At 33.6% G+C, this 72089-nt stretch overlaps 5 protein-coding genes across 6 annotated transcripts in view; 2 read left to right on the top strand and 3 right to left on the bottom strand.

The window, feature by feature from the left end:
- Nucleotides 1–14649: 14649 nt before the first annotated feature.
- On the bottom strand, nt 14650–15879 carry LOC144562225 (uncharacterized). The gene is made up of 3 exons (XM_078311408.1): nt 15776–15879; nt 15505–15580; nt 14650–15396 (listed from the first exon to the last, which is right to left on the bottom strand). Exons 1-3 carry the CDS (start codon nt 15800–15802, stop codon nt 14786–14788), a joined length of 714 nt encoding a protein of 237 aa, XP_078167534.1. The 5' UTR covers nt 15803–15879; the 3' UTR covers nt 14650–14785.
- Nucleotides 15880–18916: 3037 nt separating this feature from the next.
- LOC144562224 (xyloglucan endotransglucosylase protein 2-like) lies at nt 18917–22172 on the bottom strand. The gene is made up of 5 exons (XM_078311407.1): nt 21947–22172; nt 21241–21341; nt 20574–20767; nt 19460–19697; nt 18917–19311 (listed from the first exon to the last, which is right to left on the bottom strand). Exons 1-5 carry the CDS (start codon nt 22155–22157, stop codon nt 19150–19152), a joined length of 906 nt encoding a protein of 301 aa, XP_078167533.1. The 5' UTR covers nt 22158–22172; the 3' UTR covers nt 18917–19149.
- A 15385-nt stretch (nt 22173–37557) lies between these two features.
- LOC144562428 (glucomannan 4-beta-mannosyltransferase 9-like) lies at nt 37558–41860 on the bottom strand. Its single transcript, XM_078311649.1, has 9 exons — nt 41374–41860; nt 41150–41248; nt 40578–40830; nt 39401–39511; nt 39145–39281; nt 38832–38945; nt 38525–38724; nt 38225–38419; nt 37558–38085 (listed from the first exon to the last, which is right to left on the bottom strand). The coding sequence occupies exons 1-9, from the start codon at nt 41701–41703 to the stop codon at nt 37923–37925; spliced, it is 1602 nt and encodes a 533-aa protein (XP_078167775.1). The 5' UTR covers nt 41704–41860; the 3' UTR covers nt 37558–37922.
- A 5604-nt stretch (nt 41861–47464) lies between these two features.
- On the top strand, nt 47465–53543 carry LOC144561919 (uncharacterized). Its single transcript, XM_078311025.1, has 4 exons — nt 47465–48592; nt 48700–49516; nt 49588–49744; nt 53072–53543. Exons 1-4 carry the CDS (start codon nt 47747–47749, stop codon nt 53541–53543), a joined length of 2292 nt encoding a protein of 763 aa, XP_078167151.1. The 5' UTR covers nt 47465–47746.
- A 15825-nt stretch (nt 53544–69368) lies between these two features.
- The window catches only part of LOC144561686 (uncharacterized), a 6992-nt gene continuing 4271 nt past the window's right edge, over nt 69369–72089 (top strand). The window contains exons 1-5 of one of the 2 annotated variants that reach the window (XM_078310734.1): nt 69369–69701; nt 70188–70282; nt 70664–70777; nt 71877–71981; nt 72066–72089. The exon at nt 72066–72089 is cut by the window's right edge and continues 48 nt beyond it. In XM_078310734.1, the coding sequence (XP_078166860.1) occupies nt 69599–69701; nt 70188–70282; nt 70664–70777; nt 71877–71981; nt 72066–72089 (441 nt within the window). In that variant the 5' untranslated portion in view covers nt 69369–69598. The remainder of the gene's footprint in view (nt 69702–70187; nt 70283–70663; nt 70778–71876; nt 71982–72065) is intronic. The other variant, XM_078310735.1, reaches the window with a different exon arrangement.

Below are 72089 nucleotides of genomic sequence, written 5' to 3'. Positions count from 1 at the left end.
GAACGGTTAAGATACTCTTAAAAAAAGTTTGAGATATCTTAGAGGATGTGAATTCTTATTTAGCCCCCCTATACTCCAATTCTGGTTCTGCCCCTGATTGTTGAACCCAAATTTTCCTAAACTAGAACCATGTACTTTCTCTCCTCTACTCTTACACCAAAATGAAACTAGAAATATAATTTTGACAGCTATAAATTATGATTTAGAGATTCAAACCATTGATTGAATTAGTTATATGTATAGTTTTAAAGACAGCTATAAATTGAATTGAATGTAAATTTGAATCTCTAAAGCATAATTTATTTCTTTTCAACTAAATTATCCATATAACTAAAAAAGATATACAAGCCTCTAAAGCCCATAAATCTTGCAGTTTCACAATCAAAACTAAAATTATTAAAATTAGCAATCCAATTTCAAATTTGATAAGCAAAAGGGTAAGTACTTAATAAATGAATTGACAGTTTCAATTCCCCACTAAACTGACAGTCAAATGAACTTGTGCATCATCTCTTGAGAAGGTTATCTTTTGTTAATATTCTATTCTTCCTAACTAGCCTACACAATGGGCCTTAAATGAATTTACTTAATTTGGTTGCAAAATATATTAAATTTGATGTATCTTTTGATTCATCTCAATAAGATGGCATGCATGTACGTAAAATGAGAATTCTTTTATATGTCGGACATTACATGAATTATCACAATAATCACATACAAACCGATACATGTTTAAATGATTATATCGATCGAGAGGATATTTGTTGTTTTTGATAATTGTATTACTTAAATGTATTTTAAATTGATTAAAAATACGAATATACGCACACTTTTAATATTTTTTTCTTTGTTTATTTATATTTGGTTTAGCTGTTGATCAACGTTGTCATTTAATGTTAAACGTATGCGGTAAGAAGGGATAATCAGCACCTTTTTTTTTTCCTAAGAATATAAGGTGTCCTTTCATTGCCATAACACAACCAATTTGATTGATATGATTCGAGCTTTCGTTTCCGTCACTGTCAGACGCTAGAACTTTTTCCAACTTGGTTGCAACTTGCAACTTACAAGTGTAGATCATCTTGGATTTTTAGTTCTAGCTCTAGTCATGCACCTGGAATATGTATCACCTCAGGTACCTTAAGTGCAAGTGATACATTTGGAGTTTGGACTGTTTCTTTTACTTGACACAAATTTCAAAGCAGACTCGCCATAGACTATAGTTCAATAGACATCAGATTAAATTTGATCCGACTAAGATTAATATGGACCGTCCGCTTTTTTAAATTGCACCTCAAGGATTGAACACTAATAAAAATATATTTGTAGTCATTTTTATTTTTGGAATTAAGATTGGATATTAAACATATACATATATATAGATCAGATATTAAATTGATATGAATACGAATACGAATCACATATTAAACGGATTCAAATAAGAATACATATGTCATTCCAATTCCTAATTAAATATTATAATAAAACTAACATATGGATATAATTCAATAAATTATTTTTCTCATTAGAAAATAAAAATAACATAAATACGGATATAATTATTCTTATCTTCAATCGGTAAGGTGAACAAAATATAATTTCTGATGTTATACATAACAGTAATTATGTCATTACAACACACTAGCACTCATATGCATATGTATATATCTATATATCTATATATGATAGATATGTGTGTTTAACAAAAATTAAATACCGACATAACTATTTTTTTAATCAAAAAAATATCCAAAAAAAAAAATCTTCTATCTAAAAATACATAATTCTAAAAAAACAAATAAAAAAAACATACGATTACGGATAATTATCTCGATCTGCTTCCAAAAATTAAATCGAGTTTATATTAGCATCCGCAGGCAGGGCAGATCTACATTCATCCGTACAGGTGCTAAGCCACTCTATGATTTTAAAATTTTAGTTATATATATTGAAATTTAATTATACTTTATTCTTTTTAGAACATTTTATATAGTCTAGTCCCTCTCATAAAATATCACGTATACTTAATAGTTAGAGCTTACTTTGTGGTTGTGAAGAGTTTGGATTCAATTTCCACCAACAACATATTATTCATTGAGGAGGGTTCAAATGCCTCCATGTTTTTGTGCCTCCATCATGCCTCCATCTCTCTCCATCATTTTCAAAGTTCAAACAGTCGATCCGAACCGCTCAACCTAACCTCCATACTAAAATATGTTTGGAGACCAAATTTTATATTTTTTAGGAAATTTTTTACTATTTTTTTTAGATAGGTACAAAAATACTGTTTTTAGATGGTTCAGATTTACTGATTTTGTACCTATCTAAAAAAATAGTAAAAAAATTGCTAAAAATATAAAATTTGGTCTCCAAACATATTTTAGTATGGAGGTTAGATTGAGCGGTTCGGATCGACTGTTTGAACTTTGAAAATGATGGAGAGAGATGGAGGCACAAAAACATGGAGGCATTTGAACCCTCCTCTTATTCATTTTAATTTTAGCATCCTCTGTTATGAATTTCTAGATTATAATCTGTATTCAAATATTTGAATCTACGAAAATTTAAATACGGATTCGGGTACGAACGTAATAATTTCGATTGGTTTGCACCCCTGGTCAATGGAGAGCTCCAGTGTGAAATTGGAATTTTGTTACGTCCCAAATCTTGGGAATTTGGTTCGTTTGGTCTAATATTGGTCTTTGATCAGGTCAAAAATTAGTCAAAAGCTATCTGGATAAATCTCTTGTAGTCTTACCAAAGACAAAAAAAATTGAAAATATTTAGTCAAATTTTATCAGGATAAATTTAATGTAGTCTTTCAGAAGACTAAATTACCAGTGACAAGAAACAAAGGTAACTAAACGCGTCTTCTGGTTAACACTAGGGTCTGTTTGACAACATAGGAATTTTGTGGTAATGGAAATTTTTAATATGGAAATAAAAATTTCAATTTGTTAAAACTAAAGTCATTTAACTCAGGAGAAATTGAAAAAATACAGGTGTTTGGCAAATGCATGAAAAATTTGTTAGGATGTTGGTTTTTATTTTTTATTTTTATAGAAGATGTAATACTACAATTAAACTATATTAAGTGTATTAATACTAATCAACGTCAGGTAGGGAATGAAAAATGAGATGAAATTGCTAGACTTATGTGGGATGATTATGTAGACGTCAGAATATGAACTTAATTTAAAATTAGCTTAATATATTAAAATTAAGTGTTGCTAGTTAAATTATGCTTGTTTAATAATTTCTGGTATTATTAATTTGTGTTTGTGTAATTGAGTGCTTTATTGTACAAGTTAATTTCAGTTTAATTAATTAAACAAGCATTGAGTGCATTGAGTGTATTAATTAATGCATGAGAAATTTGTTAGGATGTTGATTTTTTTTCAATAGAAGATATAATACTAAAATTAAACTATATTGAGTGTATTGATACTAATCATTGATTATAATCAATATATAAAGAGATATATATCAAATTCTCGAACTAATAATAGAATTGGGTCATGTAAAGTTTAGACTATTTATTATTTTCTCCTAATTCTATGATATTGCCAATTAAGACATGTAAGGTTTTAATGTGTCAGTATATTAAAATTGACTTCTTTTGATAGAGTATACTTTAGCTTGAACATTAATCGATTGATACAGGAAAAAAAATAAGATCTGATTACACATCATATTAGATCTACGTAGAGAATTAAAAAAATACAAATAATATATTTTTTTTACGCTATGTAGTTTTTTTCTCACTTTTTCACAAGCTTATCATTTGGGAAAAATAACAGAGGTCAGAGTAGATGTTTTATTCCTAGCTCCTATGTGTTAGAGAATAAGAAAATAACCCATAATATTATAAGAATAGGAATTGAAATTGGGGACACTTGCTGCCGAACAGGTTGGATTGTCTGTATTCAAAGTGCTCACCGTTCGTACTAATATCGAGATATAATCTCAATAAAATAATCAGATGGTGCATATAGTTCTCACTTTATTCCATTTTGTGTCTAATTCCAACCAAACGCTGAGAAAACATCCATACTTTTCTCCCAAGTCAAGCTAAACAAATATTAATTAAACTTAAGGAATCTGCACAAAGTTAATCTACCAACTAACCAACTTCTTCCACTTTGTTTTAGGAGAATTTCATGTATATCCCTCAAAAATGTCAAAATAACGTATTTCCTCCTCTTAAATTCGTAATATCATTTACCATTGTAAATTTCAAAAACTCACAAATTTATTAATTTTATTGTCTTTTCTAAAAAAAAAAACTCATTTTAAATTTAAAAAGTGACAGTTATATTTTTTATTAAGAAAATAAAAAATATATAGCATGTTTAAGAAAAGAAATGGTATTCTAATTGGTTGGTTTTCGAGGACAAATGAGTTATTTTTCTACTTTTGACGCATACAAAATGTGATTTAGGTATATGCTTGTGTGAGTATTAAAAGTATAGAAATGAACCATTTGCCCTTGGAAAACCGATCAATTAGAAGACTGACATTTTTATGAAACATGCTACATATGTTTCTATTTTTAATAAAGGGTAAAATAGATATCTTATAAATTTAAAATGAGTATTTAATAGAAAAGGCAATAAAATAGATAAATTTGTGAGTTTTTGAATTTAGAAGGATAAATATGATACTATGAATTTTAGAGGGGGGAATATGCAATGTCAAAAATTTTGAGGGATATACATGAATTTGTGCCCATTTTAGTAATTGAGTTACTAACCACAAATTCCTTTTTTCTCCCTTGTTAACAGAACCCCCTATTTGTGCAATTTATAAAAGGTGCTGTTTTTTATACTCCTTTACAAATTCACTTTTATTAAACAAAAAAAAACAATATGTGTGTTTGACAAGTAAAGTAATAGTAATTTAAGTATTTTAATGCTTTAACGAAATGTTTTGAGGTACTTTAAGGTGAAATAAAATAAAAATATCTTTAAAGGCGAAGTAATTAAAATTTCTCAACTTTTAACATTTTTTTTGTAATCGCTACTTTCCTTACTAACATTATACATGAAGTAATTCGGATCTTTTTATCCAATAATACTCCATTTATTTATGATAAGCCGAAATTGTATCTATTGAAACCTAGGGTTTGTTATGTAAATTAAGCCAAGTTTTGATTAAATTAGGTTTGATTAGGTTAGAAATGTCTAAAAGTTCAAGTTACTGCTCTAGTTATGTTTATTTTGCAGATAATCAAGTGCTTGGAGCTTAACGGAGCAAAACGGGTGATCTGTAGCAAGTCAACACGAAATTTGGAGCATCTTTCACATTTATTGCGGACCGAAATGAAGTTATTGCGGGCCGCAACATTATCAGACAGAGCAAGCTTCCAGACAGCATTTTCCGAACCTTTATTGCGGACCGCAAGGACCTTTATTGCGGCCCGCAACCAAACAAGTCAGAGCTTTAATTTCTGCACTTTTATTGCGGCCCGCAAGGACCTTTATTGCGGCCCGCAAGGACCTTTATTGCGGCCCGCAATTAGGTCGGTTCAGAGTCCGAATTTGCTATTTTTGGTTGGTTATTTCTAGATTTTAGATGAGGGTATAAATAGAAACTTGTAGAACAGATTAAGGACGTTTTTTAGGCAGAATTTTTAGGGTTTCAACAAGGAAGAGCAAGGAAAAGCTAGAAGAAAGAAGAAGGAATAAGAGATCATTGATCAACCAGTTTTATTGTTTTCTTTCCTTTGGAACTCTTTTATTCTGTTGATTTCATTTGTGCTTTAGCCATGACTGGCTAAAGGCTTTTCTAGGATTGATTAGGGTTGTACTTGAAACTTTTGTTATGATTTAATTGGTTTTATTCTATATATTCTTGTTCTTTGTTATGATCTATTCTTTATTTTAATTGATTGTGAGGACTTAATCGAAATCACATGAAACCCTAGGATTTGGTATTTGCAATTGAGAAATTGAATATTAGGTCCAGACCATAAGGAATAGGGTATTTGATAGGCTAAGTACCGAGAGGTGACGCGTGTCTTATACGGGCTTTACCTAATAGTTTAGAGAATTGTGCCAAGTACCGAGAGGTGAAAGATAGTTTTCTAGATTTATTGGGACAGTAAGAACTTAATGACTTTAGATTAGAGTAGCCAAGTACCGAGATGTGACGTTTATTCTAATCGAAAGATGGTATTAATATAGAGATATCCCTTTGTACCTACAACACCCAACTGTACCTTCATAAATAAAAGAACAAATTTAATAAACCAATTAGTCGTAACACTAGTGGATAGGAACCCTAAGAAACCATAATTTCTCATTCTTGTTAAAAACCGAATTTCGCCTTAAGACTTTAGTTTAATTTAATTTAATCGCAATCAAACCAACCAATTGAACAAACAAAAACCTCTTTACTTTCTTTTACTACATTAAATTGTTAGGTTAGAGTTAATATTCCGACTTATCCCTGTGGAGACGATCCCTAAGTACTCCTCGATAAGGTTGTACACTTGCAACCAAATTGAGTGCAATTTAGGATTTATTACTTGTGTAGTAAAAATCACATCAATTTACTTTACCATTTTCATACATCAATTCTTAAAAATATCTTAGTATCTACTCATTTTAATTGTACTTCACTTGTCAAACATAAGGAATATTCTTTTTTTTGTTGGTTCATTCAAAAATATGCCCCCTAACCTCTTTAGAACAAGAACAACGCTAGTACATGCCTTTATGCGCATGTAATTTGTCAATTCTACTTTGAGATTTCTAAGCAGCTAGCTTCTGATTAGCAATATTTAATTCAGAACTTCTATAAAGATTTAGATACATTTTCTTACGAGGGGATCACTTAAAAATTTTATGCTTTTATTCAGAAATGTAGATGCTCTTATAAATTTTTTTTTCTTTTAATTTTTAATTTTTTATTAATTGACAAGACTATCAAAATAATCATTGTCAAGTGATTTCTCGTTTTCCTTTCAATGAATTCTTCCTTTGCGGTTCAATTGTTTTGACATATATGGTGATCTTTTTTAAGATGCTCTTTTTTTTATTTCTATACAAAGTAATAACGATCAACAATACTCTTCATCAAATATAAATGTCAAATCATGACATGGTGTATAACTCCAATTTGCTCGTTAATTGGATTGTGACAACAAAAAACAAGCAGAAGCCAAGACATGTAAAAAACAAGCAAAGGCAAAACATGCAACTTTGGTCTGAAACAAGGTATTATCATACATTACAGCAAATAAACACCCATAGATTGAGAATGTTAGCTTGAATTTCCTTTTCTTTTTTTAAATTCTCAATTCACATACTATTTTTTTCCCCTAGGGATGCGACGGTAATATTCCTTCCTCATTGCTTTGGGTCTTTCATTTGTCTGGTAACTGGTATGAACAAAATAACAAGCTTTTCAAAAGATGCACACTTACTCTCTCTTTTTGTTAAAGCCAGTAGGAGATTTTATTGAATTAAAAGAGTTACAGACTAGTTGTTATATAAGATTAGATCACAAGTGTATGAGACATCATGTTGAAATCAAATTGGTTATCCTTGCTTGATGAAAATTATAAGAGCCTAGTAATTGTTTCCTCGGTGCACATAGTTGTTATAGTTCTTCTGGCATACTACATTGGCGAAGGCACTGAATCAAAACGGATCAGAAACTAAATCAACCGAACCAAACAGTCACCACTACAAAGTTCCAAGCAAGACACTGAATCAAATTAGACTGGAAACTGAATCAACCGGACCAGGAAAGTCACCACTCAGAGGTCCCAATAAAGATTCGCCGGTGTGAAAGCCAGAAAAGGAAAAGAAAAATGAGAAGAAAGATAGCACATAGTAAACACCAACAAACAGCCAACACAGACAACAACATATAAAGTATCTATATTTATAACTCAGTCTACCCACTCTTCCATTGGCAAAGAGGAAAAGAAGAGTTCGAAAGTAGAAAAGAAAAAACGAACCGCTTGTCGTGACAAATAGAAACCCCTAGAAAGGCGAAGCGAAGATCTGACACCAGATCTAGGAAGCGGAAGCATAAAAAAACAATGACTAGATTCGCTAGACGGAAGCACCTGTTTAAATGAAGACAAAACAATGAGCAATGACCAGATCTAATAAGCAGAAGCACCAAGAGCAGTGATTGGATTCACCTGTGCAAATGTGTGTGGGTGATTTTGGAGGGAGGGGGGCAATCGCCATGGTGATTTTAAATCGCCTCATGGCGTCTCCAAGAAGCAGCACCATCTCCAAAAAGATGCAAACTTTGTCAACCAAATTTTGCCGAAATTTTTATTGTTACCATAATTAAAAAAAAAAAAAAAAACCAAAACAATCTCATTTTAGAGGAACTCTATCAATACTCATGTCACAAAGTCAATCCGCGGCTCTATTTAATAGAGACCGCACAAACGATTCCACGGACCCAGTTTGGAATCCATAGATTCAATCTACAGTCCCAGTTATATTTTTTTTTTCTTTTTTCTACTTGAAATTTGTGTCATGCAATGATTTTAACCCCATTAAATTAGGGATATGCATCCGCTGCTTTTCTTGGTAGAAAAGAAGCTCTCTACTCTTCTCTTTCTCTCTATGTCTCTCTACAAAAAAAAGAGAAGAGAGAGAGAATCACGTGGGAGAGAGAGTAAGAGGAGAGAGATAGAGAGAAGAGCACGGGAAGAGCACGGCAAGAATAACACCGGATCTCATTCCTTAAATTAGACAGAGATTTTGCTCGGAGATATCTCAAAATGTGAGCTTTTATGTAAACAAAAAAAAAAATATATATATATATATATATTGTGGGCCGCAGATTCAATATGCGGACTTCGATCTGGATCCACTGATCAGCTATGTGGTCCTCATTAAATGGGTCCGCAGATTGAATCTGTTGTCTAAGTCATTTTTGAATTCTACTTAAAACGAGGGTGTTTTGGTATTTTTTTTTTTTTTTTAACATGGTAATAGTAAAAGTTTGGACAAATTTTGTCCGGAAAGTAACCGGGAAGAAAAAGGAATTTCAGGGAGGAGACAAGGAGAACGAAAAGGAGTTAGAATATCTTTATTGGGCGACGCGAAGCTGTAAAATAAAACGATTAGTAAGTTAATACTTCTTGAACTAATCTTTTGTGTAGAGAATAATTCATAGTGAATTTACTCTTCGACGCAAAAAAAAAAAATACATGAAATGCAAGGATAAAAAACTCTGCGTTAAAAATAAGGAAGCTGATAACAATATCTGCGCTATAGTACCTGCATTGTATCTGCAGGGGGGCCACTGAAAATTAAATGTGAAAAAATAATTTTTTGTGGGAACCGCAAAAACTCCACAATTCAATTTTTGTTCCTAAAGTATTAATATCTATGTACGGAAGTATTCATAGCTATGAGATGAACAATTATTTATTGTACGGGTACTGTAGCGCGAAGATAATAGTATCCGCGGGGGACCACCGAAAATTAAATGCAGAAAAATAACTTTCTGCAGGAACTGCAAAATCTCCACAATTTTAATTTTTTTTCCATATTCTTAATATCTACGTAATATTTTCTTTTAAATGAGATTCATGATGACGTATTTTCAGACTCGTCGTCGCGCAAGTATTTATACCTCGCCATACAACTATTTATACCTATACTTGCAAGTATTTTTTACATATGACACTGATAGTATTAATATCTAAGTATTAAAAATATTTAATGTATATACATTGAAGTATTTATACGTATGTGGTCAACTATTTTTGTTAGAGGAATGCTGACGCATGGATGATTGGAGAACTCCAAAAGGGATAATCATAACAAGTCACCCATCAAAGTATTAATATTTTTTTAAGTGTTAATATCTTATTTTGTAAGTATTTATAACTATGAAGGTATACATATCTAAGTATTTTTTTACATATGACACTGAAAGTATTAATATTTAAGTACTAAAAGTTTTTATATCTATGCATTGAAGTATTTATTCCTATGAAGTCAACTATTTTTGTTAGAGAAAGGTTGACGCGAGAACTAGTGCGGGGATTGTAAAAGGGAAACTATATATTTAGTGGGGACCATAGAGAAATGATATTGTTCGGATTTTCAAATAATAATTAGTTGAGACTATATAATTAGTGGGGATCATAATATATTATTTCTCTAACTGCGGGTACTAAAATAATTATTCTAAAATTAAATAATCATTCATTTCTAATATGAGAATCTGCACGAATATTAAAGGAGCCCATAAATTTTATTTCATACTAATTTGGCATAGATTCTAATGAGGCATTCCGAATCCAAAAAAATAATCATTCATTTCTACTATGAGAATCTGCACGAATAATAAAGGGACCTGTAAACCTTCAAAAAAAAAAAATAAATAAAGGGACCTGTAAATTCTGTCCGAGGATTGGCCTAGATTCAATCCGGATTCAAAGTCAAATTTTGAGTTATATAACAGCTTTACTTGGGTAGTTGGGTGTTATCTGTATTGGAAGAATAGTTTCATTTTATTTTATTTCCGTTTAAACAGCCTACCATTCGGAGAGAAGATGAGCTGTGGACATTAAATGAAGTACTTCACAAAATTTTACTTTTGAAGTACTTTTCTTATGCATTTCAGTGTTTCCCTTTTTATGAACTAAAAACGACTTGAATGGTCACAGACATGCTATTGACCATGTAAATATGAGTACATGATACTGTTTACGAGGAGTAATTTAATTATATCACAATTACATGAGAGTGAGTCTATGGTACTATGCATATTACGATTTGTTACTGTGCTACAGCTCTATATTTGAGTTTTCAAATCCTAACGGTCGATCCGAACCGTTCATCTTGTTCTCCATATTAATATGTGTTTGGAGACCAAATTTTACATTTTTTGAAATTCTTTTACTATTATTTTAGATTTATTGAAAATCACTGTTTTTGGGGTCCAGAATTTTCAAACAGGATGTGATATTTGTTGCTGGTACAAACAGGTACCATGTGGCATTCACAGCACATAGGTCGGATATCAAACTTTAGCATACAACACAGTTTTAACAGGGAGGGAACCGGAAAAGGGGGAAGTCTCAAGAGCTCCAGTTTGGTCGTCATTCAATTAAACAGCTCAATTAACTTACAAATCACAATGATCGGTCAAGCAACAATTATCCATTCAATCATTTAGTCCCGATATCAAACAATTATAGAAAAATCAATTTTCAAGTTAAAGGTCAAATAAGACAATCTTGATAGAATTCAATTTAATTAACAATTCATTTTTTCCACAAAATTTTACAGAACAATTATTAAACTAAAACTGACACATGTGCTAGTGCAAAAATTATAAATAGTTACAGATTTGAACTATTAGAGCACGGGTAACAATCGGTACTAGTTATGGGTGCATCAACAATAAACCAATCAAATAATCTGATTGATTCCAAACTTTTTTTATCACTTTTGTGAAATTTAATGGAAGAATATGTTATTTTGCTATCTTTTAAAATTTAAGAATATGTGATTTATCTTCCCTTCCTCCAATTAAGATCCAAGAATATGTGATTTTTCCAATCAACTCATTTTGATATCTTTCAATCAAAATTGTCTGCATGATAGAACCAGTAAAAATTAATTATTTTTAAGTAGATTAATAAGAATATTTTTACTATTTTTAATACACAATTTGCACCATATACTCGACAGATCTTAAAAAAAAAATACTAAAGATTGTTTTTGTGTTAAATTTTATTGATTTTCTCAAATATCTTAATACGTAGTGACTAAAATATTAAAAAAATATATATAATACTTAGAAATATAAGACATTTATATATCATAAAATGATTTGGTATGTTAAAATATTGTTCGCTTCATTAATTTATAAGAAACACTTACGAAAAAAATTTCAATTGATCATATTATTAACATTAAAAAAACATTAATTTTATATGTTGATGGTATGTTTACACATACTAATAATTAACTCCTGAGTAAATTGACTAAACTATGATACTCACATAAAAACTTCTTAATATTGTAAATAATTTTGGGTGAAACATATTAAACTTTATTGGTTTTCTCAAATAAATTAATATATAAATGAGTAAAATATCAAGAAATATAATACTTAAAAATATAAGACATTTTTATATCACATAATGATGTAGAATGATTTCAATAGTTGGTTTCATAAATTTATATGTAACACTCATGACAAAGTTTTCAATTGATCACATCATTAACATGAAGAAACATGAACTTTATATGACTATAATATATTTACAGTTAATAATAATTAATTCATGACAAAATTATGATGATCATCTAGTAGAGACTTCTTACAATTGTAAATAATCTTGAATTTTTAGTTCTAGTAATGCACTTTGTGTTAAAAAAAAGGTGGGGTCATTGGGCATATCAAGTGTGTATTTAGAATTTTGTTAATTCAAATCTTGGGAATTATAACATTAGTCTAAAGCTATCTGGATAAAACTTTTATAGTCTAACCAAAGAAATTTTTTTAAAAGATTTAATCAAACTATATCAGGATAAATTAATGTAGTCTTTCTGAATTCTTTCAAAAAATATATATATATGATATTTCTGGAAACAAAATTACCAGATACTGAGAAGTGATAATGGTAACTAAGCCCTGTCTTCTCCTTAACACTAATCTCTAGATATAATCTCAATAAAATAATCAGATGGTGTATATAGTTCTCACTTTATTCCTATTTTTACGTGTCCAATTCCATCCAAACGCTGAGAAAACATTCTTTAAACAAATATAAATTCTTCCCTTCTATTTTAGAGTAGAACTAGGGTGCTCTTAAGCTCACCAAAGTTTTGGTGAGCTTAACTCTAAAACTCATCAAATTAATTTCAAACGACGAATCCGAACCGTTGAAATCCGCCTACCTTACGTGTGATGCATCTACATGTAAAATTTTTAAACATTCGAATTAATTTAGTATAAAGTCAAGCGGTCAAAATTAGAAGGTTAATAAATTAATTTTAGTGCATTCATTTTTTGAACGTTTTTGACCGATTGACTTTATACTAAATTAATTCGAATGTTTAAAAATTTCACATGTAGATGCATCACATGTAAGGTAGGCGGGTTTCAACGGTTCGGATTCGTCGTTTGAAATCGATTTGATGAGTTTTAGAGTTAAGCTCACCAAAACTTTGGTGAGCTTAAGAGCACCCTAGTTCTACTCTCTATTTTAATATTGAGTTACTAACCGCAAATTCCTTTTTCGTTCCATGTTAACAGAACCCCCCCAATATTTGTGAAATTTATAAAAGGAGCTGTTTTGAATCTTCTTTACAAATTCTCTTCTAATAAAATAAAAAAAAATGTGTGTTTGGCAAATAAAGTAATAATTATTGAAGTATTCTAAAAAGTATTTTAATTCTTCAGTGAAAGTGTTCAAGGTACTTTAAAGTGAAATAAAAGTAGTATCTTAAAGGTGAAGTAAAATTATTATATTTCTCAACTTTGATATTTTTTTTCCTCGCAACTTCACTTGCTAACATAATATATGAAGAAATTATGATTTTTTTTATGTAATAATACAATTTATTTGCTTTCAAACATCACCTGCTAACACATTCTTAAAAGTGTGTTAAATATATTTTTTTTTTGTTGATTCATTCAAAAATATTATATATCATGTTTAGAAAAAATTACGAGATTTGATATATGTTTTATTTTATACCAAAACTTAAAATTTCACGGTCTGAAGTTAACATCCTTGATGTATCATCAAACAAAATTGTATGAAATTTGATTGTTAGACTATTTCAATAATATATACTTATAAATTTACCTTTTAATTTCATTTTTTTAATTTATTGTCAAGATAATCAAAATAATTATTATCAAGTGATCCTACTTTACTTTGAATTCTTTCTTTGCGGTTCAAATATCTTGACATAGTATGGTGATTTTTTTTAAGACGCTCTTTTTAATTTCTATACAGAGTAACAACGATCAACGCTCTTTTTAAGTGTGAAAACATGGGCGAATCCAATTTACTCGTTAACTGTATCGTGACAACTAAAAACAAGCAAAGTCAAAACATGTATCGTTGGTCTGAAACAAGGTATTATCATACAGAACATCAAATAATTCCTTTCTTATTGCTTTGAGTTTTTCATTGGTGTGATATGAACAAAATCACAAACTTCCCAATGACTATTAAATTAAGATAATTAAAAAGATGCACATTTGTTCAACATTTGAATGTCGGTAAAGTAAACAGGAAGAAAAAATAATTTCAGGAAGGAGACCAGGAGAAGTAAAAGAAAATAAATCTGCTGTAATTCTTTGGGAATTACAGGACCCTGTAATCTCAATTCGAACCGTTGGTCTTTCTTGAAATTTGTGCATGAAAACTTACTTTTTTTCGAGATCTATGCAGAAAATATTTGAACGGTTGATATTGAAATTTCAGGGCCCCGTAATCTCTTCCGGGATTACAGCAGATTTGGATTCGAAGTAAAAGGACACTTAAAATATCTTTATTGGGCCTTTCTGAAATTATGGGAATCTAAGCTGTAAAATAAAACTATTAAGTTAATACTTCTTGATTTTTTGTATAGAGAATTAAGTCATGATGAATTTACACTTCCAGGAAGCAAAATAAATATTGAGCTCGGGTTAAAAAAAATAATCGTTCATTTCTACCATGATTTACAACAAATTATACGGAACAGGTAAACCATTCGACATGTTTTCCATAAATAGCAAAAATTAATCAAAATTTGAAGTTTAAGAAGTGAATAAAATGTGATTTTCACATCACATGACAACTGGCCGTGTTATCCTCATTGAAGTACTCAGTAAATACCGTTGCCTGAGAATGAACCGGTGGAGGAGGAATATGCCGGTTCAATGGTGCTTCGTAATAGCCATTCTCTCTGTATCCATATGGAATAGGCATGGAATAAGGGTTATTCATGGAGTGTAAAGGCATTGGCACCATTTGGTAATACATAGGTGGAGCATTTGAATTAACTATGCTTGGATTAATCGTGTAATTCGGAATAGCCGTAACTATTGGGGAACAGATGCTGTCTCCATTGTTATTCTCCTTTGCTTCTTTGCTATCCTCCTTGTTCTTTGGTTTCTTATCATCTTTATCGCCATTCTTGGTCTCTTTTCTTTTTTCGGGATCTTTCAGTTTTGATTTCTCCTTGGGGGATTTTTCGTCTTTAGTTTTTTCTTTTTCGCTCGTGTCATGTGATTTCGTGGTTTCTTCTTTTTGCGGTTTCTTGGTTTCTTCAGCTGGGATTATTTCGGCTGTCTTTCTGACTTTTGCGAGTCTCTTTAGTATAATCCGAACATCAAAATTACCAATTACAGTGACCTTTGGAAGAGATTGGTGTATCTCTGTTCTCAAAACACCTGAAAAACATGTAAGAAATTAATTTTAGAAAACGGAGTATCAATATTTTGTTAGAGGCACAGCCAGAAACACTGCCAGAAACACACAAAAGGATATGAAAAGAGTACCTTTGATATCTAATGCTTTCTTCACCTTTCTCTTGCATCCATCACAGCAATTTACATTCACCCTGAGGTCAACACTCTGCACAGAATGTGAAATTTTGAGTTAGAGGGAGAGAGACAGAGAGAAGTGCATCACGCCTGGTACTCTTTTATCTCTATTGGTGGTACCAGAATGTACATATGGCACCATTATAGTTCAACACAGTGGTACACTGGTACTGGTACATAGCTAGTGCAGGTCTGTTAATGACTGGTACAGAGAGAGATGTTATACCTGGAGTTCCTCTTCAGCTTTGGCCATAGTTTGAACTAGGTAGAGACTAGAGAGAGAGAGAGATAGTCTCTAGTCAAAAGTGGACTACTGTTATAGACAAGGTATGTATGCATCAGCTGGTTTCTCTACTTGATCTTATATACCCAAAATATGGTGGGGCCATTTTGGGAATATCTCTGCTTTATTAAATTGGAAATTTGGAAGAAGAAGAAGAAGGAGAATTGGAACTTGCCTTGAAGTTGCAAAAATGCCCTCTTGTCGTTCATATTGCAATCAAGTCCCCACCAATTTTTCTTGAAAAGTAGTGGTAGTACCACCGATTTCATTGAAATTTTTGTAATAGAGTCAGCCATTCAATTCTATAGATACCTGTTAATTGTCTTTGGAAAGACATTTATAAAGGGGATGATGCAAAGACATCTGCCACAGAGATAAATCTATTACGAACAATAGAAAATAAATTTGGAAATTGATGTTGCAATGCATGTTCATTATACCACCAAATTAATATCCCCAAATTTATAACATCACTATTTACATAATATAATCCTTAATTGGCATAGTCATTACTCATTACCCACGTCAATAAAAGAAGCGTGAGACCATGATATTTTCAATGTCTATATTAGTTCGTGTTATTGATTCATTTGTTTATTTTCACGGTTCAAATAGTAAATACAAACTACTCAACATGAACTTCATGTAAAAATGCACTTTGAAACCGAATTTATATTTTTTATATTTTTTTTATTATTGTTTTAGATGGGTAGAAAATTACTTAATCTTAAAGTTCTAAATCATCTGAAGATAGTAATTCTTTATATATCTAAAATAATAATAAAGAAATTCAATAATATTTCTGTATGGAAGCATTGTCTAGCAGTTATAACTATTTTAGCTGTCTACTCTTAGTTCAATCAAATTTTTATTATGTTTATATAAGAGATTTGCTCCAATACACCATATATAAATAAATAAAATATATTAAAAATTTGGCATCCGATAAAACAAGCACAGTATTTGAAAATTAAGAATAACCAGTTATATTTCTTAGTAACAAATGTTAGTATGTTAGAGATAGAATGAGAGAAGTGAATATTTTCTATTTGGAAATCTTAATTCTGACATGTTATTACGATATTCAATCAAATCAATAATGACCGTGCATATTTTTGGATGTATGGAAGACTCATCTTTATGCAATATATAAGCCTCAAATAATCCTATCAATCGAATTATAATCGAACAAATAAACTGAACTTTAATTCAGTTAAACTCAATTTATGATTAATAATACAAGTACTTACTTGATAATTAATGTATGAATATGTGTATATAATACTAGCTAACATAATATATTCCATCATTTTGGTTAAACTCAAATCAATCAATACAAAAACTTCAATTTACAACCAGTAATATAAATACCAACTTGATAATTATTTGCTAATATGTGTAATATACATTACTAGCTAATGTAATATTTCTTAACATTTAGGTTCCCTTAATTTGTCTAGTTTATGATTTTGAAACTAAATGAACTAAATAAACGGAAAAGCTGACCCAATATATGTATACTGAATATAATTTGGTTAAAATCAAATTAATGGAAATATTGCAACACTCCTATGTAACCAGACCTAGTAATATTATATTAATTAATGAGTGATGCTTCTATGGACATAAGGACCTATTTGTAAAATGAACATATTTTTATTTTCAAAGTTCAAAAAGTCGATCCGAACCATTCATCTTGTTCTCCATATTAATATATGCTTGGAGACCAAATTTTACATTTTTCTGAATTTTTTTACTATTTATTAAGATGGGTACAAAAAATATCAAATTCAGACCATTGAATTTTGTACCCATCTTAATAAATAGTAAAAAAATTCAGAAAAATGTAAACTTTGGTCTCCAAGCACGTATTAATATGGAGAACAAGATGAACGGTTCGAATCGACTGTTTGAACTTTGAAAATAAAAATATGTTATATTTTACGGATAGATTTTTATGTCCATAGAAGCCTTTGCCTTAATTAAAACATCATTAACGACACATCCACAAATTTAAAACATGTGGCCAGACAGTATATTACCATTACATATTTTTGGTTCACATATTATTAAAATCTTTACTCTTCAGCTGATAATTTTGTAACAATTGTATGATATAAGAGGGGCTTATTTAAAGAACCGTACAATCTTAATACAATTATTTATACATAGCAATACACCTCAGACAACTCATGAAATGTACGACGGTATCTAATGCATCGTCTACTTCCCTTTACCATTGTGCCCATATAATCCCTGGTATGAATTGTATATCAGGAAGGGCATTTTCGTCAAATCAAACCTCAACTTGTTTTTGCTCTTTTAAAAGCTAATAATCAGTGGTGACGCTAGAAGTTGATGATAGTCCCTAAAATGCCCAAGTCAAAGCATCTATAGTATGATGTTGATTCTTGATTTAATGTATAAATAGAAGGGCATATTGGGGATATCCCAGGAAAATTGATAATTTAATGAAGATTTTTTGGCAGAAAGGTATTAACGGACAAAGAAGCAATTGTACCAAAAATATATAACATGTTAGGAGAAGTGCAACACAGTCTAGCATAGAGCATGGAGAATAAAGTCCTTAATCATGCATTTTAATGATCTGTTCGCTTTAAATATTGTTTTCTAATTAGTCGCAAATAAAATTATATGGTTTTTATATCAACAGAAAACCCTTTTAGCTTGTAAATTGTTCAATAAAACCCTTTTTTGTGAATTTTCAATTTGGGCCAACTTTAACACGGTGTATTATTCACTTCAAAATAGAGGCCACCGTTGAGTCTTTCCATTTTAGGCCATTAACACGGTGTAAAGCCCAGCTACTTGGGGCTCGGATGACCATTCGATCAGAATCCTGACCAATTCAGAACCCATTAATATTCGTACAGATTGCGATCAAATGGTTCGGATCCAAACTCAAATTTTGAGTTATATAAGGAATCCGAATTAGTCTGCATAGAAGGGTGACAGTACAAAAATACGATGCACCAACCCGTTTCGGTTAAGTGGCTCACACAATATCATTCTGGTTTCTCAGATTATATATTGTGTTGAATCATCAACTGTCCAATGCTGATCTGACAATCCACAATTGATCTCCGAGTAATATCCTCAATTGATGCACTGATATAAAGCTCAAAACATATTGTAGCACAAACAACTACAGAAATATGAAAGGCACAATATAAATCAAAATCTACATACTAATTGCTCCATGACTGACCTCAAACTTAAATAACTATAAATAAAATAATTAAATAAACATGGGACATGGGGAATATTAATATGAAATGAAATGTAAGATGCTCATATCATATGTCCCGGTCCTTGTGGCACTCAGGAGGCAGGGCTGGGTAGCGGGATCGGTCGGTGCAGTAGTTATATATGGTATACTTGCTGTGAACCCATAGGAGTCTCCTGTATTGCCACCCATCTAAATCTTGGAAATCCTTCTGGTCCCACCACCGCATTCCCTGTACAATACAATAAAAATTAAATTTTAGTAATCAATTAATTCCCCCAATTAGTTTATCTAAATGCTTGGAAGTAAACTCCGTTGTACAGAAACTGTTCCATTGTCTCATTTTAACGAACTACTGTTAGGACTTGGCAGTACTTTACCTGTGTAGCACAAAATTTAGCCTCAACTGACGCCTCACAACCGTCAATGTGGAAGCCCCGGTAGGAGGCCACGAAGGGGGCCTTGGACCAATCAGTTTTCTCCAGGCCACCACGTGTGGCCCAGTCATCAGCATTCCAGAGGCTGGAGTACAGCTTCATTGGTTGATTGAATGGGTATCGCACCCCTAGTTCCTTGCTGTTCTTGAACATCCGTATTGGTACATCATCCACAAAAAACCTGAATTTTACAAAAAAAAAAAAAGATAATATAATTGTACATTGCACATTGAAATTTGAAAAGAGATTAAGGTCCAATAATCCTATTCACGCTTCAAGGTTTTATTTCTGGCCAAAAATTCTATAGGAATGCTTTTGGCTTGCTGGATTAGATACAAGTAGATAAAAACCAAGTGTAATAGTAGTCCTGTATCTGCTATGGTCCCTTATTGTTTCCTTATAGGAATTATATGTGATTTCAGATAAGATGACAGTGAAGATGCATATTTAATGCCACCAGTACTTTAAATGGTCAGAATTCCAGTAAGCACATTTAATTCGGAGAACAGGCAACGGGCCAATAGAAGCAGTTAATTATTGACAGTTCACAGGAAGGCAAAAGATTCCAATACAGCCCCTGCTCATATTAACTACAGCAGCATTGTAAAAAGGATTGCTGGTTTTTTTACATGTACAGTTTACTAATAGTTTCTACCTCTAAAAACCAACTTGAGTCTTTGGCTAAAACAAATAATTAATTTGGTCACAACAACATCCTATTAAATTTCAAATGGATTCTTCCAAGCCTTCTAACTGTTAATAAATGACACTTAGATATGTTATACTAGTGCGCTGCAAGGAAACTGACCGTTGTTTGAACAAAATTTATTCGATGTTACGAATTTTTTACGAACTTAAACAATATCAATTATTTAGATAATTTATCAGGAATTACTATTGGAATCAAGGAATACTTCAATATTTTTACTAGTCAATCAGATGCTGAGTTTAATATAACCAACCTCATTCCTTGGTCTCTATTATAGTCTTATTTTTAATAGAACAAACTTAATATGTCTAAAGTAAGTTCACAAACTAAGAGTAAAGATGAACGTACACAATTTGGTACATATTCCAGAGAATAGAGTAGGAGTGGTAATCTTTTGTTGGATCAAACCAGAGGTAGTGTCTCTGTTCTCTGTCTCCCTTTCCTCCGGTGAAGACATTGGTTTGCACGATGTAAGGCTGTCCAGTTCGGTTACCCAAGAACTCAAAATCTATCTCATCATGCTCTGAGTTTTGAGACGACAACTATCAAAATGAAAAAAAAAATGTTAAAATAAAAACAGGGATTACTGTAGACACCAACCAGACAGTTTAGATCATAAATTTTGGTACCAATCAGACAAAACAGGCATAAGATAAGAGTAAGAGGTCAGTTAATCCAAAACAAAACAGGCATAAGATTGGAGTAAGAGATCAGTTAATCCAGAGATTAACTTACTCCGTCTGTAGGGCTAGGGCCCACTTTAATAGGCCTAGATTCATTTTCCAACATTTTGCTCCTCAAGGCAAATTAATTTGAGCCATGACTTGAGGCTTGATCTACCAAAGGACATGTAAAATATGAATAGTAAAGTGGAATAAGCAACTTAATTTTCCTCATATTTATGTAGCAACCAAACATGATTCTAGTAACTAAGGTACCTATAAGCTGTAGTATTTTAAGTAGCATTTAAAACAGTAAGTAGGACTTGAACAAAAGGAGGTTGATATGGACATACATAAAAGGCAGTGACAGTGCCAGCTGAGTCTCCAGGAACCAGCTTTATTTGCATACTAAAATGTCCAAATAGATATGACCCCTTTGACTGAAATCCAGTTCCTAGGCAAATTTAGGAAAAAGAAAAAAAAGATAAGAAAACAAAATGTATCAGCAAAATTGCACAAGTACCCCTACTTGGAATTGGGTTTTGTCCCAAGGGCTTTTGACAAATTATACCAAAGTTGGGCTTAAACTATTCGATCTGCATTGAGTTGGGCTTAAACTATTCGATCTGCATTGAGATTGGTCTCGTGAATCAAAACCATAAATTTTGGCACCAATCAGACAGTTTAGATCCGATTTTGGATAAGACTATGTCAAAGGACCCCACCCATAAAAATAAACTATTGAAATTTAAAGAAGCAAAACTGCAATGGGCAAATGGAATTTTTTATTTTTTATTTTTTTTATTGTAGTTTGCAGTTACAGTGAGCAAAAAAGGTCAATAACCCTAATAAGTAATAACCGAATACATATACCGTAAAATCAAATGGACACATTATTTTGACATCCACCCAAAAGATTTTTGGCCCCCAATCCCATGATCTAAAAATGACAACACTAATCACCTAACAAGGGAACAAGACAGTCCAGAGAAAACAAAACAAGTAGAAGTAGTTGCATTCTCTTTCTAAAGTATTTTTTTTTTGTATTTTGTAAAATACCTGTCGATTTGTCAAGAACAAGTTGGATCTCATTGCCTCCATTGAAGTATCTAATGTGGTCATAAGCCCAAGTCGGTACATAGTTTTTACTAAATGGTACATCTATGGGTTTTCTTGGTGGGGTGGCATTTGTGCTAACAATGGCTAAACTGATCATAGATAGCCATAATAGACAGATGAAGCAAGAGAACGGAGGAGGAGAAGAGGCCATGGGAGAAGGCGGATGTACACTCTTCAGTGAGGCAGTGAAGTGTGGTACTGGGGACTTTATGTAGGCAGACAAACATTACTTTATGATAATGTTTACATATAGGGGCTTTAAAGTTCAAATTTTATGATAATTGGCCCATGCAGAAAAGTTTGATTCATATGGACTTCAGTCTAACTCCTCCAATAGACCAATATCCATAAAATCTCCTCATATCACAATAGATAATAATGATAAATAAATAAATAAATATATAAATTTGATAACATTTATTACATATATCTTAAAAAGAATAATTTTCTACATCCATAATTCAATGAATGAGCTAAACTCAAAATATTTTGTTTCAAAAAAAATATATTATTTGTTTGATGGAACTCGTGATGGACAGTAGATTATTGTGAGTATCAATATTACAATATTTATAGATTTTAAAATGAAAATGTCATATTTCACATTTTTTGGCAGCGTCCTTGTGATCAAAACATCAAGACAGACAATATATACAAGTCACTAAATCAGCGTGTAGGTCGGACGAATGAAGAAAATAACATACCAGGTGTTTTTACAAATCAGAAACTTATGGGGACGTATATGAAAACAAACATAATAATAATATGAATATACTGATACCTATGGGCTATGGGCCATGTGTATTTAAATGTGTCTGTTTTTTTAATAAAGCTGTGACATGACCACTGGGTTCTGTGAGTTTTTGTTTTGTTCCTCGGAGAAAGATAGAAAGAGTATCATGAGGGGCACAGCTCTTGGCTTGTGTATCTGGCTTCCGTTGGTTGGTTCCTTTTGTCCGCCTCTTCTCCATTAAATCATAACACTGGAGGTGTGAGGTTGTGAAAAGTGTCCTAAAATAGATTATTGTTTTTACTAGTGTTGTAAATAACGGTATGCGGTCGTTGGATAGACAAAGTATCGTCAAGCGATTAATCAGAAATAATTGATTATATTTGGAAGTAATTGTCTGATTATTTGAAAAAATCCACAACAATTTGATCACCGCCAATGACTAATCTACCGATCAATCTGCCTAAACGGACGTTCTTTACAACACCAGTTCTTACTACTACATTGTGATTGTGCTTTGTAAAAACAACTATTTATTTAGTTATAATAAATTATTACTATACATTATAGTTTGGTTGCATTTAATTAACAAGTTGCAAATTATAAATTCCGGTGTCATACACTGTGTTATTACTACTAGAACTGATTATTGAGTTACATGTGAAAAAATAACCGTTCATTTAGTTATAATATCTTATTACTACATCGTTCTTGTAATCAAATTATAGTTATAATAAACCAATGAATTGCAACCAAAAATTAATTGCAAATATATTACAACAAAATACTTTACAGCCACTAGTAACTAATAGTTGAATTCATATCATCTAAGGTAACAAAATATTTTTGTTTGGATCCAGACCATACAAACAGAATCTGTACGAATATTAAAGAAGTCATGTGCGTTTCATCTCAGACCAAATTAGTTTGAATTCTGAATTCTAATCGGACGGTTCAAATCTAATTAAACAAAAGTATTTTGATACCTCAGAGGACATGGATTCCAAATACTTTTCGTTGCAAAATTATTTTAATGCAATAAGAAAAGTTAATTACGGAAGCTTGTAAGTGATATAGTTTCTTGTTCTAAACAATAACTATTAATATAATAAAAGGAGCCATTGAGAGAAAGAAGAATGAGAAATGCTCAAGGACTAGATCTTACTTAAGCAAGCTAAACAAATCTGATCCAGCACAGAAAATATCAACTATAACAGTAACACTTAAGTGATCTCTCCAGTTTGGTGCAATGGATATAGAACCGAATTTTCATGTGCGTACTTAACACAGCTTGGTTATTGACGAATCTGTTACAAGTATATATTAAAAATAAATAAGAAACTATGGAATGTTATGGAATGCCATGTTACCGTGAATAAAAACAATTTTTTGGCTATCCAAGAAATTTCGGTGCGAGGAGGAGACAGATATGCGATATGCGTATGTCCTGGCATCAGTTTCGGCCTTTTTGGAACTTACTAATAAACAATGCATGGATAGAGGAGGACATAGGAAGCTGATACCCGGTTGGTTAACGAGTCCTAATAAAATATAGAGATTAACAGGTGCGGTTCCAGCCATCTTCGTAACAATTATTACTATTGATGGACTTGTAGGCCCCACTTAACACGACAAGGTGATCCTTATCCTCTCCAGTGTTGTTATTTGCTGGAGGCTTAGACTCCGTTTCGGAAATTGGATAAATAGCGGTAGAAAATCAAGATATTCACAAAAAATTGTATATCTTTTTAAAGAATTGTTGTAAATAATATTTTTTATTAATAATTATTGGTAAAGATAGTTTCTACATGAAAAGAGTCTTAAGCCTTATTTTAAAAAAAAAAGAATTATTGATAAAGATATACATTTAATTTAGGAAGACTTGTTATAGAATGTTATAGAAAGTAATTTAATTTTTTTCAGCAGTCCAACTTTCTCATTGAACTACCTGATGCAAAGAAAAAATATATATTCGGCTGGTTCGCTCAGAAACATCTGACTCGGAGGAGAACGATGAAACAAACATCACAAAAAAAAAATAGCGAGAAAATATGTTCTGTCAAAAAAAAAAAAAAACAATAGTATTGACCTCGTAACAGGCACTGAAATTTTTTTAGCCCGACTTTAGATTAACTCAAAATTTAAGATATTTTCGTTCAAGTGCAACACATACAACACTGAGAGAGAAATTAAACATTAATTACTTCTATATATTAATTAGATTTGCTACCTCTAATTTCTTATCTGCTTATCTCTGTTTCATTGTTTAACTTTTTTCACAGCAGCCTATTTAATAAAAAAATTAATTCTAATTTGATTTGTGCGCAGAGTGCGATTCGAAAAAAAAAAAATCGTTAGACGGAACTCATCTAAAGTAAAAAAAGAATACATCTAGAGCAATTTTGCTCTTAATTTCAAACATTGTGATTTGAAAAAAATAATAAAAAAAAGTAGATGGCTCAGGAGGAGGGAAAGGCGGTAGGGGAGGCACGAATCGGCAGGCAACGGAGGCGTGAAGAAAATTATTGAAGCGATTTGAACACTAACCCAAACCTGATTTGTTCAGAAAATACAAATCAGCAATGGAAGTAAAACTCAAATCCGATATTTGTCCATTCGTGACTGAGTGCGAGGCTGGCGAATCCGTATCCTCTCAGGTATTGCAGAGGATCACTCTCACTTTATGGTTTCAGATTCAATTTCAACCGGTTTGGTATTCGGGCTGCAAATGGGGGCAGTATTTTTGTGCTTTGAAATTCGTGCCAAGTTAAAAAGAACGGTTCAGATCTAGTAATTGTAAAAGATTCCCTTATCAGGTATTGGAGAGGATGTGAATTCGACGTACTTTTGTATTTGTTCTGAAAACTGAGCATGTGCGGCGATGAACTGTTACACAGTACACCTTATTCCCATTCTTGATTTTAGAAAACCAAATTCGTACTTCAGATCGCCAAGGTGCTCTATTGAGGTAAGTTGAATTCGTTCCTCTGCATTAACTCAAAAGGGAATCTTTTGAGTTAATGAATGTTGAACATCCGATCTGTTTAAAGATTCGTGTAGACTAGATCCACACTAATATTAAAGGGCCCCTCATATCATAAGCAGCGGCCGGATTGACTCCCTTTAAAATCAGACGGTTGAGATCTATTAACTCAAAAGATTCCATTTTGAGTTAATGCAGAGGATACGCATTCGAGGTAGGTTTCTGTTGGATTAGACGTTTGCTAAACCCCTAACGGGTTCAGCCCGTTTTGCCCGGTCCGTACCCGTTACCCGAGCTACCCGTACCCGTTGCCCGGGTACAAACGGGTAGACGGGTACGGGTAATAAACGGACCGGACAACCTAATTTGAAAAAAAACCCGTTATACCCGTACCCGTCTACCCGCCTACCCGTACCCGCCTACCCGTACCCATCTACCCGCATACCCGTACCCGCCTACCCGTACCCATCTACCCGCATACCCGTACCCGTTACCCGTACCCGACCCGTTTCACTTCAAAAAAATTTGAATTTTTTGAAAAAAACAGAAAAAAAAAGGGAAAAAACAGAAAAAAAAAAAAAAAAAAAACCGGGCGGACCGGACCCGTACCCGGATACCCGGATCCGTACCCGCGGTACCCGTACCCGTCAACCCGCAACGGGTACGGGTAATAAACGGACCGGATAGAGGTTTTGGAAAAATTACCCGTCTACCCGTTACGGGTTTTACCCGTACCCGACCTACCCCTTTACCCGTCCTACCCGTTACCCCTAACGGGTAACCCGGAACGGGTCACGGGTAACCCGTTAGCAAATGTCTATGTTGGATGAGATCAATGAATCGACCAAAGCATGTGCGTGGCAGAGAACCTGATACGGAGAGATCCATTGATTCCACTTCTGGAACTCATATTACATGAAGCAACATAATATTTCTGTTTAGACTCCAACCGTCCGATCAGAATTCTTATAAATATTAAAGAAGATCCGAATAAAAACAGAAATATTTTGTTACCTCATAGATATGAACTCCTGCGGTGAGTGTATCCGCAATGTTTGGCGAGTTATTTAATTATTTCCTAATATATATCTTACAAATGTCCTTTTTTTTACATAGAATTTAGTTTTATGTTATTTTATTATTTGAGTCTTGTTTTAGATACGTAACGTACCATGACATTATCTGACAAATATATAGTGATTTAATCACGTTATATGATAAAGAAAAATATATACTAATAGAATAAATGTTACGATATGTAAAAAATGACAGAGGAAATCGTTACACATAACAATACATACGTTTGGTCACTTATGAAAAAAAATCACCGACGTAATTTGTATGAAATGGTAGAGAAAATGTTCTTTACACTTAATGGCACATAATTTAGTCACGACATGTCGGTTTGTCCCGTAATTAAATGTAATGCGACAGTTACATGTAATGGCACATAACTTTCTTTACATTTAACTACCTTTATGGGTAATTGTTGAGATGGACAAAATACGCAGAACTTTCTTTTGGCACGGCTCAGCTCAAAGAACCGGGAAATTTAATCTAGCTAATTGGGAGCTCATATGTAGACCAAAGAAAGTTGGAGGATTGGGCATTAGAGATTTAAAGACCGTAAATCTTTCGTTGCAAGCTAAGTGGTTGTGGCAATGGTTCCAACCAACCGTCTACCTATGGAAGCAAGCATTTTTGTCTACTGGTACTTCCCTCACTGATGGCAATCTTTTGCAAACAACACCATTCATGCGAGGATTGAGGCGCATTCTAACAGTATTCCTTTCAAATGTTACAAGCACTACAAGCACTACAAGTGATGCTCACAGTATTCCAAAGACTCTCTGGCTTATCAGTAAACTTATCCAAGTCAGAATTAGTAGTCTCAAATGGAACGGAAGCGACGAATCAAGAGCTTGCAAATGTAATAGGTTGTAAACTTGGAACTTTCCCATTCACATACTTGGGCCTCCCGTTATCAAATTCGAGATTGCCAAAAACAACATTTCTACCATTACTGCATAGAATGAACAAGCGACTCGCCGGATGGGCGGCAGCGCACCTATCCATAGCAGGTCGGATGGTACTATTGAATTCAGTATTATCATCTCTACCTACCTATTTTATGTCATGCCTCAAGTTGCCAAGTTGGGTAATACAAAAAATTGACAAAATTAGAAGATCTTTTTTATGGCAAGGGGTATCTCCTCAAACCAAAAAAATACATCTTGCTAATTGGGAATTGGCTTGTACACCGAAAAAATTAGGAGGAATGGGCATAATGGATTTAACCATCTTCAATCAGGCGCTCTTGATTAAATGGTATTGGCTATGGAAAAAACCTGAAATTTCTTTGTGGAAACCTTTGCTGCAACAGAACCTTGACTCAACTGGTATGCTACCAGAATCTCCCATATTCACAACTGCAATAAAACCCGCAATCCAATTCTGTCAGTGCTTCTTTACACACATACCAGGAAATGGTCAACAAATAATGCTTTGGAACAATAATTGGGGAAATGGCTTACTCAGAGATGATCTCCTAAACCTATTCTCGCATGCAATCAATGAAAATATCACATTAAAAGAAGCTGCCACAACCCCAATTCAGTCACTGTTCAGACAACCTTTGACTTTAGAAGCTCTCAGTGAAATACAAACCTTACAACAGATGCTTCATGCTATCCTCTTATCTTCAGATGCACAAGATGATATCTCTTGGAAAGGAACAAGCAATGGAAAATACACGGTAAAAAGTTCATACTTGCTGATGAAGAATACACCTAGAATACAACACAAGGTGCATAGAGTGTGGGCTTTGAAGGTGCCACCAAGGGTGAAAGTCTTTGGTTGGCTCATGTTGCGTAATCGACTACTGACAATTGATAATCTACACCAAAGGGGACTGACAATCCCAAACAGATGTGTGCTATGCAAATCCAACCTAGAGACAATTCACCACTTGTTTAATGCATGTCCTTACTCCCTTGCATTATTCAATAAGCTAGAAATGGGGAAACCAAGTATGATAGCAGGAAAATCAACCTTTTCGGCTTCAAGAACAGCATCCATCCTCTCCACAAGGGCTTCAAAAGAATACAAGACGACCACCTTAATTGCTCAATTCATCATATGGAGAGAAAGATGTGCAAGGACGTTTGGAGAAGTGAACAAAGACATAACAGAATTGATGCAAGAGATCGACATGCAATTGCATTTCATAACAAAATGATGAAATAATCGACTACTGTTCAGCAGTACGTCAAATTGTGAAGCTACTGTTTTCCTTTCCTTTACTGTTTTAACTTAGTTTTGTTTAATTTCACTTTCTTATTTAGCTCAATCATCTTGAGCAAATTGTAATTTTATTTCTAGGAGTTACATCTCCAATGTAACTCAAACTTCAATGAATCAAATACGGGCTAGACCCATATTTTCTTCAAAAAAAAATGTTACATTTCATCCTGGAAATGACCATGTAATTTTGTTCTGGCATCACAATTGGGGACATGGTATTTTGAAACACTCATATCCTAATCTCTACTCTTTCTCACTCTGCCAAGATGCGACCCTACAGCAAGCTCTCTCTCAAGATAATTGGTATCTTAATATAAGGTCGAATTTGTCCCTTGAAGCCGAGCAAGAGCAAAATTCTTTGTTACATCTTTTTTCTCATGGGGCCTTTGTTCTTAACTCATTAGCTGACATGATCACTTGGAACCTCAATTCCAACGGATTATTTACTTCTAATTCTCTTTACAATTTCATTAAGGAAGGAGTTTGCCCATGCATAGAGATAAAAAATATTTGGAAGGTGAGAATACCACCTAGGATGCAAATCTTTGCTTGGCTGACAATTCAAAATAAAATTCTAACAACCGACAACTTGATGAAACGAGGGTGGTCCCTTCCAAGCATCTGCTACCTCTGCAAACAAAGTGTAGAGACGGTGTCACACTTATTTAATGAATGCCCCTTCTCCTTATCTCTCTACCAATCCTTACAAACTGCGATTTTACCATTGCTCTCACACAGATATGGTGAAATGATAAATGCAACACCATTGTGTGCTATTCTTCAAAATAAGTACCCTATGCAGTTGAGAAGAGTCTTCATGATTGCCATCTTTATATTATGGAGAGAGCGATGCAATCGAATCTTTAGAGACAAATTTTGCCCTATTTTTCAGTTGGTTGGTCAAGTGGTACAAGAAATGTAATTTTTATTTTATCTTTGCTCAATACTCATTGAGCAATTTCTTGCTTTTTGACTCTTTTGATTGTATCTATATTTAATTTATCAATAAAATATAAGATTAGGGGCTTGACCCCTATCTTATTTCAAAAAAAAAAAAAATTTAAAATGAAGAAAAATGTTGAGGATTGTTTTTGTTCTATTAAAAAATATATTAACTTTATTAATCAGAATTTTGAATTGTTTATTAAAAGAATTGAGAAATGTTGACAATTGAGGAAAAAGTTGGAAAATTATCTTAAAATTTAAAGAAAAAATAACTTTTTTTTGTTGAGCTGAAAAATCAAATTGAATTTTTTTAGATATTTCAGAGGACACGGACTCGAAGGAAGATGGATCTGTACAAATTTGTCGGGTGCACATGCAGTCGATAGTTATACACGAAATCCCCCCGTATGAAAACAAATCTGCTGAAATCCCCTAGGATTTCAACAACCTGAATTTCTCATTTCAACGGTCTATATGTTTCAATATATATTTTGAGATTTGTGCATAAAAAGTTTCTGCTTTGAGATTCGTGTATACAAAATTTAGACGGCTGAATTTAGTATTTCAGGTCCCTGAAATCCCTTTGGGATTTCAGCAGATTTGATTCCCCCCCCCCGTATAGACAGACTGCTTTGGAAGAAAAATAATGTCAGGCTGTGTAGCAAATATTATGGTCATTAGGGGTGTCAATGACACCCGTTTACCCGTTTACCCTACCCGTATCGTATTCGATAAGACGGGTATGGGTAAGGTTTTTATTTCGTTAGTTTATTGGGTATGGGTATGGGTAAAGATTTTTTTTCGTTAGATAAACGGGTATGGGTACGGGTAAAGGTTATTTCGTACCTGTTGGGTAATGGGTAATTATATGAAATATATTATATATAAATATATCAATATTATATCCAATTTATTTATTTTTCTTCTTTTCATATTGTTGTATGCCTGTATCAACGCTAGAGACATATATATCAACGAATTCATTTCCTTGTTTTCTTCCTTATTCATCGTTATTGCCTTTTTCTCAATTTTACAAATGAAAATATTCCATGTTTCAAAAAAAAATATATCCTCACCTTATTTTCTGGCAATAATGTATTGTTTGGTCTAAATAAGTAATCAATTAATGTCAGCTCAGGTGTTAGCGTCTGAATTTTGCATTACATGTCAGCTTTCTCAAGGTTATACTATAAATATATATATTTAATAATTGAATGAGATGAAATGAAATGTTAGAAGAAAGAATGTAACAAATGACAAAATTGACCATATGCTGTCCGATACATTATATTGGTATTTTCGTTATTCGCCCACTACCGTTTCGTTACCCGTTAATCATAACGGGTATGGGTAGGATAGGGTAAGACAAATTCTTAACGGGTATGGGTAGGGTATGGGTAAGGTCAATTCTTAGTGGGTATGGGGATGAAAATGGTTCCACCCTCCCCGTATCGTACCCATTGACACCCCTAATGGTCATATCTAGTAATTTAGATATTGACTTCTAAATCGTTCACTGACATTAGGTTAGACTGGAACATTAAACACCGCGTTCAAATAAATTTAAGCGGAATTAAATAGTCAAGTTATGCAACATGAATGTTAACTTATAAATGCAGCATTATACATGCAATGAATTTAGAACAAATCTGGCATGGCCGAAACAAAGCTAGATTTCATACGGAGACAAGCTGATGTAGTGGGGTTTTATTGGGCTTTTTTTCATGTCTTATTAGTTCTTTGGGCTGAACAAATGTAGTGGGCTAACTAAATTGTTAACTGGAGACGCTTAAGTTAAGTAGGGGTCACCAAAAAAAAGAAGCTCGTCGATTATAATTCCGCTTCGATTTTCAGAGGCATGATTTAAGGATATTGTTCCTGTATTATAACCAAATTGCAAATAAACACAACAAATGAGAAGTAGAAATAGTTATGAACTCCTCCAGCTTTTACACAAACTTTTATTGTTTTCCTTTCCCTTTAAAAGAATCCTTCAAACAAATACACTTTCTTAAAACAAACAACAGGAGGTGCTCCATTCCATACAACCTCCAGTAGTGTACTAACAAGTAACAACTACCTATATCTACCTGTATTATCAAGTAACAACTATCTATCTATCTACATGAATTAATAATTAGTATCTTATTATTAATATAGAATAATATAATTAATATCTTATATTGTTAATATATTAAATAATTATTATAATAATATTATAATATATTATAATTATTATTAATATATTAATATTATACAATTATATCTTATTATAAATAAATTAACCAACTTAGACTTTCAAAAGTTTAGTCCTCCACCAACTCTAACCAAACAAGGAATACCTTAAGCCATGATCTAACTTTAAACCTCAATCAAACATGAATAATTTAGACTGGCTTAAATTGAAGTAATTAATTTAGACCTCCTTAGCTTTAGTCCACAACCAAAAGCACTTGCTTAATTAATCTTCCTAGCAAAAATGTCTTCAGGAGTCAGGACCAAACTACAACTCTTAACTTGGAGTTCTACTACACCCAATTAAATAACATCTAAAAAATAGTGGCATATATATAACATGAATCACTTGCAAAATTACATGCACGTCATTCATACAGTAACAATACATAAAAAATCAGAGTTTTTTTTTTATGGACCAAACTGTTCTTTTTTTCGGAAAGAAAACAATAAATTTGGATTTCAAATCTTAAATTAATCAGTTATCTTAACCTTCCCACATTAATTAGAAAGTTATCTGTATTCTAAAATTGTATTCTAAATTGATAAATAACAATAGTTAATTAATATAATTCAAATAAAAGAATTAAGAGTGACAGTTATAATACATAAATACATATATACTACCTATTTCATAGTACAAAAGATCCATGAAACAATAATACAATAGATATTCATAAAGATTCATACCAATTCAAACTATAAATTAAGAACTTAACAAACGAAGCATAACAGATTGAAAAACAAAAATAAATTAAAAAGCATACGATCTAAATAAAAATTATTATTCCTAAAAACACTATTTTAACAACAAATTCGAATAGGGTGTCCTAAATTATTATTATTCTAACAATATAACTAAAAACTTTAAAAATAATTTATTTAAAGTAAACATAGTAGTAATATTCTTTTCAAAGATCATATTATTTCCATTCACCGCTTCATTGACTTCAGAGGCATGACTGTTGGCCCATGGCTTGTGCTTTTTTTATGCATCCACAAGTTTAAATTTAGAAGGACCTCGCTTGGTAGAATTTAGTGCTATTTGTTATTTTGGTCGCCTTGCTTGTACTTGTTGCATGTAGGACTGCTAACGAGCCGAGTTAGCTCGAGTTATGGCTAACTCGAATTCAACTCAGAAGATTGTGGGGTGACTTGACTCGAGTGGGGAATACCGAGCCGAGCTGGCTCGCTGACTCGAACTCAACTCGTGAGTAACTCGAGTTGGCTCGTAACTCGTGAGCCAACTCGTTTAAGATGATAAAATGTTGAATATTTAAGTTTTGAACTGACGACTGTTGTGTTGTACTAATACTATCTACAATCTACCCGAACTCCTGAAGTAGTGAGAACACCGATCGCGGAGGCCGGAGAGTGAGAGCACGAATCGCGCGGCCGCTGTGCGTCTACTAACCGGGTGGTAACGGCTGAACACAGATCACCGAGGTTGGTTGCTTGGAGCAGTAATGACCGGACGAAGTTGCCGACGCGACAATGCCGAGTCGATAGATACTCTGGAGCAGTTGAGCGGCGCCTCTGGAAATTAAGTTATAACTTTCAAAAAGAGAAGTGGTGAAGTTGGGGTGGGAAATGAGTTGGGTTAGTCACTTAGGCAGATCAAAGTCGGGAAAATAAAGTGGGTTAATGGGCCGCCAAGAAGTTACAGAGGAAAAAATATTAATCAAACGAGTCAACTCGAGTGAGTTAGGCTTAACTCGAATTCAACTTGATTAACTCACGAGTTACTCAACTCGAGTCAGACTAACTCGAATTTTAAATGAACGAGTTGTTAGCGAGTTCGTTACCGAGTTGAGTTCGAGCAGCTCACGAGTCGCGAGCTTATTATACAGCCCTAGTTGCATGTATCACAATATTCCTTCATCCGTCTTTTTACATCTAATTTTAAAAGGACAATCGATCCAACGTGTTTCCGATATCTTTTCTCTTTCGTCTAATTAAATGAACAACACGTGTATCACGATATTAACCATCTCTATTACATTGTAAAACCACATATTTCTATGACCTTAATCTACAAATAGATAATGGGCGCGTATTCTTTAGTTGAGAAAAATGATCAAACATCATTAATTAACTATATATATCTTCACGAGTTTATTATCTGAAATTGAGTAATTTCAAATTTTTCAATCTCATGTTCTGCCAACTCATAGTAAACAAGAGAATATATAAAATAATTAACTTTTCTTATTTGAATGAAAAGCTAATAATGTAATTTTATTATTGCAGTAGTAAATTTTGAAATAAAGTACTTGGAAATATGCTTATTAACTGAGAGACATAGTCTGTATATCGCTAATATTTCTGCATTCTGCCGTATTATCCACTTTAACAAAAAAAAAAGAAAGAAAGATGCTGCAATTGTTTTTTATAGTGTGTATCTAGAATTTTGCTTATAGCAAATTGTTTCTCCTCGTACAAATTCTATCCTCCAATTCCTTACAATTATACTGCAAATTTCTCTCACCAAATCATGTATCATTCAAACGAGTCGTCTTCGATTTTAATTGTTATAATTATATTGCACAATTATAAAATTGGTACAAACCGCCGTTTATTTTATTTTTATGATGTTTTTTATTTAAAATAATAAAAAGAGGAGTACAAGCATTTAGATATCAAATTTATTTAAAATAATGTTTGGTGCTAAGGGAAGAATTTAGATACCAAATTTACTTAAAATAATGTTCGGTGCTAAGGACCCAAGTATGTGTTTATTGGTGACCGCCGCTTATAGCAGCCTGGTAAGACACTCTACTCTTTCAAGGGAGAAGTGGGTTCGATCACTACCAAAGACAGGAAATAGTGTGTGTGTGTGGAGCCTACGGGCAGACAATTCTAAAAAAAAAGAGAGTATGTGTTTATTCTACTTGAAAAGTCAAGATTTATATTCTTTTTTACTTGTGTGAAAAATATCAAAATAAGTTGAGGGAGAGAAATGTGTTTCACATGATTTATCATGCATGTGTTATTTAATTTTTAATTTAAATATCTTTTGAGTTATATAAATAACACTATATATGATTTGCAAATAAACTTCTCTTGAACTTCCAGTTGAAATTTGATAACAAGATGTCTCCAAATATCATAATTCATAATTGTATAAATATTTCAATCTTATAATAAAATATTAGAGAAAATCAAAATTTAACAAATTATATCAGGCAGCTTTTACAAAATTTGGTCTTCGGAACAGAAACTGGAGGATGAGTCTAGAGAATGAAGGGGCACATAGGTGGATTGTTAAAAAGAATGGAGATAGAAGGGGTCAGGAAATAATTCTTCTAACAATGTTTATATGTTGGAGGGAGAGGTGCTCAAGAATTTTTACGGACAAGAGCAAAAGAATAGAGGAATTAATCTTGGAAGTGCAGGATCAATGGAGATACCTGCACAATTAGAAGAGTTTTATATTTTATCAAGTTCTTTTCAGTTTTAGTTTTTTGTAAAAAAAAAAAAAGAAAAGAAAGGAAGAGATCAATTCAACAAGGTTGAATTAACTTTTTTAAAATGTAATATGGGTTTCCTTTAGAAACCACTTATCAATGAAACAAATAAGGACTTAATCCTTATTTTTTCTCAAAAAAATTTAACAAATTAGTATCGATTTGTTAAACAATTTCTTAATTTTCAATTTATATTTTATTTTATAATCTTTTAATTATGATAGAAACCTAATTAAATTTGAATAAAATATTTAAAAGAAATTATTAAGGGCTATTTGAAATAATAACTTGTATTATTGCATTTTTATTTATTTTGCCATAATACTATTTTAAGAGTTGAATGCTCAATGCAAAGTTTTTCCTTATATCAAATTTATCCTCGTATAATAAAAAAAATATTTAGTTAGTACTATGAAGTTTGTGAAAATTACTTTCAAGTATGTTATTATTTTCGGAGCTATGTCAAGGAATCCAATTAGCTCACCTATCTTGGTCTCATGTTATAGCAGTGTGACGAGTGAGAAACTTGTGTGAGGATGAATTTGTTCGGACACCATCGCTGATGAACTTATTTCTTGAGATGCATGTTTTGTATTTATTTATTTAGGTGCATGTTTAGAACTTATTTATTTGGATACATATTGTGAATTATTTAAAATTTGTGAACTTATTTATTTTGCAATGTTGTGGATTATTTTATTTGGAGTTCGTGAACTTTATTTATATGCTTGAGTTTTGTTATTATGAAATAAGTTCAAATACCGTTTTCAGAACTTGATGAAATAAATATAAATTGACAACATAAAATCTAAATAATCACTGAATTGATGAAATAAAGTCTACAAAATAAACACTCAATTCATCTACAAAATAGGTCGCCAATGAGACGGTTTTATAGCAGACCGTCCCACTGAGAAGCGGTCATGTATCAAGAGCATACCGGTTTTTTTTGGTCCAACCGGCCGGTTTGGTCCGGTTTTGATAACACTGGGCGATTAGGTTAGTTTTCAAATTTTTTTGAAAACGGAGAGCATATTTGTTATTTATTTTGTGAGGGTATGTAAAAAAAAGTTCAAATCTTATTCAATTCAAACTCAAACTAGAATAAGTTCGATTCGGTTTGATTCGTTGCCACCCCTACCTTGGATCGTGAACAAATGTAGCGGGCCCATTAAATTGTTAACTGGAGACGCTTAAGCGGGATCTTTGTTTAATTATCTATATAAGCCTTAGTTTGTTGTAATTAATTTCCATGCGAATATAAAAAGGTAAAATTATGGATGGAGCAATCAATTAATTTCAAGTAAACTGGAACGATTCAAATAATCGTTTTATAAAGTATCTTTTTTAAGTGTGAAAATTATGTTCTTTATCGAATATGTAGTATTTTCATATATAACACTTTGCATACTTTGCATGAGACTCTATCAAGCTATCTGCTTATTTTTGTATACTGCATTGTATGATTAATTTATTATAGATCCATTATTGGAGTCAATCCTTTGTCTTAATGTAATTTTCAAAAATCATTTTTTAATTTATGTTTTATTTTTAAGTGCAAAACACTTTTTTTTTTGGGGAAAAACTGAGTCTCCACGAATCATTCTATTCGTATACACAAGCCCACCAATTCCAATTCCACAGAAGAACTCGTCGATTCTAATTCCGATTCGATTTTCTTCAGAGGCATGATTTAAGGATGTTCCTGTATTATAAACAAAATGCAAAGCAACACAACAAATGAGAAGTAGAAATAGTAATGAACTCCAAGCTTGTGCACAACTTCTATTGTTTCCTTTTCCTTTTTTAAAAAACCCTTCAAACAAATACACTTGATTAAACAAACAACAGTAGGTGTTCCATTCCACACAGCAATCTCCAGTAGTTTACTAACAACTATCTACCTATGCTGCTTACAAAAAACTGCTTCACTAGTTCAAAACTGTTGATTACACATATATTAACATAGTTAAGATCCTAACCATAAAAAAAACTTAGTTAAGATCTTAAGAGCTAACAAGCACTTGTGCTTCATTCAGAGAAGGATTAATTCACCTGAGAAGCCAAGCATATAATCTATTTGATTTCTCCACCAGCGCAAGAATTGACAGTGCTTTATACAAGACGTATATATATACCCCCCACATCAAACAAGGGCTGCACAAACTTCCACTATTATTATTTGCGAGGAAAAAAAATGACACCCTTCTAAGGCTGTGTACAAGATGCATTCATTAATCCCAGAAAGGTTGGCTAAGTATGCGGTACGATTGTGCCAACAAAGCCGATGCCTACTGTGAAGAAAGCCAATGCTTGAAGGAAGAGATAAATGAAGTAATGGTTATTCCCAAATGCCAGATCATAGCATCCACAGAAGAAGAGGTATGCTCCAGTTCCCAGCTCCAATAGGTGCAGCCTAGTAATATTTGGTACCAATTAGATCACATAAATTTTATTCATTACAAGAAAATAAAATAAAAATTACAATTACACTTTTATAATTATGCATTAAACATGTCAAAGAAAAGAAAGGAGAGAATTGGAAGTATGCATACCTCTCCCCAATACGGAGGCGAGGTTTCTTGGTAGCTTTGGCAACTGTTTTAGTTTTGAGAGCCTCTCCAAGCTTTTCAGTGACAACCCATTCATTCACTCTTCCTGCTTCTAGCAAGCCTATAAAAGTAGCTTTTGTTCTATGCAACGACATTACATTCTCAAAAAGGATCCAAAATACCAGCAAGTGAAGTGACCTATGTACAAAGACAGCACGATGTTAGTACTATTATAGATTAAAGACTGTTGTTGTTACTGGATCTTTCGATAAATCAATGTGGATTGAATAAGTTTAATTATACCTTGGAGTACCAACGGCATTGAGGAGGGTGATCATGGAAGGAATATAAACAGCACCCCATTTTGGTATTTGTACCTCAGGAACCAGAACAGTTGTAGGAATTACCACACAGTAAAATACAAATGTTACAATATGTGCCACTATCTTCCTCACGAAAAAGAAACTGTAGATGACATGAATCTTTTTCCAGAGATTTACTTTCTGCGTGTTAGAATTCAAACGATCATGTTACTAAAGCAATTAAAAAAAGGTATTAATAAACAATCATGTCATGTTGTGTTGCTTAAATAATGGAGCAAAGGACTGACCTTGTTTCTGGCAATCTCCTTAAACATTTTCCTGAACAAATTGGCAGGTCCACAAGACCACCTGTGTTGTTGATATCTGTATGCTTTGAGTGTGCTTGGCAACTCATTCTTAACCTGAAAGGGCGCACAATTAATTAAGTAGATATGAACTTTTTATAAATTATTAAGAGCATGTAACACACAATCATCTAATTTGTATTTTGTATCAGTTAATATGTGGAAATACGGGATGGACTCTCATATCTGTGCAAATCAAATGAAATGAAATCATTACTGATATAAATATATTAACTCTAATGAGTAGGATTGGTACCTTGATATCACCGAGGAAAACAAATTTCCAGCCCTTGAGGCTAGCACGAACAGCCAAATCCATATCTTCGACAGTAGTTCTGTCCTTCCAACCTCCTGCTTCATTCAGAGCTGATATCCGCCACACTCCTGCTGTCCCTATATACATGCAAAACACATGCATTGTTGTTCAATGTAACATAGAACGTAACTATTACATTCATAACTAATAGGTGTCCCGAGAGATGAGATTGATTAATTAATTATTACGTACATACCGTTGAATCCAAAAAAGGCATGAGTGGAAGATCCGACTTCCTGTTCTACTGTGAAATGGTAGTCCAGAGACATCTCTTGCATCCTTGTCATTAAGCATTCATCTGCATTCACTGTATCCAATTGATTCACAATTAGATTTTATATTTTGGAATACCAAAGCTTAATTAATCTGAGTTTCAAGTGTTATTTTCCCCAACTAAAAAAAAAGTGTTATTTTCCCCTTTGTTTACAAGATTTTTTTTTTTGGTATTTTCCTCCTCAATATTACAGTGCTGTGAAATTGCAGAAATGGTGAAGGATTACTCCGGAAAGGCACATTTTTATGGCAACTTGCGCATAATTTAAGCTCCTAATTAAGGCACTAAATCAATACTATAATAAACACATCAAGTTGTTGGTGTACTAAACACGTACGTACTTCCCATCGGACCCATCATTTAAAGTTAAGGAGACCAATTATCATGTCACATCCATTTGCATGAATTGTTCCTGGATTTGTTTTTATCTACCAAAATATTATATGTAATCATGTGTCTGGCGCACGTCCTTTTCGCTTATATTTGCATATTGAGATTTTGTATGTTGAACTAGTTCAATTATAGGTAATAGGTGTTGATCAGATTAATTAAAAAGAATACACTAAATACTTGTTATTTAGGAATGTACAACATATACCATACCCCAAACAAAACAAGTATTGTTACAACATATATATGTCATGTTGAAAAAAAAAATCCCAAACAGGCAAATTTCACTCCAACTGTCCCTTTTAACATATATACCATACCCCAAATAACCAAATTTCACTCCAACTGTCCATATTACCTATATTTAATTTAGGGAAATATAAATTCAAAGATAGGTTGGTAGGGGGATGGATCTTGGATATGCCATCTACCCAATAAAGAGCTAGACTTCCCTTCTAGGTCATCATTAAATTTTTTGTTTGACAAAGGGGAGTTTCATTAATAACAGTGATATTAGCGTAATTACTAAGTTGGTACTAATTAATGTTACATTAAGGGTCAAGCTTGCATGAATTACATTTATGGATCGAGGATGCACTTGATTTTAAGTGGCAATCCTTATATGATGGGTCCAACATGAAAAGATAATCATAATAAGAAGTAATAAAAATAAACAGAGAAAAACAGATGGAACAAGAGAGATGCATACCAAACTTCCAGCGGGCTTGGACGAGGCCAATTTCGGGGTTATGTACCAGGAATGGGATGGTACACCACAAGAAGTCGGGTTCAGGTTGAAAATCCGCATCGAAAATCACAACATAATCGCAGTCCTTGACATATCCATGCTTCATCCCCTCTTTCAGAGCCCCTGCTTTGTACCCATTTCTGTTGTCACGTATCTCGTACTTTATATTGATCCCCTTGCTCGCCCACCGGTCACATTCGAACTGTACCAGGTCCTGCATTGTGCAATTCACACTCAATTTTTAACTTGTCATAACTTCCTGCTGCTCCTGCATATAACTTGTCATAACTTTCCTATAGAATCTATGATTTTTATGCCACGGGTAAGATTACTATCTCGAGATATGGCAAGGAAAGGAAGAAGGACAAAACTCAAGATTAATCATCAGCAAGCACCGTTGGCTCTACCGTGCCAATACCAGCAAATGTGGGGGCCAAAACAATATTAACCCGAATTCACTCCCCTAGGCAAGAAATTAACTTGATCGCTTGGCCCCAAAATAATTTGACAATGCTCTGATAATTAAAAGTTACCATAATGACTGGGTCAGTTGAGTCGTCGAGTACTTGGATGATGATGCGATCGGACGGCCAGGACAGGCCACATGCTGCTCCTATTGACAACTGGTACACCTGCACATGTGTACTATTGCTCAAAATTATGAAAGCAACATGTAAAATTGAAGACAAACACAATGAGGCATTGCTCAGATGTTTGCTAGCAGCTATATCTTATCATATTAATTATGTGGGATTACCTCTCTTTCATTGTACATGGGGATCTGAATCAAAACCATGGGATACACTGAATTGCCGAGCTCCAGATCATCACGAATGGGCTCGAAGCGGTACCGCTTGCGGGGACCCCTGCCGAAGAGCTTGACGAATACAATGACAATGGCCATGTACACTTTCTCGGCCAGCAGCATTACTGACATGACGAGGCATAGAAAAACGGATAGTCGAAGAAGCGGCACTATGACCGGCGCTTTCATTTGCTGCCATATCACCCCTATTTGCTCTGTTACGTCGTCACTCGTACCTTGAAATGTCTCTGGTAGAAGTGTTGTTGTTGAAAACCGGTCCATTATAAATTTGTTAATGCTCTGTCTCTCTTCTATCTCTAAATGAAAATAAATAAAGAAAATTGGGGAGAAGAAGTGTCGGTGGGAAGTAGAAGAGGCAGAGAGGTCCACTATTTTAAAAGCTACTAAGTGGCAACTTCAACACCAACGAAGCATAAAATTTGTAAGGTTTGGTAAATGCAAAAATTAAATAAAAGTGCCGAGACTATCCATAGCAGCATAAAGTCCACATGGGTGCAGAGTAGCTTAAGTAGGGGTGTAAACGGATACGGATGATCTGCTCCGTATATACGAATTCGGATTAAATAGATATAAATAATTGCAGATATGGATAATTTCAAGAGAAGATTAATATCCGCATTCGTATCCGCAATTATCCGAATTCGATATTACTTCCAACCAGTTTTGATTTTATTGTTCCAGATAGAAGTTGTTATACATTATCTCATATTCATTTTAGTCTTGGTATGGTATAAATGATAATACGATCTGGTTTTCAATTTAATATCTTTTAACTGAAGATGGTATTACAATAACGCAATTTCTTTTCATTTTTACTTCTATTTTTTCATTCTTTCCATCCAAGACTTTAGCCCATGAATATAGTGTGCTTTTAGTCTTTGTTAAATTGATTCTAGTCATTGTTTCAAGACAACAACAAGTCACTCTTTTGTATCTTAAAGTACATAACTTAATTATCCAACAATTATTCATTTTGTTTCCGTATTTGAATCCGTATCCGTAGATTATCCGCTCCATATCCGTATCTGTTTAAGACAGATATGATTCATTTACAATCCATATCCGCTCATTAAAAGACAGATACGGATATAATATTAGCAGTATCTGCTCTGAATCCGCTCCGTTTACACCCCAGAGAATTGTCTATCGTATATATATTTATGTAATTTGGTTATTAATTTATTATGATGGATGCTACGCCTACTACTATTCTAACAGTAAGCTGAAAGGCTGGATCGTTGTTGCTGCAACTCCCATCCAAACCTTAGCACGTGATTTTGTTCCTGTCTTTGCTGGAGTACCCTCTAAACCTTTTCATCCAATAAATTAAGTGAAAAAGCATTTGCTTAATTAATCTTCCTAGCAAAAATGTCTTCAGGACCAAACTACAACTCTTAGCATGCATTAATTCAATGAAATTACAGTCAATTTCCAATAATATATTTACTGTGGTTGCATGTTGCATTCCTAATTAGCAAATAGCAAACCTGGTTGAGTTTGAATATTCTGAAGTGTTGACTTGACCAGTAACAAAATAACATGCTATTTTTCCATGATGGTACGTATTCTTGTCTTTCTTTCTTTGCCGATCGATGAAGACAACATGTGAAACTCAGATAGAGTCTTGACAGGAAATCTAGAATAATATTCCGTAAAATACATCTAGATGCCTAATATTTTGTCCTTTTAAGTTTTGGGAGTTCTGACAGGGAATATAAAATTACCAATCATGATATTTTTGTCATTTATTGTAGGAACTCTAATCAGGAATCCCAAGAACCAAATAATGGATCTTTCATAAGCACCAAAAAAAGTCGGAATGATTATATATTCTTCATGAGTAAAATTTATTCCAAATTGTATTGGTAAGAATTAAGAAACTCGTAATTTTTGTAACGTGATGTAATTTGTTAAAACGAGGGGTCATTACAAAAATCCGCATGACCAGCAAAACTGGTGAGTCAAATTGAAATCCTACTAAAATCAAATTGAGTTTAAACTTTTGACAAAAATTCATTAAACTCCATAGTTCTGAAAATTCTAAATAACTCTTAACTACAATGGGAAAAATCAATGAATTAACAAAATTAATTAAGAATGGGCATGAAGGAGGTGATCATTTAGTCCAATTTCATCTAAAGAAATGATATTTTAAAAACTTAATTAAGAATAAAAAAATTGTTAACTTAGATTATAAAAAGTACTGATATGTATTATGTATCATTCAACTTATATCCGTTTTGGTTGAATTGAAAATAACACTGGGACCAGTTCCTTATGTCACTGAGACTTGTCATGAAGCATGCATCTCATCCATTAATTTTCTTGGTTACCAAAATACATGTATTATGTTTCCTCTTAAGGTTTCATATAAACATATATAAATATAATGAATCCATAACTAAGAGTATGATTGAAGTAATTCCAGTTGAACTGAGCTGTAGATTGTAAATAGGAAAAATAATGATAATGTAAAGCGCAAACTAGCATGCAAAGCATAGGTCATACAATGCCTAGGTAAGAGCCTCTTTTGAGTTTCTTGTCGGTGAGGGAGATTTGTTTAGTGGGCCCCACATACACGGGCAGTGGGCACCACACTACTACTAACACGTGGATCTACCGAGAAGTTCGCACCGGCTTCCACGCTGCGCTTCGTGTAAAAATTGACTGTTGTCGTCGATTTCCTTGTCAAATGGACCAATAAATCATCTACTGTGCTGGTCCATGAACGGAGGAGTATAGAACGCGTTCATGTAAAAATTGACTGTATAAAAGACAGTGCAGAGCAACCGACACGCGGAGTTAAAAAAAGAAGGGGGAATTTCATGTATACCCCTCAAAAACTTCAAAATTACGTATTTCCCCCTCTAAACTTCATAATATCATATTTACCCTTCTAAACTTCAAAAACTCACAAATTTACCCATTTTATTATCTTTTCTATTAAATCTCATTTATAATTTATAAAATGTCAATTATGCCCTTCCCCATCTCCTTCCCTTCTCTTCTCCTTCAACTCTCAACTTCATGTGTGGATGCACATATCGGCATGAAACACATGGTATAAACACATGGTACATACCAGGTACACCACGTAGCCGAGCAACTGTGCCATCTGTGATGTTGAATTTTAGTCAGATTTTGTACCAGTAATTGATTTTACAATGTATAGGGGTTTGTATGAAAATTTTATTCTTTTGGATTAAAATTATCAAGTCTAAATGACATTTAGCTATCAAGCATTAGGCTTCGGTTCTTACCATATCTGACATACTTCATTAATCATACTGGTTCTTTTGAGGAGATTTCGAGCTTGAGACTTGCATATAAAACTTCTCTTCTAAAACAAGGTTTTTCTAAAACGAGGTTTTGTGCTGACTAAATTCTCCTCTTTCTCCTATGAAATTTATTTCTTCTTGGAAGACTTTAACTTGTTAATTACTCCTCTTTAGCAATAAACCAGTCATGCCTTGAGAATAACAAACTGGAAATTTAAACTAACTAAAAGTGTATAATTTTATTCTTATTTATAACGGCAAATGCAAATTTGGGCATAAAATTGTTTACCAGTAGTGTTTGTTTGACCTCCAAAAATAATGTTTAATGTGTTAACGAGGAGAGTTCCATCAAGAGATATGATTAATTTTAATCTACAGGTTTCATTATAAGAAATTAAACAAAAAACCAGCAACAAAAGGGGTTGTACCAGCAAAAGAGGGGCTGCACCATCATCAGATCCGAAACCAGAAAAAAAGATCAGTAACAACCATTCTCATCAGTCCATCAACTACGAATAAAAAAAACCCATAAAAATGATATACCAGTAAACTTATAACCAAGAATTTCAGCATACTGCAAGAAAGCCGAAAACCTTAATACAGCAACTCAAAATTCATTGGATCAAGTAGTGTCTCCCAGCATTTTGCATCGTTCAACTCCCATATATCATCTAATACAAGCAAAAAACCGAGTTACTTTCTTTAATTTTTCTTCAAACATCTCCTGAAGCCTACTTAAAGAATGAATTCTAACAAGTTTGTCTCTGCTAACGTGCTCCAACATGTCTATCTCTCCTATTTATAAGTTTGTCTTAGTTTAGAAAAAATATTTGGTTTGGATTTCTGTAATGGGCATCAAGCTAGATCGTTGAGCATCATGGGAGTTTTATAAATTTCTAAGTTCTAACAAAGATGAGAGCTGAAGGGAAGAGTAGGGGAAGGGTATAATTGACTTTTTATAAATTTAAAATGATTTTTAATAGAAAAGGTAATAAAATGGATAAATTTGTGAGTTTTTAAAGTTTAGAAGGGTAAATATGATATTATGAAATTTAGAGGGGGAAATACGTAATTTTGAAGTTTTTGAGGGGTATACATGAAATTCCCCCAAAAAAGAATATAGCGGCTGTGCAGTGTCAAATTTCGAATACTCGAAAAAAAAAATAGTTCAAGTTAAAGTTCGAATACTCGAGGTACTTTTCAGGATTTGCTAACGGAAAATTAGCTCCCCCTTTATTTAATGCTTTCAATATATTCAATATATTCGCAATATTTTAACTTGTTTTTATTTTACACCATTTTTATTATTTTTAAAAAATAAACTGGCCTTTATGCGGCCATTTTTATTAATATTCTTAAAAAAATAGAAAATTTTAAAAATGCCCCTCTCTCTAATTTTTTTTCATACATGCCCTGACCGCCTGGGCCTGGGGCGGCCCAAAACAGCTAGTGAGGCGCCCTAGGGCCCAGCGGCCCATACCTTAAGTGAGGCGCCACCCCCTGGGGCGCCCCACTAGTCCTGTGATTTAAACGCATTTTCTGCCTCTGTCACTTCCCGATCTCAGACCTTCTCTGGAGGCGATAACTGGGGAAAATAGGTATGTTTTTTTAATTATAATAATTAGTAATTATAATTATAATAATTAGTAATTATAATTATAATAATTAGTAATTACTGTTCCAAATTTACTGTTGCACTTACTGTAGCGTACTGTACATTACTGTTGACATTTACTGTAGCGTACTGTACATTTACTGTTGACCTGTACTGTATCGTACTGTACATTATTGTTGGTATTTACTGCAGCGTACTGTACAATTACTGTAGCAATTGCTGTACACCTACTGTAGAAAAATTGTAATTTTTTTTAATTTTGTTTATTTATTTTTCAATTAGTCATTTATTAATGTACCCATTATTATGTCATGTAATACTTGTAAATTTTTTTTTTAAAATGTAGTTTGTTAAAGAAGAGATGTTAGTTGCACTGTATGTCGGCGGCAAGCTAGAAAGGGATGAAGATGACGTGCATTACACGAAAGAAGTCGCATTTGGCTTCGAGATTAATGAAAATACCACATTTGAGGAACTGAAGCAGCTAATATACGAAAAGACATCTGTAAACCCCAACAGGTATGAAATAGAGTTGGCTACACGGATTGACAACTCACGTGGGGGGGGGGGGGGTAGACCTTACTTTGTTAAGTTTCCAATAACAGATGCCAATTTGTGGAGAGTTGTGTATACTCAATTTGTAGCTTGTGGGGTCCCGGTAATGGACATATATTCGAAGAGGGTTCCCCGCACGAGGGCTGGACCTTCAAGTTCGGCTGGGGCTGGACCTTCAGGTTATGACAACCAGGGGTACCATCAGCACTCCCCTTATGACCACCAGGAGTACCACCAGCAATCCCCTTATGACAACCAGGGGTACCACCAGGAGTATCACAGCCCCGGTAATGACAACCAGGGGTACCACAACTCCCCAGAAAATACTGAAGAGTTACCACTACCACCCAGACAGACACCCATAATCCCTAGATTTCCAACTATGCCAGAGTCAGGACCGGTACCCGTTAATCGAAATGATGTTGATGTTGATGCTATTGATGCCGTACCAGAAAGAGAAATGGAAACGGGGGATGAATACCAAGGGGTTTGGGAAGATGATGACTTATCAGATGGTGATGCAAATGTAGCAGGGTTGTCCAGGGCAGAAAAATTCTCGATTAGAGGTCGGGGGAATAAGCATCCGGTTGCCACATTCAACGACACCACAGCTTTCGAAGAGGCAGACATTAGTTTCTTTGGTCCTCGTGTTGTATACAACAAAGAACTTGCCGCAGGGCAAGTTTATACCAGCGTAGACGAGCTTGTAAAGAAAATATATGAGACTCATGTTCACGGCAACTGGGAATGTATAATACACAAAAGGGACCGAACAAGGTTAGTTGTGCTTTGTTCAACTCACCCGCACTGCGAGTTCCGCCTTTTTGCAACCCCTGCGGGTTCAGGGGAAGCATGGATGATTAAGAAGTGCGAACCACCTCATACATGCAAGTCTGCGTCCACAAGGACAGACCATTCAAATCTGACAGCATCACTAATTGCCGATGCAATTGAGGAGGACATTAAGTTGGATCCATCGATGAGCATCAAGGCGGTGGCTATGACCGTCAGACACAAATACAAATATGTAATCCCAAAATACAACAGGCTGTGGAGAGGTCGTGAACTTGCGATTTGCAGGATATTTGGTAGTTGGAAGGACTCATATGGCTATCTGGCACCATTGCTCCAGGCCATGGCAAGTACAAATGTCGGCACCGTATATGAGCGATGGCATGGCCCTTTTTTTGATAAAGACGGTGTACTAATAGAGGGAGCTAAACAATTCAAGGGCATAGCATGGGCTTTTGGTCCTTGTATCCAGGCTGTGCCATACATCAGACCTGTTATCAGCATTGATGCATGCTTCATGTCTGGCCGTTACGAGGGGAGACTACTCATAGCATGCGCATATGATGCTGAGAACCAGCTGTTGCCTTTGGCGTTTGCAATTGTTCGTAAAGAGGACGGCGAGAACTGGGGATTCTTTATGCAGTTTTTAAGAAGACGGGTGATTGGGGAAGGGAAGTTTTTCTGTGTGATATCAGACCAGCACAAAGGAATAAAATATGTTTTTGATCGTGAAGATTACGGTTGGTCAACACGTACTGGCCAGTGTGTGCACAGGTTGTGTATGCAACACGTTGCGGAGAACCTTTCCAAGGCAACCGGAGGCGACACGTGGGTTACTGATACATTTAGATGGAATTGCAGAAAGAAAAAGCCGAGAAGGGTGGTAGAGATGACTAGCAGTTTTGCAAGGGTACATGCATTTCAATTGTTTACATATATTATTGTACTTTAAGAAAACAATTTTTTTTTACTACAATTGTTTACTTACATTATTCTATTTCCTTATTTTCTATGTAGTACATGCCAAAGGCAAATCTCTACTTAATGAAGGTGGGGAAAAATAATCCCCGAGATGTCAACGAAGATCCAGCATACGAGAAAATATATCAATCCCGGGATGGAGGTTGGCGTTGGGGAATTATGACCACCAACGGATCCGAGTCGCTGAATGCAGTATTCAAGCAGAGCCGGATGTTGCCTGTGGCTGCAGTTGTAGAGGACACATTCTACAAGTTAAATGCCTGGTTTCAGGAACGGCGTGCTAAGGCCGCAGAATTAATAAGGATGAACCAGTCATTTTCAACAAGGGTGGAGGAGAAACTAAGACGACACAGAGACAAAGGTGCAACCATGACCGTGATCCCGATGGGTAACGATGGAACAGAATTCGAAGTGCAAAATCCAAATGAGTACGTTCCTACCACCCGTAAACCAGACGGCACTATGGCGTTTGTCAAGAGGGCTTGCAAGTACGTGGTTAAATTCGGAGATGCCAGGGCGGTAACCTGTACATGCCAAGGACCCCAGCTAAGTCACATACCCTGCAGTCACGTGATGGCGGTATGCCGAGTGAGGAACTACTGTGAGGATCACTATGTTGCTGACATGTACCGTACCGATTACCTTGCTTCCACTTGGGGTGGATCTTTCCATTCTTATCCTGATCAGCATGAGTGGCCTACATATGTCGGAGATAGAATATTACCTTCAGAAGGATGGATAAGAAAGGGAAGGAGGAGACACAAGCGTATTGTAATGACCATGGACGAGATGGGTGGTAGGCGACCGTCGGGAAATCGGGCTCGCCGTTCTGTTTCCGACAGGCGCAGGGCAGGTACGTAGAATTGTACAAAATTTATTTATGCTTTAATTATATTACTAACTGAATTGCATTGTTACATTTAGATGCAATAAACGAACACAACGAAAGAGAAAATGCCAGAGTTGTCGCTGAAGCAACCGGTAGAACACAACCCCCTCCTCCTGTAAGCCAATCATCTAGTAGCCAAGCCTCTACAAGTAATGCCGCACCTGCCACTGGTACCAGAAGAACTAGTCGTTTGTTAGGTTTATTCAGACGTGGTGGCAGATAAACTTGTTATTTTGCTTATGCGAATTGATTTATTTGGTATATGTGTATGTGTATGTGTATGTGTATGTGTATGTGTATGTGTGTATGTATGTATATGTATGTGTATGTGTATGTGTATGTGTATGTGTATGTGTATGTGTATGTGTATGTGTGAGTTTTTTTGTATGTGTATGTGTATATATGTATGTGTATATGTGTATGTGTATGTGTATGTGCATGTGTGTATGTGTATGTGTGTATATTATACATATAGTTCACCAAAGAAATAAAAATAAAAATTAAAGTTATAAAAATTTACGACATCACTTCGTAAATATATCAAATATTATATTTTTTGGCATACACATACACATATACATAATATTTTATTTTTTGACATACACATATACATAAACCCAACACTTTTTTCAACAAAATTATTCAAATCAAAATACTAAGATTTCTCAAAAAAAAAAAAAAAAAAACCAAATTACTAATGGGGCGCCCCAGGGGGTGGCGCCTCACTTGGGGTATGGGCCGCCGGGCCCTGGGGCGCCTCACTTGGTGTTTTGGGCCGCCCCTGGTCCAGGCGGTCAGGACATATTTAAAAAAAAATGAGGAACAGGGTTATTTTTAAAATTTTCTTTTTTTTCAGGGATATTAATAAAAATGGCCGGCCTTTATGCCCTTTATTTTAAACAGAGATCCAGTGCCTTTAACTTTCTTTCTTCCAATCTCACTCCCTAAATCGCAATGCCAGTTAGAAACAGGATGTCATCTCTTCTTTACACATGTAGATACACAGCTACTGTTTGGAGAGAAATATCAAGAAATAAAGGCAGGATAATGAGAATAGGTGACTCGATTGAACAGACAAGGGACATGTCCTGGGAAGAGGTCAGACAATGCGGAACAATGAAAGAAAAGACTGGGCTACTCTTTTTATGTGTCATTTGAAATATGTGGAAGCAAAGAAATGAGAAGGTGTTTAGAGCAAAAGTGCAGACTCCTTTCAGACTGGTCCAGCAAACACTACAAGAGGTTAATCTATGGATGACATACTGTCAGTGTCAGGGATCAACGAGCAGAGAAGGAATATGTTAATTAACAGAAGGGTTAACAGAGTTGTAATTGAATATAAGTTATGTGCATGTATATGTTGAGATGTAACTTTTGGTAGCCACTACCAATCTTTTCAAAAAAAAAAAAAAAAAAATGAATTAGTATAAAATTTCAAATATGAGGGCCTGGAATTCTCTAGCTAGCTAATCAGGTCAAGGTGGAATTTCTAAGCTTCTCTATTTTGTCCAAGCTATCGTCGTTTTAGAATGTTGTAATTCATATATCTTGCTTGTCTTGATTCCGATGCTACTGAGTCGTAAGTCAACAACATATCCAGCTGCAGGGGCGGATCTACTGTAGCACAGGGGGGGTCAGCTGCCCCCCGCTGGATTTTCAAAAATAGTGCTAAAAATCTGCTTTTCGGACCTCTGTCCCTCCCTGGAATTCAAATTGCCCCCTGTAGCCCATTTTGGAATTCTAATAGACAGAACGGAGCCCATATAAACTCTGAGCGAAACAAATTAGCGGAGCTCAAATAGGCGCTGATCCCAAATAGCGAAAATTAGTTGAACCAAAATGTTTTTATTTTTTATTTATTTTTAATTCAAAGGCAGAGGCTGCCAAGTTGAACCAAAATGTTGATTTTAAATTCCTTATAAATGTTGAATTGTTGATTTTTTTCAAGTAATTTAGGATTTTTATTATATTGATTGGTATTTTTTTTGTTATGTTGAATTGTACCCGATAAGCTATTGGGTTTGAACCCGATAAGCTATTTGCATCCGATTATTGCCCCGCCCTGACAAAAATTCTGCATCCGCCCCTGTCCAGCTGACTATATATATGTACCAGAGAGACCCCTTAGAGGGTTCGAATTATCACCTTGACACGGGGAAATGATGAATTCAGACAAGGGAATTACAAGAAGTGTATATTGAACGGGACAAACAGAAACATTGCGAGATTACAAATATGGGCGTGTGAGAATATTTAGAGAAGAGTACAAGCTACCAACGTACTCGGTGATGGAGATTGTCAGAGAGTTCACGCGTTGGTTTACATAAGGCACACAACAAACACTCAATTGCGGCGTTCTTCAACTTTTATTACACCACATAAGATTTATAATTCCTATTATTTAGTTTCTATAAGTTATAATTTGGCCATTTACATTAAGCAATTTACTTTCTGTCAAAAAAATGTAAAAAAAATGGTCACTACTTGTGCCCTAATCAATAGAAATTGGAAGCTAGACTTCCACTTTTTCTTGTCAAAATTTATAAGAGAAAATTGAATAGAAAAAATTGGTAGTTTTAGATTCGCAAAATTAATCATAAATCATCAGAAAAATAGACGAGAATGATTGAAGAAAAAAATGGATGAAATAAATGTTTTATTTGCTGACTTAGAGATAAATTAAGAAAAAAAAATTATGAGTTGAACTAGGAATTCGCACCCTCTAAGATATCTCAAACTTTGCGTGACTTTATGGAAAATCCTAACCGTTTAAATATGTTCTGCACGAATCTCAAAGCGCACATGATACTGACCCCTACATCCCCCGAATAGGCACCGGACACGTCGGTCACGCAAAAGTTGAGATATCTCAGAGGATACGCACTCTTGAAGTAGTTGGAAAGACAATAGAGACAAAATGTTTTCTCTAATATTAAATGTATTGGGTCTTCGTGATATAACTAACGACCGACAATATTTCTAACTAGATTTTGCTTGAGGTTCTGAGGCCTACAAAATTAAATAGTAGGGTTACGAACCACCAAAATCCTATTGAGCAGACAAACTAGCATGCTCCTTCTGCCTTATATTGTCCTTCAATTCATTATAAGCAACTGTGTTCAATTTGTCCATATATGAAATGCTTAAAGATATACAATGCACATTTCTCGAAACATAACATTTAACAAGATATTTTGAATGAAAAAGATAAAAGAGACAAAAAAGAAAAGGAGTACTGGTTTATAGCATTTTTATATAAGTTAAATCCGCTTATTAGGGAAGGGCATTAGGGTGGAGTCCGTATTCTTTAGGTACCGTATTCGGTCAATTGGTTAATGAATTGAGATTAATTCTCTTGTCTTTATAATTCGGTATCTATTTAGACACAAAGAGTATATTTTTGAGATTTATATCACAATTTAAAGAATAGTTTGAATTTAATAATTGAACGTGTAAAGGGGAGAAAAAAAAACCCTAGCCGTCTCTGCTATTTTCTTTCTTCCATCTTGCGCCCTTCAGCTCCGTCCATCTCCTCCCATCTCTCTGCCAGCAAGCCTCCTCAGTTCCGTCCTCGCCTCCCACTCCCTCTAAGGAGGAGCGGGGATCCGTACCGACAACCCTCTTCTCTTTTTCTTTGCCTTCTCCCTTTCCTCCTCCGGCCTCTTCCACTCTCGTCCACCCTGCTTTCTCTTCAAAAAATCCTAGCTACCAGCAAGCGCTACTCGTTCTTGCCCCCTATCCCAGCACCTATCAGTCGGGAGAAGAGAAAGTTGACGATAATAGCCCTAGTTTTTATCTCTATTGTTTATTGGCACCTTCTCTTCCTTCACCATTGTTAGGAGAACTAAGGATAGTTGGCGGCAATAGCCCTAGTCGTCAGCTCTCCTCTCTCTTTGCACTCCCACCACCACGACACCCTGCCTTCTTCGCACGCAACCTAAATAGAAAAAAAATGTCTCCTTTCCTTTGGTCGCTAGCCAACCAATACTGAAGGTTATCGGTGTCTACCACTAAAGGATATGGTTTGTTTCTTTTGTTGTATTAGTTGTTTGTGTTGTTAGATGTTGATGTTTAGATGTGTATGTTTTTTAGATGTTGATATTTTTTAAATGTTGATGTAGTTTGGATGAAGTTTTGGATGTAGAACGATATATGGATGTATTTTACGTTTTAATTAATAAAAATTATACTTGACAGCCACTGTCAATGTTTCAAAAAAATAATTGAACGTGTAAAGTATAAGATGTTGTGATTCAAATTTGGGAGGGGATCGCTAAGAACTTCAATTATTAATTAAAGCAATGTGATTATAATCAGATGAGGGTTCCAATACCTGATGTTTTTCATATCTCATATTTGATATCTTTGTTTTCAAAGTCCAAACTATCAATCTAAACCACTCAATATGATATCCATACTAAAATATGTTTGGAGATGAAATTTTATATATAATTTTTAAAACTTGTTTACTATTTTTTTAAGATAGGCACAAAATCACTATTTTTAGATTGTTCAAAAACATAGATTGTTCAAAAAACAATGATTTTCTACCCTTCTTAAAAATAGTAAAAAAATTATAAAATTGCATCCCAAACATATTTTAATATAGATATTATGTTGAGTGGTTTGGATTTTGAAAATGAAGATATGAAATACGAGGTGTGATGAGGTATTGAAGATATGAGGTATTGGATTAACCCTCCTCTTATATAAGGACATATTTAAGGGGTTAAGCCCCTATGTTTTTGAGAAATTTATAAATTTCATGCTTAAGTTCTACTTTTTCTAATAAAATGTTATAGTTTGATATTAAGTATTTATTTAATTAGAAATATAAATATATTTAGTTGAATATTACTTTTTATTTATTAATTTAGTCCAATAACTATAATTTTTTTGTTCTGTTTCGTTTTTAATTTAACATGTGTATCACTTAGTTTATTTCCCACAACGCACGTATTATGAATTTCAATTCCCTTGTGTAGATTGAAAATACTGTGAATACTCTGGACTAAAATTACATTTGTAAGAAAGTTCATCCATTGCTATTGATGCAACATCTGTCTTTTAGGGATGTCAATGACACCCTTTTATCTGTTTATTTGATCCGTATTATATCTGAAAATACAAGTAAGAATATTTTTTTTTTCGTTAGCTTATCGGGTACGGGTAAGGATAATTTTATTATCTTACTCGTTATTGTATAAGATAATTTAAAAAAAAATAATGTATATATAGACATATTTTGTATAAAGATGATACATAATACAATAAAGTTTTGTATTTTATTAAATTTTTATAATACAAATTAGTTGTATTAATTATTATTTTTTTCTAGTTTTGAAAAATATTTTATCGGAAGCACAAATCAAGATGTCAATGACACTTTTTTTATCCATTTGCCTAACCCATACCGTATTCGAAAAGATGGGTAAAAATAAAGATTTTTTTCTGTTATCATTATGGATACGTGTATGAAAATGCCTTCACCCAACCCGTACCATATCCGTTGACACCCCTACTGTCATTGCAATTTTTGACTTCTTATTTAAATTTTGTCCTCCCTAAAAAAAAAAAAAACAGTTTAATTGTTTCAGATTGGGGGCGTATATAGTAATGATTATTGTACTCAATTGGCCTCAATTTTTTTTTAAAAAAAATTATATATAAGGTGCTATATTTTTTATTAAATATTAAAAATGTACTTATTTGCATTCTAAAAATACACGTATCTGACATCCACTATTCCATGCAAAATTTCTAAGAGTGATATCCATATCTTTTTAATAAACAGAAATCAATAACTTTGAATATATGTTGACTCTTGTGATCAAGTTCTTGCTTCATTCCCGATTCTGGGAACATTGCAACAAGAAATAGAATTAACATCTTCTGCATTTTGAGTAAGAAGCCTCTCAATTTGTACCTTTGGAGGAATTAATGCTCTCTTTACTAACACCATGCAGACAGGTTGTAGGTTGCATGTCTCAGTTAACAGGTTGTGAAAGCCTGATTAGCTGGGCAACCATCATTTTCCTACGGATCGGTAATTAATTATATTAATGAATAATATAATTGAATATAAATCAAAGGGGCCGGGGTAGGTCAGGGTTAATTACTGCTCCAGTGGAAGTGGGAATGTGGGATCCATCACACACTTTATGTTTCCTCTTTGCTACTTAATTACGTACATCATGCACACTGCTTTGATTCTCTTTAATCTTTAGTTAGGAAATGAGATGATCATGCATCCAATTCTTGTAGAATTATTTTAGAGCTAGCTCGGTACTGGTAGGAGTTGTTTTTTTCTCCTTCTCTCCGCTTTTATATGGAATAGAAAATGCATAAATTCTAAACTTAATATTTGTAACAGTGTGATCATAATATTTGGAGTATGTGTACTATTATATAATGTCTTACGGATCAATTAATTTGGGCCGAAACTAATATTTAATTTATGAAATTAAATATGCATGGATTAAATTATATTGAGCTGCACGATATATGGATCAAAAGTTTCTGCACTTTCTCTTAAAAGGTTCAACCGGATTGGTGCGACCGATCTGGTGCAAGTGGTTTATATACATCCAGTAGTACTTCATTTTTTAGTTGATTGAAAATCCGAATAGGTATATTCTGAAAACTGAGAGAGTCAAAAAGAGGAGGTTGTCTATTTAGTGTTAGCACATGCACCGATTTATAGATGTTTGTCAACTTGTTCATGCGGATACTCATAACTACGGGACTACTACTGTTGCGTACATTTGATACGTTGGTGGAAAAAGCAAGATTACGGTTAAAGTTGCGAAAAACTTTCGCTGCGCTTCTAGTAGTAATCTGTCTTGAATTTACTTCTACGCATGAATCATGAATCATGGTTTGGATAGAAACTGAATTGTAACTTCATATGATCTACCTGAAAAAAAATATTAAAAGAGATATATACAGTTTGTAAACAATACTTTAGTTTTTTTTTTTTTTCTGCACTCTTTCATTTCACTTGACCGAATAATTTTCGAACAGTGCCAATATACACGACTACACGTACATCTAGTAAGATACTAAATTAATAATTAATTCTTCAATCTATAAACTTTATAGTTTAAGTCAGCTTTGAAGAGCGGTTGTCCCTTTGTTCTGACCATTATCTAGTGGAGAACAAATAAACAAATAAAGTACCAAAGAAGAAAAGAGATTATAATTGTCAGTTTAATTTGCAGTGAGGTAGAATTACAAGAGACCATTTATTATTCATTAATCGTCACTTACCTCAGCAGATATGATTATGGTTAGAAAACTGTCAAAATTATTTTACAAACTGGCACATATGTTCTAACATTTTTTACTTTGCTTTACAGATGAATAAGGATCAGCAGATTGGCTTTCTAGTCATATTCAGTGTTATTTGCTGGACTTAATGGAAAAACAAATATGAATTCAACTACTATAAAGTCGTCAAGATCAATTATTTTACTAATTAATTCTCTATTTGAATACTGGTCAGGTTATATGAAGAAGAAGGATAAGGATGCTACTGATAAGTGGTTGGAGATACCACTGCGGGTCTGATATACACTTGGTACAATTGAAAAACTACTGTTTTTGTACCGATTAAGTGTTTGAATCTACAACTTACCCAGCCCCAATGTAGAAGGCTTAATATGAGTAAAACTAGGGTGTTCTTAAGTTCACTAAGTCTCTTGGTGAACTCAAGTCTAAAATCCATTGAATCGGTTTCAAATGACAAATTTGAACTGTTGAAATCTGCCTACTTTACTAGTGATGCGTCTACATATAAAAAAAATTAATTTTAAAATTAATTTTGCATAGATTCAAGTAGTCAAAAATAGATTCAAAAAATAAATGCATTAAAATTAATTTATTAACCTTCTAATTTTGACCACTTTACTTTATACTAAATTAATTCAAATGTTTAAAATTTTTACATGTAGACGCATCACTCGTTTAAAGCTGATTCGATAGATTTTATACAAGCTTGATGAACTTAAGAACACCCTAATTCTACTCGGCTTAGTACTATGTAGTTTTTCAATTACTGTTTTTTGGTGGCTAAGTAAGCGCAGAGCTTTTGTATGTTGCACAATACTGTCTAAGTTAGTGCTTCTGTGCTTGTGATATTTTGGAGTTGGGAGTAGCTGGTTTGTGTTTGGTTGTAACTTGTAACTTAACATTCAGTTTCATCTAATGGAACAATATTTTTATGCTTTTTATCAAAAAGAGAGAGAGAGAGATAGAGAGAGAGAGTATAAATTAAAATGAAATCCATGTCAATTTTATTTAGGCATTAATCATGGAGGAACAGTACCAACAGCGTTTGTCCTTGCTTTTTCATTGAAATGATTATTTATTTAGTCTTCAAACAATATGTGGCGGTTTGTCTCGTTGATTTGATTGTTTGTCGTTCAAACTTTGGTCTCGTCTTGGAAACTGGAATGCATGAATCATTTGGGACAATCCAGCTTATTTGATTTGGGCCAAAATTGATGTGACATATAGGGCCAGAGAGACGTATGTATTCCCTTTCGACCATATTCCTACACTTTTTTTTTTATAAAACAATCAAAACACACAAATTAGACGGCCATTTTTATTAATATCCTTAAAAAAAAAAGAAATTTTAATAATGCCTCTACATTAAATTTTTTGTTAAAAATGTCCCAACGCCCACGGGCGGTCCAAAACAAAAGCGGACCGCCCGTCCCACTGGCGGGTCACTTCAACTAGTGGGGCGCCTCTGGCACAGGCGGTTCACTGTTCACTTTTTTTTTTCTTTTTTTTTTAGATTTTTTAGAGATCTTAGTATTTTGATTTGAATAATTTTGTGAAAAAAAAAGTTTTCTTATTTAGAGTGTATGCCAAAAAATAAAATATTTGATATATTTATGAAGTGATGTCATAAATCTTTATAACTTTGATTTTTTTTTTTTTTGGTGAACTTTGATTTTATTTGTCAGTTGGATATCACAAGTCTAAATATAACACTAATTAAGGACTTGGCCTTTATTATGGTTTTTATAATATATGTATAATATACACATATACATATACGCATATACACCTATAAACATATACACACATATACACATATAAACATATACACATATAAACATATACACATATACACATATAAACATATATACAATTTTTTTTATAAACTCATTTATTTATAATATATGTATATGTGTGTGTATATATATACATATATACATACACACACACACACACACACACATAGACACATATACATATATACATATACACATATACACATATACATATATACATATACATATACAGATATACATATATACATATATACATATATACATATACATATTATATACATATACATATATTATATATATAATATACATATATATACGAGTAAAGCTAGGGTGTGATGTGCTCACCAAGAGGGTTTGGTGAGCATAACTCCAAAAATATATTAGATCGACTTTAAACTCCAAATCCAAACCGTTGAAATCCATGTACTTCATGAGTCATGTATGTACATATAAAATTTTGAAAGTTTTGAGTTTATTTGCTACACGGTCAAGCGGTCAAAGAAATGATAAAAATTGAATATATAAAACAACTTATAAATTAAGTTATAAAAAGTTTCTTTCTTTGACCGCTTGACTTTGTAAAAATAAACTCGAAACTTTTAAAAAAATTCATGTACATGCATCACTCATGAAGTACAAGGATTTCAACGGTTTGGATTCGACGTTTAAAGTCGATCCGATATACTTTTGGAGTTGTGCTCGCCAAACCCTCTTGGTGAGTACATCACACCCTAACTTTGCTCTATATATACATGTAGAGTAAGGCTACGCCACTTCATGAATTAAACGGAGCACTAGTGGAGCGCCCGTGGGATGGGCGATTCTCTAGTTTTGAAGTTCAAATAGCCGATCCAAACCGTTAGATGTTTAATCTATATTAAAATGTGCTTGGAAACCAAATTTTATATTTTTTTGAATTTTTTTTACTATTTATTAAGATGGTTTGAAAATCGCTGTTTTTTAATGCATACCGTCGAACGAAAACTTAAACTGAATTTTTGAGACCCTAAACGACATTTTTTTGAAATTCTAATGCTTCCGATACGATGATGCCCGGTGTTCCACCGGGGCAAAACGAATACGTCCCGTTCTCCCCTTTCCGAAAAGTGCTCATACGCGTAAATTCGAGTTTCCTAGCCAAAGTTATGGTTGTTTATAGTTTTTTCAAAAATTAAACTTTGAAAATTCACCAATTGACAAATAAAATCAAAGTTCACAAAAAAAAAAATCAAAGTTATAAAGATTTATGACATCACTTCATAAATATATCAAATATTTTATTTTTTGGCATACACTCTAAATAAGAAAACTTTTTTTTTCACAAAATTATTCAAATCAAAATACTAAGATCTCTAAAAAATCTAAAAAGAAAAAGAAAAAAAAAAGTGAACAGTGAACCGCCCGTGCCAGGGGCGCCCCACTAGTTGAAGTGACCCGCCAGTGGGACGGGCGGTCCGCTTTTGTTTTGGGCCACCCGTGGGCCTGGCGGTTGGGGTATTTTTAACAAAAAATTCAATGTAGGGGCATTATTAAAATTTCATTTTTTTTTAAGGATATTAATAAAAATGGCCGCAAATTAGATATGTTATCTTGGGTTCACCGTTCACCTACTGAAAATATTAAAAGTGAATGATATTTTTTTTTTTTCGAAACTTGTCATTTATGAATAATTTTCAACAGTTATATTGCCTTGTACACTCTGCTTTTATTTTTATTTCTTCTCTGTAACAACTATATATTTTGTATCATTATATATAGCCTGAAAGGCTCTTGTAAGAATGATAATACTTTCAATGATATATTTTCTCTTCAATTTCATCTCAAATTGTATTTTAAATTCTAATAAACTGATACCCTCTTTGAATGCTGTCAGCTCTCTACCAAGAATACAATACTCCACATTAACAAATGTAATGGGTGAATGTTTTATTACAAAGAAACAAGGGAAAAGAAGGATATTTTTTTTTAAATAACATCAAATTTAAATATTTCAACAAAAGAAGCACGCTGGATTTTTTTTTTTTTAAATATTTCAATCTCTCACTCCAGATGTTCTGAAACGAAGATCCATGAGAGAGAGCAAGGCCCAAGAGACCCCATGTACAGCTGCTAAAGATTGAAAGCTGCTGGTGGAGACGGAGGTGGCCAAGGGGATCAAGAACTGAGAGAAGCGCTATGAGAAATTGAAGGAACTCCATTGGAAAGGTGGGATCTATAATGGAGAAATTGGAATTTCTTCAAAGTGCATCTCACTCCACTGAAAATCAGAACTCATCGGAGGTGATACAAAGACAAGAACTACAAATGAAATAAATAAATTCGGTTAAATGCTTTAATTGTCATGCATGGGTGATGGGGCACGAGTACAGGCTATACAGCAACGTGGATGTCTTGCTCTTGCATGATAGAGTTTCAATTAGATTTTGTTTTCTGATGACATGTGTCATCATGACTGAAAATATCGGATTTGAGGGACGACGGTTGGGTTAAGATAGATAATTTTTTTCCCAAAGTTACTTAAATTGGAGACGGAGAGAGACGGTAATGAGAGAAACAAGTGGAAGGTACATTCTATTTTAAGATCCGTGTAATATAGATGTTTGCAATTACTATTCTTCTTCTATGAATACATTTATTTTGCAATAAGTCGTTAATTTCAATCTAACGAGCGATTGGAATCCGGTGTCCATTTAGTTTGTTTTTAAAATTAGTGTAACGGTTAATTAAATAACGGTTTTAATTTAGTAATTGTAAAGTACATCAAGAACAATTAATACTTAATACTATATCATATTTTCTCTTTTTTAAACTTGCTGTAAATTATGTACACATTTTAACATTACGATTCAAAGAGGGGGCATATGGTACAGGCTTGGCTCACTGGCCAAGAGCACTTGTCCCCACGAGTGAAGAAGCAGTGAGATGCGGTTTGAGCAGTTAGAGTGTGGTACTTTGACGACAAAGGAATAGACGTTTTTATTTTTGATAAAAGAAAACAAGTGCACCGACTTATTGATGAGGCATCGATGGATGTTGCGTTATGGATTACATATATACCTAGAGGGATAAATTATGGGATCATAGTGTGAATTATGGATTACATATAATATTGATGTCATACGATATTAATTTTAAAATTTATTGGATAAATTTCAAACAATAAATTCAAATTGTTCAAACCGATTAACTATATGAGTTATGCATTTATATGTAAAGTATATTTTTTTAAATTATTTTAGTATAAAGTCAAGAGGTCAAAAATATCAAAAAATGAATGTATTAAAATTAATTTAAAAACTTCCACATTTGATTACTTGACTTGATATTAAATAAATTCAAAAATTATGAATTTACATGAAAAACACACAACTAATGAAGTAGATCTGTTTGAACGGTTTAAATTTGTCGTTTGAAGTCAATTTGATATGTTTTAGAGTTAGTATTATATATATTAAAATGATACTAATATCATACTAATCATACTCCTGAATATAATACGTCTCTATTTTTTTACTTTCCTCTAGTTAAGAGTATATTACGAAAAGTAAATCTTTGTAAATGAACTTTCTTTTTTTATAAAAAAAATCATTGGTATTTCACCGCCGACCATAAATCAAAGTCAAAGATAGTTGTTGACTCATTCTCTCTTTCTTTTTGACATAATAATACTTTAATCAAAATGTATTTCCCTCTTTTTTATTATTAAGTACACACATTTAATTGTGCTCAAACATCCATTGAGACTTCAAGTGATACTTGTGCTTAGGACTGTTAATGAACGAAGTTTGAGCGAGTTGGGTATGATTGTGTTCGGTTTTAAATTAATTAGTGAGTCAATTTGAGTTCAGAAGACAATGTCGAGTTGATAACTATGCTTTTGCTCAACTCGTTAACAACTTAACTCGTTACTCATTAAGCAATTGTTAAGACTTAAAATCAATTGATGTTTGAATTTTAAACAATTTGAATTTTTGGAAGCCGAAAATTCTAAATAATACAAAATAGAAAGCAAATTTAAGCAATTGTTAAGACTTAAAATCAATTGATGTTTGAATTTTAAACAATTTGAATTTTTGGAAGCTGAAAATTCTAAATAATACAAAATAGAAAGCAAATTTAACCAAAAATAAAAACACTAAATTTTTGAATTTAACATAATTTAACAGTCAGTTGATGATTTGGATCAAGTTAAAATTGGATGTGGAATGACTTTATGTAACTAAGTTGATAATGAGCAAGTCGGGATCTACTCATGCTCAATTGATTAAGTGAAATGATAAATTGATAATAAGGGAGTTGATAATGAGCAAGTTATTAACGAGTTTTAACAAGTGAGTTTTCTCACCCCTACTTGTGCTGATGTATTTGGAAACTAATTAATGATCTGGTTTAGATACTGGATTTATATACAATTTAAGGGCCTATGTATATACACTAGAAATACATTAAATTTCAGGGAGAACCTGATAAGCCAAAATTATATCTATTGAAACCTAGGGTTAGGTATGAAAATTAAGCCAAGTTCTGATTAAATTAGGTTTAATTAGGTTAGAAATGTCCAAAAGTTCAAGTTACTGTCCTAGTTATGTTTGTTTTACAGGTAATCAAGTGTTTGGAGCTTAACGAAGCAAAACGGGTGAGTTAGCACAAAGATTGGAGCAGCTGCCAACATCCATTGCGGCCCGAAATAGAGCCATTGCGGCCCGCAACACAACAGGCCAGAGCATCTTCATTCCTGCACATCCATTGCGGCCCGTAATCATATTCATTGCCGCCCGCAATGACCTCTACAATTCCTTCTGCGCAACAATTAAACTGCACATTCATTGCGGCCCGTAATGAATGTATTGCGGCCCGCAATAAGTCGGTTCAGAGTGTGGTTTTGGTATTTTTAGTTAGTTATTTCTAGGTTTTAGAGAGGGGTATAAAAGGGGACCTGTAGAACAGATTGAGTACGTTTTTTTAGGCATAATTTCTAGTTTTGAACAAGGAAAAGCAAGGAAAAGCAAGGAAGAGAGAAGAAGGAAGAAAAGAACATCATTGATCAACCGGTTTTATTATTTTCTTTCCTTTGGAACTCTTTTATTCTTTTGATTTCATTTGTGCTTTAGCCATGACTGGCTAAAGGCTTTTCTAGGGTTGATTAGGGCTGTACTTGAAACTTTTGTTATGATTTAGTTGGTTTTAGTTTATATGGTCTTGTTTTTTGTTATGATCTATTCTTTATTTGAATTGCTTGTGAAGACTTAATCGAAATCGCATGAAATCTTAGGATTTGGTATTTGCAATTGAGAAATTGAATATTAGGTCCAGACCATAAGGAATAGGGTATTTGATAGGTTAAGTACCGAGAGGTGATGCTTGTCTTATACGGGCTTTACCTAATAGTTTAGAAAATTGTGCCAAGTACCGAGAGGTGAAAGATAGTTTTCTAGATCAATTGGGACAGTAAGAACTTAATGACTTTAGATTAGAATAACCAAGTACCGAGAGGTGACGTTTATTCAAATTTAAAGATGGTATTAATATAGAGATATCACTTTGTACCTACAACATCCAACTGTGCCTTCATAAATATAAGAACAAAATTTACAAATCAATTAGTCGTAACACTAGTGGATAGGAACCCTAAGAAACCCTAATTTCTCATACTTGTTAAAAATTAGATTTTGCTTTAAGACTTTAGTTTAATTCATTTTAATTGAAACCAAACCAACCTTTGAACAAACAAAAACTTTTTACTTTCTTTCACTAAGTTAAATTGTTAGGTTAGATTTGATATTCCAACTTGTCCCTGTGGAGACGATCCCTAAGTACTACTCGACAAGGTTGTACACTTGCAACCGAATTGAGCGTAAATTAGTATTTATTACTTGTATTGTAATAAACACATCAGTACCTAGCTATCCCTCCAAAACAATCTCCATTTCATCCCCCAGTCATTAACTACTTCAATAACTACTAACTACTTAGGGGGACCACTTACTATTTGGGGACCACCAAATATTCGAAAGATTTTACAACTGGCACGCGCAAGTATTCGTATATAATGCATCAAGTATTCATATATAACATATCAAGTATTCATCCTAAGATATCAAGTATTTAAAAAAAAATCTGGACACGTTTTTAGAGGTGGTTTTTTTTTGCCGTTCAATCTAATCAATATTTCTGACGATCGGTGAGGAATTTTGCAAATCTAAAACTACAAATGTTTTCTACATAATTTTATCTTTCAAATGAGATCGATGATGACATACTTTCGAGTTCTTCGTTGCACAAGTATTCATACCTTATTGAGAAAATATTCGTTCTCGTCGTGCAAGTGCAAAAATAAAAACTGGACACATCACTCATCCATCTTTTACACATTTTTAGAGGTGGTTTTTTTTCTCCGTTCAAACTAACAAATATTTCTGACGATCTGTGAGGAATTTTGCAAATCTAAAACCACGAATATTTTCTACACAATTTTATCTTTCAAATGAAATCCATGATGACATACTTTCGAGTTGTCCGTTACACAAATATTCATCCCTCGCAACGCAAGTATTCATTACTCATCGAAAAAGTATTCATCATCGTCGTTCAAGTGTAAATACAAATACTGGACACATCACTCATCCATCTTTTACACGTTTTTAAAGATGAATTTTTTTCTTCGTTTAATCTAGCCAATATTTCTGATGATTTGTAAGAAATTTTGCAAATCTAAAACCATGAATGTTTTTTACATAATTTTATCTTTCAAATGAGATCCATGATGACATACTTTAAAGTTGTCTGTTGCACAAGTATTCATATCTCATGACGCAAGTATTCATCCTCGTCGTGCAAGTGTAAATAGTTCATGTATCAAGAGTATTACAAGCATATATACATACCTCGATTAATTTAACAAGAGCAGCAAAATATTATTGAACATTGTTTTATTACTCTTTAGTTTAATTTTATTTTTTGAAAATAAAAAATAGTTGCCACATGTTTCACTGTCGAAACAAGAATAATTTATCAAATTTTACAGATCATGTAATGAAAATGTTACAAACAAAAAAACAAAAACAATATTTAAAAGAAATAAAACATATTTCATTTAAGTATTCATACATATAGGTTGAAGTATTCATACATAAGATATTAAGTATTCATTCATACACGTTAAAATATTCATACCTAAGACATCAAGTATTCATTCATACACCTCTATTTTTTATACGTTGAAATCTTCATACCTAAGATATCAAGTACTCATTCATACACGTTGAAGTATTCATACCTAAATATCAACTATTTATTCATACACGTTAAAGTACTCATACAAAAGAAAGCGGTCAAGAAGACATAGATAAAAGCATCCCAATATTAGTAAAATTGAACTAAAAAAATATAAATCCAATAGACTATTAGACAAAAGATAAGCTCCCTTTTTGGTGTAACATCCTGTAGGCTTTTATAAACAACCAAATATGCATTACATCAGTTTCATGAGATAACCTATCTACAGGCATGAAAGTACACGTAAAAATAAAAATGAAAGCATGTCTACACCTGTAAAAACTAAGCAAAGAGATTTACAAATGTAAGCACAACATTAAACATTTTTAATAATATAATTGTAATTCTAAATCCTGCCTCAAATGTGATGTCCATGCTGGTAGCAAGCTGTAGCCACGTCACTGGTGCACCATTGGTACACCACTGGTACACCATTGGTACACCACTGGTACACCATTGGTACACCACTGGTACACCATTGGTACACCACTGGTACATTGAATCAGCACAATCCTTGCAAAAGGAGGCGGCATCCTTCAAATACTCTCAGCGCCAAAGTTACTTTTGAGTTGGCAGTAGGTCAGTTGAGATTTAAAGTCTGACAAGCATGAAGCAAAATTCAAAGGAAGTCCCTGATTAATTTATAATCTGAAAAAACCTTTAAATTAATTTAGATTTACCACTGATTTCAATAATCAGTACCAAATATGTGCAAAATAGTGATTTGATACTAGAGAATTTGCAAAATCAACAAGATCGTCTTCTAATCACATAGAATCAGTACCTTGAACTCTGCCTCGCTTTCCTCTACACTTCTCGCTCAGGCCAGAAAGTTCGAAGCTGATCCAGATAGATCGGGTCTAAGTTTTCCACCTTGAGACCAAAGATAGTGGTTCAAGAGGCAAATTGACTCATCGGTGCCCGAGCCGGAGACCGAGGTGAGAGGAGCGAAGGAGGCGGAGAGAAGTGAGACGCTGAGTTGGAGCCGAAGGAGGGTGGAGAAGTCAGAGGGCTCCGATGGGGAAAGCGTGAGAAGATCGTCAACGGCGGAGCAAGCGGTGGATTAGAGACAGAGCGTGATGTATTTTGGAGAAAAATAAGGAATTTGATTTTGAGTGATAATGAGTGTTTGATTGCTACGACTTTGAGAGGGGATCGGGTTTTGATATTTTTTTTTCTTTTCTTTTCTGAGAGAGGGGATCGTACGGGAGATTGCTACGAATTTGAGTTTGATAGTTATGCGCGTTGACTGGAGTTGACGGGGGGACAGAACGGGGGATAGAAGCACGGAGGGAGATATAATTACCCTAAATTTTAAGCGTTAAAGCGTTAGGTTACTTATGATTTAGATAGTTTATTATATTGTACTATTTTTGGAGAAATCCAAATTGTACAATTAATAAAGTGTGCTTCCGAATTTAGGTGAAAGACGTAAATGTGGAGGAGAAAAAGGAAAAAAAAATAGAAAAATGGTAGTAGTTTTGTTTACTAGTTTAATTTGGACAATGTTGAAGTAGAGAATGAAATTAGTCACGTTGTTATTAGTTTTGTTACGTTATGTTACGGTACATCATGTTACGTGTGTTAATTATGTGATGTGATTGTTTTCTACTATTTTAGTCATGTCGTGTTACATAAAATGATCTTATCACATCACGTCATGTCACGTGACTCATTTTTCAACATTATTTATTAATATAATTTATTTTGTAATGGTTTCTTATTTTTTTAATATATTTCATTATTATTTTCTATGAATTAACTTAAAATTTTGAAAACAATAATTAAACGTGATTAACCACGTCACACTTGGTAATGATGTAACTATTCGCATAACGTGACTGTTTACAATTATTTTGATCACGTCACTTCATATCACATAATAAAAAAAAATTGATCACAGTATATTAGTCAGGTCACGTAACGTCACATATTTTCTATTTTCAAGTGCCCATAAATTGCATTTGAGGTATACAAATTCTGGTTATAGATGTAATTGCGTAGATATACATCAATTTACACTAAAAATGAGGTGCTTCCATTAACTGGAGATCAGTCTATAATTATGTCATGACTCATAATCATCATATAATCGTATCTTATACAACATGACATTTCAATATTTCATACAAATTTGTACACATGCCCACATATATTCTTGTTTTTTGGACGATTCGAGAACCATCAATGATCCAAACTTGCGTACAACCCGATCGGAACCCGACCCAACTGGAATTCAGATTCCCCTAAAGTAACTTAAAATTTGATTTTGAATCCGGACCGTTTGATCGGACTCTAATTGGGATTCTGATCAAACGGTATGAATCCAAACTAAAATTTTGAGTTACTTCAGCGATCCGGATCCACCCAACTGCGAATTCGTATTCTCTGCAGTAACAGAACGTGCGTTAATAGATATTGACTGCCCAATTGAGATCAGCATTAATATTAATGGACAGGGGCGGATGCAGGATTTTTGTCAGGATGGGGCAATAATCGGATACAAATAGTTTATCGGGTTCAAATCCAATAGCTTATCGGGTTCAAATCCAATAGCTTATCGGGTACAATTCAACATAACAAAAAAAATACCAATCAATATAATAAAAATCCTAAATTACTTGAAAAAAATCAACAATTCAACATTTATAGGAAATTTGAAATCAACATTTTGGTTCAACTTGACAGCCTCTGCCTTTGAATTAAAAAAAATAAAAAATAAAAACATTTTGGTTCAACTAATTTTCGCTATTTGGGATCAGCGCCTATTTGGGCTCCGCTAATTTGTTTCGCTTAGAGTTTATATGGGCTCCGTTCCGTCTATTAGAATTTCAAAATGGGTTACAAGGGGGCAATTTGAATTCCAGGAAGGTGCAGAGGTCTGAAAAGCAGATTTTTAACGCTATTTTTGAAAATCCAGCGGGGCAGCTGACCCCTGTGCTACAGTAGATCCGCCCCAATGGACCCCCTGTATCATAGACATGGGCCGGATTGACTCATGCACCGGATAGCTTTGATCCTGATCAGACAGCCGAGATCCATTAAACTCGAGAGATGCTTTTTTGAGTTAACGCAGAAGATGCAGACTCATGGATTCCTCCCACTCCCCTTGAATTGGTATCCTCTGCATTAACTCAAAAGGGAATCTTTTGAGTTAATGAATTATGACCATCCGATCTATTTTAAGATTCGTGCCGACTAGATCCACACTAATATTAAAGTGACCCCTATATCATGAGCAGTGACCGGATTGGCTCCGTTTCAAATCAGACGGTTATCTTAACCTTCTTGAGTTAATGCAGAGGATACGCGTTCGCTGCGCTTTGCCACCTTTGTTTTCACTAATTTTATTGCAGTATAGTTCAATGCTGTGTGGGCCAAATACAGAGGTCTGTTTGACTTTTGAGGTACACCGATGTTAAAATGTAAAACTTTATTAGGTGTACGAAAATGACAAAATAAGCGATGGAAATGAAAAATAAAAGTAATTACATGAATAATGCCGCTGTCTCTTGTAGTCTTGCTGCCTCTTCTTCGCCTTTGTCACTTCTCTTTTTTACGTTACTAGTGCGGTAGTGCCTTGCGGCAGCTCAAACGCTTTTCCTTGAAGCATTTTGTCGAAAACCTGCTGTGCATTTCCTCACTCTTTCGTTTCTACTGTTATTGACTATTGTTGCTGGTTCCAATGGAGAGAGGGAAGGAGAAGAAAGACGTGGTTAGACTCGAGAGAGAATCCGTTATCCCCATTTTAAAACCCAAGCTCATAATGAAGCTTGCGTATCTCATAGGTACTGCAGTTTATTCGATTTGTGCTGTAGATCAAGATTGTCTCCTTTTCGGGTACTTCTGTAGCAATTTGTGCTTGTTTTATCTCTTATTGATCTGAATGTGGATCTCTCTCAAGTGTCCTGTCTAGTCTTTTCGTTTTTAGGAGTTTTGATTTTTCTTGCATCGCTTTTAACTTTAATTTTTATTTATGAAATCTGGTGGCAAACCCTGGGAAAATTTTCCTCATTTTTTTTTTTCATTTTAACATTATTTGAGATTAACTCAATTGTATACATTGTTTTTTTTTGTTCCCCATTTCCAATTGGAATTCAAAACTATAACACATCCAAACCGAAAGGTTTGCAGCGTTTCTGGTATCAGCTGGACAGAACCGTAAATTTTCCGGCACTGGTACTGGTGAAGTACCAACATAGTATATTACCATAAAGGCCTTACTCTACATCTATGAACTTGGATTCATAATTTTCTTTCCAATTTTTTGAAAGAGCACGAGTCAGACCGTTCTGAATTTTTGAAGCTATGCAAAAGAGTGGAGTACACAATTCGGGCTTGGTATCTTCTCCAGTTCGAGGATATGATGGTACCTTATTCTTCTTTTGCTTCATAGTAGGAAATCACAGCCTTTTTTAAAAATGAATAGCACTGTCTTTGGCCTTGACCATGCAAATATGTCTTGATTTAACCTGTTAAGATATTGTTAGGCCTGAATTGTTGAAGAAAATTATATTTTATCTTTAATTGTACGTAACAAAGAGCTAAAGTAACTTGCTGCTTACCCAAACAATTTAGTAAATTGATCTATGTGCTAATTTGGATCATACCAGTAATACATTATGTCCAATACAGGTACTGTACCAGACTGTACATGCTAGTAGTAACAAAATGATTTTGTGCAAAAGCTGGAGCATTTGAGGTTTAAATACCTATCTGCTTACGATATTAATAATGACACATGTTTCAGGAGCTTTATTCATTGTTTGACCCAGTGTATGGTGGACCAATACTAGAGAAGCAAAACTTTTCACCAGAGGAAATTGATGTACTTGAGCAGAATTTTCTGACCTATTTCTTCAAGGTCAGGTTCTTCTTCTTGTTGTTGTTTTTTTCTTGAAAACACTTCAGATTCTTGGAATATGGTTTAGTTCTATTATAGGAAAATTGAGAAAATTAAAATTTTCTCTGCTATGGAGCCAAATCTCTAAATTAACACCTACCGAGGAACAGTAACTGTGGTTCGTACTAACTGATAAGTACTAGATGTGTATTACTATCAGAAAGTGTAAAATATTTCTCCAACTATATTTTGTGTAAGATTGTTCATTTGGTAGAATCAAGTCGCTTTTTCTGTGCCCTGTCAAAGAAAATGGATTTAACATTCTTTCTGCGGCTGTTCGGCAAATGCATGGAATAATGGAAGAGTGGAAAAGGGAAGAGGCTTCTATTCCATACAATTCCAATCATGTTCGGCACATTTGGAATAGTGGAAGAGTGAAATTGAGCTAATTCTCACATGTGAAAAAGTCACTCTTCCTCAATTCCACCTCTACCATGGAATAGAGAGGGACTAAAGTGTAAAAGAGAAGGGTTTGACTGCATATTTTCTTCATAATTCCACTTTTTCACTTTTTCTCTATTCCATTCAATTCCACTCACGTTTGGCTACTACTCCGTCATAATTCCTCACTCTTCCTCTATTCCACCACAATTCCTTCGTGCTGAACAAGCCCTCTGTTTCTCTTTATTCTTTCTGCTGTCATCTTCCCCATTACACCTCACCTCTTTCTCTTCTCTTTCAATTTGATAATGGAGAAGGGAGAATGAAGAAGTGGAAAGAGTAAGAGAGAGATGAGGGTGATGTAGAAGTGACAGGCAGAATGAAAGATGTGGGAGGTAATGGAGAAGTTAGAAGAGAGAAATTGAGAGAGGAGAAACTGGTCATTTTGTTTGTTTGATTAGGATAAATGGAAGTTTGTTAAATAAGGAGCCAATATCAAAGTTGAAGGTAAATTTATGACCTGGGGTTAGTCACCTCCACAAAAATTTACCCAAATGATTTACTTCCCAGGGGGCATAATGTTTGGAATTTCTGGACTTGAGAAGGGCTTATTTTGAAAATCTTCAACAAATCCTCTTTGTATCTCATTTCATATTTAACTTATAAATTTACTAAACAGATGATGGAAAAGAGCAACTTTAACATAGTAAGTGATGAAGAGATTGAGGTGGCACAGTCAGCACAGTACTTATTAAATCTTCCGATTAAAGTCAATGAATCCAAGGTTAGTTTGATAAACTTTTTCTATCTCTTACTTTGAATTTTACTTTAATTTCCTGATGTTTCGTCTTTTTCTATTTTTGCACAGCTGGACAAGACTCTTTTATCGAAG

The sequence above is a fragment of the Carex rostrata genome, chromosome 11 (genome assembly GCF_964058835.1).
Source record: "Carex rostrata chromosome 11, lpCarRost1.2, whole genome shotgun sequence".
NCBI lineage: Eukaryota > Viridiplantae > Streptophyta > Magnoliopsida > Poales > Cyperaceae > Carex > Carex rostrata.
This window is presented reverse-complemented; position numbering and strand designations above follow the sequence as displayed.

What these genes read in the sequence shown, in the direction of transcription:
- LOC144562225 (XM_078311408.1), bottom strand. Translation starts at nt 15,802, where the DNA reads ATGGCCAAAGCTGAAGAGGAACTCCAG. An exon ending in AAGCTGAAGAGGAACTCCAG is followed by an intron (nt 15,581 to 15,775) that starts GTATAACATCTC and finishes CATTCTGTGCAG; the next exon opens with AGTGTTGACCTCAGGGTGAA. An exon ending in GAAAGCATTAGATATCAAAG is followed by an intron (nt 15,397 to 15,504) that starts GTACTCTTTTCA and finishes CATGTTTTTCAG; the next exon opens with GTGTTTTGAGAACAGAGATA.
- LOC144562224 (XM_078311407.1), bottom strand. Translation starts at nt 22,157, where the DNA reads ATGGCCTCTTCTCCTCCTCCGTTCTCTTGCTTCATCTGTCTATTATGG. An exon ending in TGTTCTTGACAAATCGACAG is followed by an intron (nt 21,342 to 21,946) that starts GTATTTTACAAA and finishes AAATTTGCCTAG; the next exon opens with GAACTGGATTTCAGTCAAAG. An exon ending in CTAAATTTTGTGCTACACAG is followed by an intron (nt 19,312 to 19,459) that starts GTAAAGTACTGC and finishes TGTATTGTACAG; the next exon opens with GGAATGCGGTGGTGGGACCA.
- LOC144562428 (XM_078311649.1), bottom strand. Translation starts at nt 41,703, where the DNA reads ATGGACCGGTTTTCAACAACAACACTTCTACCAGAGACATTTCAAGGT. An exon ending in CCATGTACAATGAAAGAGAG is followed by an intron (nt 41,249 to 41,373) that starts GTAATCCCACAT and finishes ACACATGTGCAG; the next exon opens with GTGTACCAGTTGTCAATAGG. An exon ending in TGCCTTTTTTGGATTCAACG is followed by an intron (nt 39,282 to 39,400) that starts GTATGTACGTAA and finishes GCATGTATATAG; the next exon opens with GGACAGCAGGAGTGTGGCGG.
- LOC144561919 (XM_078311025.1), top strand. Translation starts at nt 47,747, where the DNA reads ATGATTAAGAAGTGCGAACCACCTCATACATGCAAGTCTGCGTCCACA. An exon ending in TGACTAGCAGTTTTGCAAGG is followed by an intron (nt 48,593 to 48,699) that starts GTACATGCATTT and finishes TTTTCTATGTAG; the next exon opens with TACATGCCAAAGGCAAATCT. An exon ending in TTCCGACAGGCGCAGGGCAG is followed by an intron (nt 49,517 to 49,587) that starts GTACGTAGAATT and finishes TGTTACATTTAG; the next exon opens with ATGCAATAAACGAACACAAC.